Source organism: Anarhichas minor, unplaced genomic scaffold (genome assembly GCF_050575085.1).
Source record: "Anarhichas minor isolate MPS153535 unplaced genomic scaffold, ASM5057508v1 ptg000004l, whole genome shotgun sequence".
NCBI lineage: Eukaryota > Metazoa > Chordata > Actinopteri > Perciformes > Anarhichadidae > Anarhichas > Anarhichas minor.
In genome coordinates, this window is record NW_027466450.1 from 2850233 (window position 1) to 2915000 (window position 64768).

Below are 64768 nucleotides of genomic sequence, written 5' to 3' on the forward strand. Positions count from 1 at the left end.
CTAAAGTTTAGTAGCCCCATTACCTGTCACAAGAGCTAAGAGTTCTCCTAGTACCTCACGGTCCGTTCCTTCTGTCGAAATGATTTCCTTGAGAATTGTAGACTGTTAATTCTATGGATTATGTTTTCAGCTTCACTGTATTGGCCACTAATTCTGAAAAGAGATGTTGAATAATTGTAATAGAGTACCATTCATCTATTGATAACTAACCTACAAAACCTGGACAGAAAAATAAATGTATTTAGAATAAAGTTGTTTTGGATAAATAATAGAATCCATAACATGTTTCATAATTCTGTTATTTGGTTGGTCAAGTAGTGTCCAACAACATAGAATGTGCAACTTCAAAAAAAAAAGTTCTATATCATGTGATCAGCATCATTGACAGCTCCTTGGGCATTTTTTTTAGGTTCACGACTGTGTCCAATATCTTCTCCTGTCTGTATTACCTGCCAGAATTAGTTGATCTGTGTAGAGTTGTGTCAGAAAACAACAAATTAACCTTTGTACGTAAACAAAGAAGCATAAACCTTCATTGGAAGACCAAAGTATTGCAGTCGAGTGAAAAAATACAAATGGAATTCGCTCTTTTGTAAAGTAACCCTTACCATTGTTTGTAATAGCCAGGTTCCGTCACATGGTGGCAATGCAGCATAATCAATGATGCATGACCGGCAGTACTGTGCGTGTTTCTGTGGATGACAATGTGTCATGACACAGCTGTTGTGCCTTGCCTCCACACTGGATGTCGCTGTTGGTTCAGCTGTTTGTGGGAAACCCTACTGCTGACCTTCAAATCCCCTCCCCCTCTATGTCTTCCAGGTCTTCACAGGTTTGCACCATCATGTGTGCTGAGGCTGAAGCATGCATGTGCGGATGAGGCTGCCTCCTGCTCCACCTCCTCCCCGTCTCCATTGCCGGTGTCCTGCGTTCTGCATCCCTCCGCGGAGGACTCGTCACTGCAGCTGGGGCTGTGACAGCCGTAGCAGCTTCAGCATCTCCCGCTCGTCCGCCTCTGCAGCATCCTCGAAAGCATCCATTTCTCACAAGCATCCCAGCACCTCCGAGCTGCACACACCCCCTCTCTCTCAGATCTCTTTCCTCCAGCGGCCGTGTGTCGTACAAGCCAGCAGCCAGGCGGTCCCAACCTGGGCTAGTTTACCCCTCTTCCCTTCTGCTCGGCTGGGCTCGTCACCACAACAGTCCCCCATCTCTCGTCCTCGTCGCCATCATCCACTCTCCGTAGCACCGGGCAGGAAAAGTAGGCAAGCTGTCTCTTTTTCTTGCAGAAGTGTCTGTTGGCTGGGCAGCTGGTCTTCCACTGTCCCTTTGGAGGATGATCCTGTGGATGAAGACGGAGGAGATGGCCCTGGGGGAGCTGCTGGAGAGACTGAGGACAGTCAGTCAGAGCATAGGTGGGTGACAACAACACACATCACAACAACTGTAATCCCTGGTCATTGCAGAGGATTATGCATGGTTATAGGTGAAATACTAATCTGTATTCAGCCACAATAAGTGACAATATTGTATCTCTTGTTTGGTTAAATTTAGACCAAATCTAATTTGAATCAAGGGTTTATAAAGGAAAATGCAGGATCATCATGTCAATGAGCTACAAATCTTTGTTTCTGCAGGAAACCACACCAGGTTTACCGTTTAACAGTCGCATGAACCTGCTGTTCATGCTGTCTGCCTGGAGCGAGGGTGGTGTTTGGCCGTTACGCCGTTCTTTTGTCACAAGGCTTGCTTTTACTGTTTAATCTTGCCGTGGAAAATGTGATATTGACTCATTTTCTTTCATCTAGAACGAGAAAAAAGTAGTGCATGGTGTTGTGACATGGATTGAAATATTTTGTATTGCATTCAGATAGTTTAGTTATAAAAAGGCAAAGCGTCCTTTGTTATAATTGTATATCTATCATGTTTAATTGCATTCAATCTCATTTGTAATCTATACACTGATGTCTGCAAAAATATCTACGGTTGCCCATTGAAATGGATGATGATATCTACTGCAAAAGCCAGGCTGATATGTGTGATGCTGTTTCTCAGTACTCCACCCTATTGAGTTACAGTTTTGTCTATATTTCTCTATATAGTCCTATCCCCACTGTAACCCTGGACAGATTACTCACTTCATGTAGTCACCTCTTAGATTTTGCTGTCAGGGCTCTGCTACATCTGCTATTGTGTTTTGTGCAACACTGTGTTTAGTCATGGCCTTTCATATTTTCCCTGAGGAGTCAAAGCGGCTGCAGGGAAACATTTTATGTCTATCATTACGCAGTCATGGAAAACAAAGCTATTTCGGAGCCTTTCTGAGTTGACACGAGAACCCTTTTCCCGGACTGCAGATGTGATGTCCTGACTTTGCTCTTGCGGCCTCATGATTTATCACCACTGACTGAAGGACTGATTTCTCTCCTTAATCTAACAAGTGCTCCTAAAATGAATGATATTTCAGCTTCTCGTTTCTTTTTTGATCCTTTTATAGAGATTTCCTTTAATCCACTCACCACCCGCACACAGAGGCCACAGCTGCTCATTGAGTAGCATTGTAGTTTTCAGATCATGATTGTTTTTAGCTGTATTTGTACGTGCAGCTACCGTATGAATGCAGAGGGAAGCGGAATAATAATATATTATATGCTGATGATTTTTTATTTTAAATCTACAATAACGATGAGGCTCTTGCTACAATCATCATGAATACAGCACAGTGGGCTCGAGTTGCATCTCCTCCTTAGCACCAGACATGGTGAAAGTATGGCGGCAGTGAGTGGGTGGGTGGACTTGTGCGAGGAGGGGCCGAAGCTAGAGGAATAAAACTGAAACACACTGCAGCTATGACAGAAATATGAGCTGCGTGACTCCAGACATGATAAAAGCAGAATTACATGAAAATTATGAAACATTTTCGTATTCTTTCTTCTGCATTACATGTGTGACATTATAGTAAACATTTGCAGACATTGCAATCATTGGTAGCACTTTGTTTAAAAGATGAGATGAGAGCAGTAATCGCCTCAGAGAGACCAACACTGATCACAGAAGACCGCAGAGAAGGAAGGGCGCAGTGAGAGTGAGGAAAAGAAAGATTCAGAGAAACTCTGGGGAAACGAAGTCAACTGAGGATGAAAACAATTTGTCATTGACGAACTGATGGCTTCTACATGGCTGAAAAGGAGGGGTCATGTTGTAAATTACTTCTCTCTTCCCCAGAGAACAAGTTGCAAACAGATCTTGTCTCTGAATTGGATCATGGTTTCTGACTGATGTGCCTAAACGTGCAATATTCTCAAACTGATATCAATTCAGGAAAATCTATTTGCATCCCACACCGTGGCTGCCTATATTTTCTTTTTCTAATCAGTGGCAGCGATCCAATCCATCCATCTATCAGTGTGGTCAGTCAGTCAGCAGTAGGTGGGCCGAGCTGTTTAGCACATCGTATCTGTGCTCAGTTGATACAAAAATAATACATGGAATGGAGAAATGTGCATTTCTTCATCGTTCAATATACATAAATAACTTTGGTTTTGGACAGCTGGTCGGACAGAACAGCGAGTGTAATACTTACCATGTTCACCGTCTAAGTTTAGCGTGTTGGCAACATATGATAATTAGCATTAAACATGGAGTATAGCTTTGGCTGATGGGAATGTAGTTTTTGCAGGTATTTTGTCATAAACGGAAGTATTAAAAAAAAAAAAAAGATTTGACCTGATGTGCTAGATAAAAAGTCAAGGGGTCACCAAAGTTATTATAATTTATCTTTAGCAGATTATGAATGTGTGTACAAAATTCCATGGCCAAAGTTGTTGAGATATTTCTCTATAAAACACTTGGTCAACAGGAAGAGTCAGATGATCACCGAAGTCATTAGAATGCATAGTCTGGGATCCATGAATGTATGGACAAAATGATGTGCCAATACATCCAGTAGATGTTGAAATATTTACCTGGATAAGTGAAAGCTTCGACCTGCTTGTGGCGCTACAGGAAAAGGCAGAGGACCACCAATGTCGGTATGCTTCCTTCTCCGGGAACCATCAATATCTGTACAAAACCTTGATGGCAATTGATCCAATCGTTGCTGAGATATTTCAGTCTGGACCGAACTGGTGGACCAACCAACCAAAACATTGCAAACAAAAAGCCACGGTCTTAGCATGGCTTAAAAAAACATGTAAGTTAATTTCTGGTATGAAGAAAAACTGATTTTTAGTTTAGCATATCGTTAATCAGTGAAATGAAAATAATTCTTACTTGCAGCCCTAATGAAAAATGTCTTCTCCTGGACTCTGACTGGGCATTTGACCTACTTCCAGTTGATTTAAAGGGACACATCCAGTTCAGTGAATCACAGGTCTCAGCTTGTGCATCTGCTGCCAGTAATGCTTGGGGAGCTGTTTTATTTATTGCGCAGTAATAGTGACGTATTATATGTGGTGTTGCGGAGCATGGCTAGTATGTATTCACACCTCTCTGCTTATATGTGAGAGACTGTCTAGTGTGTGTTTGCTGCTGAGCCAGGCAGGAGCTGAGGTTTATGAAAGTGTCTGAGCTCCAGGCAGCCCAGCTGCCTCATGACTTCATGGTTGCTACTCAGTCATTTGTTATTGATCAAATGCTCCCTTGAGGCGCTGTTTTGGATTGAAAGGGAGGAAGGAAGGAAGCTTGCCTATAAATCAGATATATACGTAAGACTTTATTGTCACAAATAATGTTGGTGTGAGGTTACTGATTAGCTCGAGGTCAGGGGTTCAACCTTTCAAGGTGAGCTGTGCTGTTTATCCCTAAAGGCATAGCAGGTGTATAGCCAGATGGATCCGTCTCCAGCTAATCAGCAGTGGTCAAAAAGACGCCCAAGCTAGGGAGAGGGCTGCAATAATAAAGCATTCTCAGTTTATGTCATTGCATTTTATCGAGGACAGTTGCAATGTATTTTTCCCATCAAACGAAATATAATTTAAACTGTCTGCCTTATTTTAAATGCTAATGTCCTGCTTCAGATCGTTATCTGCTGTATGTGTATATCGGCTTTAATCGTGTCGAGATAGAAATGACAAACAATGTGTTTATGTAGTGGCCATACTAATTAATTAATACTGTCTAATGGGGAGGCTCTGGGCGGCCACCACTTTGGTCCAGACTGAAGTATCTAAACAACTACTGGCTGAAATTAAGTACTGATGTTCATGGTGCCCAGAGGATGAATCTTACCGACTTTAGTGACCGTGATCTTTTTTTTTTTTTTTTCTATAGCGCCACCATGAGGTTGACATTATAGACAAATTTCAATGAAATTTGGACAGTCATGCCCCCATCAAGATTTAGTAGTAACTCTGGTGATCCACTGACTTTTCATGTAGCGCCATCATCAGATCAAAAATTTGATTTGTCCAGTACTTTTGTTCATGACATTGTCATTGTTGGGATGTTATGCTGATGTTAGCATTTAGCTCAAAACATTGCTGTGGCAAAGTACAGCGTCACTAGCATAGCTGTAGACTCTTAGTCTTGTTGTTTTCTGATTGGTGGTGGTCTTTGCTGATTTCAGCAGCTTTGGTTATTACGTTGGGACAGGCTGACGTATGAGCTTTGTGTGCTTGTGTATATGTCCGTGTCCACACAGGCAGGTATATGGAAGTGTGAGAGCAAACAGTACGGAAGGGCTACAGATGAAGTAACACACAAGAGGTGGGTGATGGCGTAAAGAAAAATAAGGAGAAGAGAGGGTGGGGAGACAGAGATGGAGGGTTATGGGTAGATGGCTGATGTTGTGTCTCCTGCAGTCGCCGCATCAAGTGTGAGAGTGCAGTGCCTCTCTCATTGCTATTCTAAGCCTATAAACTGCAAGCTGCCTTTTGCTCGCCAAACACACATACTTAAAAGCCTGCCAGCAACCTCCTCCACTCTCCCATCAAAGAGGACCCTCTTTGCTCCTCCACCTCAGTAACCAGCACACTCTGAGCTGTCTATGTCCACTGCAAAGTTTTAGTGTTGGAAGGTTTTACATTTCCATGCTCTCCCGGTTCACCAGGAATGAATGCCTGAAAGAATCTGGGGAGATAGAAAGAGGGAAAGATTAGTTAGGGAGTGGAGGAATATAATTAGCCTGAGCAGCAGAAGGGGATTTGTGCTCCACCGGCTGCCCTCTGCTCCAGCTCACCTCCAGCCTCCTCCCCTCCCGTCCTTCCTTGGAAACCTATGCTACTCTGATCAGTCAATAGTAGCACTTGCGACGCACTTGCGACGAGGTATGCATGCGCATTCAGAGTGAGCTGGGCCCATACTCGCCTCTAGTGTGAACACTTTGTTTCAGAGGTTGTGCAGACAGTGACTCAGCTTTTTTGGGGTTCTGCACTGCTGTTTCCTGAGTCCCCAATGTGGCACTGCAGAGGACACCAGGCTTGTCTTGTATGTAGCCAATGCAGACATCTCCTCAGAGGATGCATGTGAGATCATCTCGGCTTGATTCCGAGTGAACCGGCACATTACAACAAAGAAGGTCCTTCCCATGCCGGCATTTGGGGGCTTGCGATTCGGAGTCTATCAGAGTGTGCAGCGGAGCTTTGCAGGTGCAGCGAGGGCTCTCTCTGGATGACAGAGTTTGTTGCAGTGTGTGAGACCAGCAGACTGCTCTCATGTCTCTGCACGAGTTTCTGCGGGAGGGTGGCGAGGCGTCGTACCGGATAGTGAACCGGCTCAGTCATCTGATCCAGAACCTGGACGTCTCTGGACTGGGCTCTCCTTTCCCTTTCAACCCTGCCAGCCGCAGGAACTCCTGGAGAGACTTGGATGGTAAGACCAAAAGAGGAAAGGAGACGGGTGTGTGTGCAATTTTCCAGTGTTCATGTATGTATGCGTGTGTATTTGTATGCAATATTCCCGACTGGAGCTCTGGCCAGAGTTCTGCAGGGCATCACGCCCAGAGCCCCACACACAGTGTTTCCTGTGGGCTTCCCTTTGCTCCCCACTGGGCTGTTTGTGCGTCTTTGTGTGTACAACTGTTTGTCTCCGCGAGAGTGCGTGACTGCGCAGTTCAAACAGTTGCTTCAGTTTCCAGCTTGCAGATCTTCGCAGCTGCACTGATTTATTTTTTTCTGTAGCGGTAACAGATTCTTCAACATATGCAGAAATTGCAACACACAGCACCTTCCCAGCAGACGAGCTGGTGCAAAGGAGTGGGAACCGCTGATTAAAGCTGCTGACTTTTCAAGTTGGTGTCCTGCCTGTCTGTCAGCCAGATTGTTGCCACTTTTTCCACTGCATAGAAGGGACTTTTGCTGGTCTCACTAGCACGCAGGGAGAAAAGCATGGTGAGCAAAGCCAGGAGGAGTGCTTCTCAATGGGATAGTGGGATGCCGATGGTCCCGCTTAAGCCAAGTGAGTCAGGAGACATGTGCATGGAATTACTTCTGTCTGTGTGGTTAGGATGCTTGTGTATTTTGCTATGTCTGGGGGAAACTCTGACCAAAAATCCGACCCTGTGTCTGTATATGTCAGCTATTTTCCTATAGCTTGCTGACACGATGTATGTGAAAACGTTGTCGTTTCTTTAAAGGTACATATCTTTGTCCTCAGATATTTATGTTTGTTCTGTCCCTGGTTGAAGGTTGCTTCTTGTTCAAAGATATTGCTGTGCCTGGCACTTATGGATTGCATGTGTATCTGCAGCTACAGTACAGTATATGCATATGTGTTGGCACGTATGGACTCCAGTAAACAGTATGTGCATGTTTTTCTTGTCTGCTTTGTCTTTACCTCAAGCTGTGTAGTTTCAGGGAAGGTTTCCAGCTCTGTTAAAATCATTAGCCATGAGGTGAATTCGTACAAGAGAGGAACTATGTTGTTGATCGAGCAGTTGTTTGGTTCTACTGGCTGAGGCCACTTAGCAATGATACTGTCAGAAATACTGGGAAAGAATATTTGCGTGTGCTTGATTGCATACATAAAAACATTGATCTGCAAGTTGTTCCACCTATGACTGATTCTTAAGATGATCTCAGAAGAAGCCCAAATGAAACTCCAAAGCAACCTTACTTGTACTCAAAAACATTTTTAATCAAGTGCATTCTGGAATTGACACTCTAGAGGGTATTGTAAGTTCTACAGACTGCAAAGTGATGAGCTTGTAATTTGGGGCTGTATAAACAAAAAAGACTTGACTTGAGGACTTGTAATGAGCGATTAAACCAAATCCGTGTTTCTAGGTGGGAATCCAGTGTGGGATCATGTCCTATCTCTGTTGGTGTTGTCCGACAATGTTATAATAGGACAATGCTAAAATAACGGAGTACTCTTTTTCGCAATGGAGAGTTTTTTGAAAAAAGGATCTAAATCAATGCAGCACAATCAGAGATGTCACCTTTTTTAGTACACATATTTTTCTTCCTTGTGAAAAAAACCTGGCGCCTACATTACCCACAATTACAGCTGGGTATCGGTACTAGATACCTTTTTAAGGTTCATATTTATGTGGTTTTCCTGGCAGCCAATCACAGCAAGCATTCTTAAATTTAATGAGACATGTGATTGGCCCACTACTGCAACAGCTACAACCCATACAGCCAGCTTTGAACACGGACATGTCTGAGCCTGCGGCTTGCAGCTAACGATACTAACAGTGCCTACAGTGCTAACGACGGCAACAGTACTGACAGAGCAAACAGTTTTAACCCGGGGGTAACCAGAGGGTGGGCGTAACTCTTCCACTACAACGCAGTCCCGCCACTTTGGGTCGAGTGGCGGCGTTAGCATTTTAACCGAATGATAGCAATTATATAATTTTAAGGGTACTGATATTGATGCTCGCATCGTAATTTCTTAAAACATACCCAGCCCTACCCACAATACAACTAGTCAGCCGACAGAGTCTGTGTATTATGCTATTAGGTGGGGATGCACCGGTACAGATACCAGTATCGGGTCCGATATTGTGCTCATGTACTCGTAGCGATAAAACTACTCTGATACAGCCGCACCTGATACCGCTAAGGCAACGTGAAGTTAACCTCTCGTCAGTTGAGCCTTACAAGTTGTCAACAACAGCATCATGTTGTATATTTAATTTGTTACAGTCAGAAAGTGAAATCTGATGAAAATGAAACATGTTTTTAAAGTCATCGGCAAGTGCTCAAATGTAAGTACTTGCTCTTGGTCTGAAGAAAAGTGGTATCTGTGCGTCCCTTCTATTTGGGGCTAACGTAGCCTTGAGCTGCTAGCTTCAAGTAGAGATGAGGGGCAGCTTACAGAGCTCTGGTCATCAACTCTCTTCTTTCTAACTCCTCACTCATTATTTTTAAAATGCTCTAGTTTTCTGCTCCAACCTACGCTGACTCGAGGTACATCATCACTTGAGTTAATTTATCAGTTCCCCAATTATGTTAAACATCGTATTCTTGCATTTTGTGTTGACTGAAGCTTTCTTGATTTAGAGGAAAATGATATCTGATACACTAGTTGCTCTCATTCTTGGTACTCGCTCATTGGCTTTATGTGACAAAAACACGATGAATCACTGTCTTAAATTAGACTGAGACTGCGAGTTGAGCGTTCTGTCTCTTTGTTTGACTCTCTTGTTCACGTTGAGTTGTGCAGTTCTTTAACCTAATGGCTCTCGTGTTTATCTCAAGGTTTATGACACTGATAACCTCGTGCTTGCCCTTGGTCATAGAGCAAACATATACATTAAACACAACCCCCACACACATAACGCACACATACACATACTTATGCGCGCACATGCAGGCATACATCACTTAACACAATCAACATCTCTTGCCCAAACCTTTTAGCACACTGAGCTTGTATTTGTAGATAACGGTTGAATTGGGACAGAGAATGGTGTCCATTAGCTTGTTTTTAGGTGAAATGTATCTTTTATGCAACTCATTGAAATGGAATCTAAATCGCCACATTCTGTTCAGAAACAGTGTCTTTCTTTGAGACGTCTCTAACTAAGTCTTTCAGCAAATGTGTAAGAATGGGGTCTTTTATAAACAAGAATAGGGGCTTTGAATGGATACAGTCTGCGAATGGTTAAATGGGGATGCAGGCAGTGTTTGAATGGGCTGGTCAGAATGGAGGCTTTGTACTTTTGGTCCACATCTCCCTAGATAAGGCAGACGAGGAGCCAGAGCTTTGTTGAACTAGGTAAATGAGCACTGGCGAAAGGACTGGGAGCTGCAGTTCCTATAACACTGTGACACAACATAGCATGACATAGCTTAGCATGCATAACTGTTTCTAGTCTTACAGAGTCAAGAATTGATCCCTTTTTAGAGGTCAGTTTTAGTCATTCATTAGCAGGTTGGAGGCATTACTGTTCAACCAGGAGGGGTCAGGTAATGGTGTTTCTTTAGGGGAGGGAAAAGGGTAGCAGGGTGGGCAGGGAGGGTGGGGTTAGGGTGCTACAATGTTGCTTTTGTCTGCAGGGAAGGTAACCTGAGGTTGCAATAGGAAGTCCCCACAGTTACTGAGTGACGCCCTGCAGGCTGTACAGCACCTGCAGCCCGACGGAGAGCGAAAGGCTGCATGTGGAGTCTGGTGAAAGATGGAGTCAGAATGAGAGGGAAACTGTTGCAGTCATACCTTCTTTTTTTTTTTTGCAAAGCTGCATGGAACAAGTGTTGCAGAAGAGGAGTAAACAAGACGTAGGCTGGTGCAGCAGGATGGGGGGAGAGGAGATGGCAGATTCAGGCTTCCTGATGGAGGAGGATGTTGAGGTGGAGTTAGACTCTGGGTTTTGCATTGATGTGGACTTAGAGCTGAGTTTAGGGGAACAGGTGGCTGAAGGCTCAGATGAACACCCAGATAGAGAGGAGTTGGTCTGGTTTGTGAGTACAGGACACGCAGATTCTCCGTTTAGTAATGAGCAAAAAGAGGAAAGTCCAGGAGGAGTTGGAGGGAGTGAAACTTCAGGGGAAGGCGAGACAGAGGCTGATTCAGGGTCGATGGAGAATGGAGAGACTGAAGCGGAGAGAGGAGTTGAGATGGATGATCAAAGTGAAGAGGTCAAAGAGGAGGAGATGCAGGGGTCACTGGATGTGTGTTTGTGGCCAGTAGAGGAGAGTGGGGGTCATGTACGGATCTCTCTGGAGGAGGTGGAAAGATACTACCGATTTGCTCGCTGCTGCCACTGGCTGTGTGGTAGGTATCAGATGTTTTATCGTTTTCTCACCTTTTTGGTTCACAAAATGAGTCTTCCCTTGTCACAGTCTTTCTTTCACTATGCTGTATATACAATGTTTGTTTTTATGGGCAGATTATCCCTTTTATTATATTAAGCACAATTTGGGTCTGTTATGTCAACACAGCATCTTTTAGCTGTCCTTTTCTGTTTGAGTTGGCCTGTCCTCTACCTTTGCTCCCACGTAGAGTTAGGTTTGGAATACACAGCATTTGCTTTCTTCGTTGGAAGTGAAATCTTGAGTTCATTTGGCTGTGCAGTTTCATCTGATGTCTGTTTTTTCACTCCTTAAAATCTATTACATGTAGAAGAAGAAACTGTAAATCACGGACACTCAGTGTTGTGTGTACGTATATAGGATCTGGTAGAGATCATTTTGATAGTGATCAAGAGAGTATATTAAGACAGAACCATAGGTAAATGTTTGTCCTTTAACAAGTTTTGATGAGCTGAGGCAGTACAGAAGAGACATCAGCTGTGTTTGGGCGATTTGATATATCTTTTGGAGGGATTCAGGTGTTTTTGACCATTTATTTTGCTGATTGCTGTTTGCTGTTTTCCAATTTTTCCCCAGATTGTCTTCCCCTGATATTATATGGACTCCTCCGTCGCTGCTCAGCCCTATTTAGTGCTTTGCTTTGTTTTGGTGACTCCCCCCCTCCATGACTGTAAACCCCTAATTCCCACTTGCTGCCCCCCCTCCCTCTTTCTGTTTGTGGGTGTCCATTCTGTTCCCTAGTCCTGAACAAGAATATTATCAGAATGATTTCAGGTTTCCACTCTTCCTGGCCTGATGAATGAGAGTTTCAGGCCTCTGCTCTCGTCCTCTTCAATCTGTGTCAGTAGAAGCAGGCAGTCCAGGTGTGTGACTGTGACCCACTAATGTTTGACTCGTCGGCCACAAACGTGAGCGTGAGTGGACACTAATCCCCATCGTTAAGCCTTTTAAAGAACATTAGCGCCTCAACCAGCAGGTGGTTTGTGTGTGTGTGTGTGTGTGTGTATAGAGGATGTTGGAATAGTATGTTTGTTCAGGAAGTGTATTTTCTCATTAGCAGAAAAAGTGCTCTTGTTCAATAGTTCAGTTCAGTTCAAGCAGTTTGTATAGCAGGGAGAAGTATGAATTTTAATCTGCCATTTTTATTGCCAGATTAAAACACTAAATATCCTCTAATCATGTACCATGTAATACAATGCAGACAAGTAGGAGTAAAATAAACGCCAAAAGTAATTTGAGCCCTTCCCCCCCCCTCCAACTGTTGGGAGGATGTGGCCTGTGTGTGTCAATATACACCGACTTTTGTTTACACCACGATAATAAGTTAATAGTTTATGTACACATGGTTTTTTTTAACATAATTGATCATTTCTGTGCTCCTTGTGACATCATCGATACTTGCTGATCGGAAAAGACACTGGAGTGGTTTCTATGTCTATTTATTTTGTGAGAAATACAGTAGTATCTAAAACTGGATCATCCTCTCCCTTTCTAATGGCCAGAGGGGCTGTTAACGATTGTGCAATACTGTGCCAACTTTAAGTGGAAGTTTGGAAGAAAGTAACGTAGTTGTAGGAGGAGAGGCAGGACAAGCAAGTGTAAAAAAAGGGGCTAAAACTCAAACCTGTCATCTTCCAGGAGGGGGATTTTCCAGTAACAGAATAGCCTCCTTCTGGAGACAAAGTCCAGCTATTGATGGCCTGGATGGGGGGTTGGTTTTGATATGTGTGGGAGTTGCTGGGGGCAAGGCGTGGCCGGCTGAGTAAGTGAGGCTGGGTCAGAAAGTAGAAACTGTTGGAGGTTTCTGTGTGAACTTGATTCCATGAGGGGTGCGTGAGTAAGCGCTCTGCAGATGGCTAGACAGTTAGATCTTTGTGTCCTGAGGCAGTGAGTGGCCATCATTAACAGGGCAACACTGCTTCACCAAGTTTTAAACATCAAAGATATGGTCATTTGTCTTGTCTCATTTTTACTTGCCTGACTTCTGTTAAGGAGACATTTTGGTTCACACACCCATGCTTGAGGTTAAGTTGAAAGAAAAGAACTGTCTCAAATAACATCTGTAGATCTAAGTCAGTCAGTTGTCCCTAATCAATATATGTTAACTACAGATGTCAAAGGAAACAGGATCCCATCAATAGAGGAGGAGGCTGATACAGAATACCATATCTGTTATAGGTTTGGTAGAACTAAGAGACACAATGTATTTAGTTCTAAGGTCAGATCATTTTTCCGACGACAACAAAGTACATGAGAAACTGGGACGGTCCACTAGATTGTGCGATTGTGATTCTTTGTTCACCAGCAACTCATTATTATCTACTTTATAAATGAAGTTCTCTTCTCAGATATTCAGCAGCTACTTATCGACGATTCATCAATCGTGAGGTTAGATGCACTTATTAAAAATCGCTTTGGACAAAAGCCCCTGCCAAATTCATGTAATGTAATTTAATATGATTGTCATGCTGCTTATGTTGGTGCATGAACTTTGTTTAAAATGTTTCCTGCTTGATAGGAAAGCTATCTCAAATCATATGGTATGCTCAGTAATGTCAAGTGTGAGAGAATTGTAGTGTACTGTAGTCAGTGGGCTTACACATGTGAAAACACAGGTATGGTCCTTTAAGTCCTCTGAGTAGCTAAACCCTTTGACTGATGTTGTTTTGACACAACAGGCAAGGCACCAGCTGCTCTCTGAGTAAAAAGGTTTAAAGGAGGCAGGAGACTGAAAATGCCAGACCAAGAAGACACACTTGAATGAATCCTGTCCTCAAACAGTTTGTGTGTGCGTGAGAGAGAGAGAGAGAGATAAAGCAAGGAAGCAATAAACTTCAATGTCCCGACACCCTAAGGCTAAGTAACCTGATAGGTTTTGCCCAACAAAGAGTCAACAGCAAGTCTCGTTGGTTTGTTAAAACTGGAGTCAGAGGAGTGCTCGAAGTAGAAGGGCTGTGTCTGTAAAGAGACAGACAGACTAGTCTGGATAAAGAGGGAATCGACATCCATAACTATGATGGATATTTTGTGGTACTCCGAGATGGACTGAGCTCCAGTGAGTACGACGTTACACTAGGTGGACGTGTTTTGGCCTGGGCAGGTATGGTGCCATACAAAGTATGGTAAGAAAGCTGTACGGACAAACTGTGTATGCCAACATTTAGTCCATTTTACTCGAACTGTGGTGCGATTTGTTGGGGCAGTTGTGAATGCAGTAAATTTACTCTGGTGTGGACCAAATCATTTGATCCATAACAGTCAGGAGCTTTTTTGAAAGACATTAACCTGTATAGTTACTGCTACTAACTACTCTACAACATATTTCCAGCATGGGAATGACATGGTGATACTGTATGATTGGCCTTATGACAAAAAGACCAAACAAAGAGAAAAAAGTCAAAATAGTTACTCTGCAGTCTATTACATGTTTGTAACCAAGTTTACGGAATAATGTCTCTGAGAGACACTCCCTTCCTGTATTCTCCTGGCGTTTCTGTTCTCTAGATGGCCATCCTTTGTTGTTTCCCCCATCATTTTCCACCTGTATTTTCATCCCTCCAGCCTTTTTTTTAAATTGAAGTACAGTATTAAAATTCAGTTTAGTGGATGCTAAAGAGGCATGCAGAAGAACTGCACCTCTTTAGACCTTTGGCATCCTGGTGGGCTGGAACCATGGCCGTACGCAGGGTTTTAGAAATACAGAGGTCCAAAAATTCTTTCTTTTTCTCACTGCCTCCTCTGCTTGTCCCGTATTTTTTCCCTTCTCAAAGCTGAGGTTTGATTGACAGTCGTTTCATCTTTGTGTGTCTCAGTGAAGAAAGTAAGAACACATGGGTTATAAAGGGTTGAAAGTGAAACTAACTAGCCGGCATCATTGGCCACTGTTTAACGCGGCGCGACCAAATGGAGATCAAAGGAGCAAGTTGGTAATCTTGGCATCGTACAATATCTTTGCTGCACCACAATCAACTTATTTTTAGTCAGAAAACACAGAGGTCCAGACCTCGGTGACCTCAGTGGTGGCTACGGCCGTGGCCATGGAAGTGCTTTTAAACGTGAAAATGGAAAAATAGAGAGAGCTGAAGAAATCAGTCGTGTTTTTCTTAACTTCATGTGGTCTTTCAGCTTTTATGACATAGACGATTACAGAGCCCAATTTGCCTGGAGCTAAATATAACAAAATGCATCCTGTTGGAAGATGTGGCCAGTAACTGAGCAGTTGTTTTTCAGGTTCTGATACTGAGTCGCCCTGATGGAAGGCATCGTAACACAAATGTTTGCACACCAAAAATGCCCCAAGGATTGATACTGAAAACCACTTACCCTTACAGCATCTTCTCACGGCAGTATCGGACCACAATGGACGTCACAGCTTCTCACTGTGACGTCTTCGTGACTCATCACAGACGGCTGTTTAGTCAATGAGATATAAAGCTGATGAAACGGACCTCATAGATCTTTTGTTATGTTGGGGATGGCTGCATGAATCCAGTGAAATACACGTGTTTGATTGAATGTCTTGTGTTTAAGGCTTTAGGATCCTTTATAGATACCACATATATAAACCACGACCCACAATGCATAGCAGCAACATTATAATCCTGCAGAAAATGTCTGTACTTCTGCCAATTTTTCTGTATTGATCTGTTTTGCCCTTTGTTGCATATCGTAGGGAGACTGTTTATGTGTGATGTCTAATCATGAGGCCTAGCAGCTGGCAGAGACGTGTTTTTCAGTGTAACCTACTTGTTTTTCACACTAATTTTGTCAAATATCTCAAGTTGTGCTTTGTCTTGCCACTTAGACCACATGGGAAATATACTATATTTTCCTGTTTGCACATTCCCTGCTGTAACCATGTTCAACATGTGTGATGTTATTTTGATGATATACAAATGTATACAGTCCTTCACCTGGCCCAAAAGTCTCTTGGTAAACTGCACTGCCTCTGCCCTGTGCGTGTCTGCTGCCACCAGTTTGATCCCTGAATCCTCATCTCCTACTGGGGGCATTGAACCTTAAATCTGATTATTTTAATCCTTATGAAGGGAGTCCATGGGGGATGGATAGCTGTTGAAGGTGGAATGAGGGGACCAACAAAGCCTGTTGATTTATCAATACTGTATGCTATCTTCAGGAAAGCTTTTTGTTTTTTCTGGGATGCTCGCACAGTAAACAAAGAATAGTAAAACGGAGAAAAGTGTTACTGAATTGCTGAATTGCTTGCGCACGAGTAGCACGCCTGCGCAAGAGTGATACCGTTTATGTGTAAGTGTTAAATAGTAAAGTTTGATAAATAAACTTGCACTTGGATTATACTGTACGAGTTCTGTGGGAGATTGTAAATGAATGTTTTGATGTAGTTTTGCTGTAGTTAAACGCAGCCTCCCCATTTGCTTCAATTACTTCAAATACTTTTCTCCGTTTTTTAATTCTAGATTCACCATGGAGGCATGCGAGAACAATTAAGTTTTCCGCAAGAGAATAAGGTCACAAATGATGGGTAATTAATACACAAATGGTCATTTTGTGGGTAAAGTATTTTTTCAATGTACTGGAAATGTTACTGCTATAGTTTTTCTTAGAAATATGTGTTTGTATTTGAATTCTCCCTCTATTGTACGTGGCAAAGCAGCTCTTTAATGGATTTCAGCCTCCCTCCCTACTGTACGTCTTCACCTCTGATGTCACAAATATTTCCCTCTGTTTTCTCCAGATGAGATCATGCAGCTGGACAGCAGTCCGCTCCATGCTGCTGACATCACCCCTGACCTCAAGAAGCAGTTTGCCTTCCTTTCAGGTGACTCTTCCATTTCTATCTCTGCGTATCTGTCTGTATGGGCTTATGGGCTTATTTCATCCCACCTGCTGCCTGTCAGTTTGTATCTTAATTAGCACTAATCATCTGCCTCATCTCTGCCACCAGAGGAATCATTTATATTTGAACTACTCCACTTGATTTTTGCATATTTAATGTGAACAGTTCTCTCCCGGCAGTTATGATTTGCTATTCAAATGTCACCTCCCTCCATTTCCTCTTCATTCTCTGTCATGTTCTGGTCCAAATACCCTTTATATTGTTGCTGCTGTTACCTGATCTCTATTTGCTTGCTGCCTCTGCATGTCCAGTTTTATGATAACATCCATGTTTTGTGTCTTTCCACATCATTTGAGGCATCTTCCGCTGAGATTGCCAGTTATTTGTGATGCATATTATATCGTTTCTTACAGTACAGTACTGTGTGCCAGAGCTGACCTTGTGAATGCAGCCAGCAAGACAAATATTTAAGCAGACGTTGAAACCATGACCATGCACTCGCTGTTGCTATAGTGATGAGAGAAGAAAAGGCAGACAGATTCATATTCCAGTCACATGCGCTGACAGAGCAGAGCAGCTGTTTCTGTGTGTGTGTGTGTGTGTGTGTGTGTGTGTGTGTGTGTGTGTGTGTGTGTGTGTGTGTGTGTGTGTGTGTGTGTGTGTGTGTGTGTGTGTGTGTGTGTGTGTGTGTGTGTGTGTGTGTGTGTGTGTGTGTGTGTGTGTGTGTGTGTGTAAGTGTTGGTGTCATTGTGTACAAACATGTTTTACCTCTTTCTTTTCTCATGTTTTTATTTCATTTAAAATTCCTTTTCTTAAAGGCCCTTTTGAAACCCATCTTCTCAATCAGCTTCTTACCGTTAGCAAAGGGCTCGAATAAGAACACACACCTTTCTGGCAACATTAGAGTTTTGGTTATTTCGCACGAGACATTTTTCAATATTTATATTTTTCACTGTGCTCTTCTCACCGGTTTGAGGTGGGCGGAGCTCTGTTGGGAAAAGGTGATGGCACATATTTCTGTGGATTAATGAGGATTGAAGAATATTTAAATCAGAATCTAATGGCAGCTGTTTGGCCACTGTTTGTCAAATCAAACCACAAACACAGTTCAGAGGAAGCAGATTAGCCATTTTTTAGGTGTTGAATCTTTGATTGTAGCTTATTTAGTCATGAATATAAAGAGAGATTAGAAACCAGGGACTTTAAGGTAGAACTGTGTGGTAAGATGGTGGTGTAAGGGGGTAAAATAATGAGATAATATCACTTCATTACATTATTAAATCAACTGTTGACTGTGGTGGGCTGACTTATCATCCTCTTTTTCAGATATTGACATTTATTTAAAAATGCTAGTTGTTTAAAAATAAACAATTTATTTATATTGGAAGAAAATACAAGTATGTTTGTTTGTTTTATGATGGATATTGCAGTTTTTTCTGTACAGTCTCCAATCAGCAGTGATACAGCTATAACATCAGTGCCCCCATGTGGCCATTGTTTCTTCTTCCTCAGGCTCTCTTCCTTTTTTTCTAACTGTAATAAATCAAAAGACATTTTCCTTGTCAGACTGATTGTCAGAGCCCCCAACACAGAGACTCACAGCTTGAAAGTTATGAGTTTGTGTTTTTTTTCTTTGCCTCATAAATTATAATATTCTATGCTGTAGGAGATACATACAACATATTCTTACAGGTAATCCCTGTATATTCATGTGGCAATTTTTAATGTTCCTCTGTTTTCCAATTTTCTAGGAGGTAGAGGAGATAATGGCAGCCCCATCATTGTGTTCCCAGAATTCCCTGCGTTTGGAGAGATCACAGACGGAGAGTTTCACAACGTGCTGACCTACCTGACTAGTGTGCCGAGGTAAAGTCCCTCACTGGCTGATTGTCACAGGCAAACACAAGATTTCTTTTCAAGTCATCTAATCGCAGCTGCATCCTCTTTCTTACATGGTATTACCACTGATGTCCTATCCGCCCTTGTTTATCAACACTTTTTTAACACCACCAGCTATCCTGGTGTCACCAGCAACTTCTTTTCTCCCTCTTAATGCTGCAGCACAACACCGCTGATTCACCTGTGTGGGTTTATGGACAAACTGAGAGCTACAGTCATGTTTTTTATACATTTCACACATCATGTGATAAGGCAAGGCAAGTTTATTTGTATAGCACATTTCAACAACAAGGCAATTCAAAGTGATTCACATAAAACCATTAAAAGCATCAAAACATAAGGCAAAACATTCATTAAACACTAAAAAGCAGTGTAAGAAATAAAATACAGTAGTAAAATGTAGGAAGTTGATTAATATCCTTGGATATGGTTCAATTAAAGGCAGCAGCAAACAGAAAAGTCTTCAATCTTGATTTAAAGGAGCTGAGGGTCTCAGCAGACCTGCAGCTTTCTGGGACTTTGTTCCAGATATGTGGAGCAGAAACACTGAACGCTGCTTCTCCATGTTTAGTTCTGACTCTGGGAACAGAAAGTAGACCGGTCCCAGACGACCTAAGGGGTCGGGATGGTTCATGAGGTAGCAGCAGACCAGAGATGTATTTTGGCCCTAAACCATTCAGTGCTTTATAAACCAACAGCAGGATTTTAAAGTCAATTCTTTGTTGGACAGGAAGTCAGTGCAAAGACCTCAGAACTGGAGTGATGTGATCCACTTTCCTGGTCTTAGTGAGGACTCGAGCTGCAGCGTTCTGAATCAGCTGCAGCTTTCTGACAGACTTTTTACAGAGACTTTTTCCAAATCCTGTTGAGACATAAATCCTCTTATCCTTGATATATTCTTCAGGTGATAGGAGGCTGATTTTGTAATTGTCTTGATGTGGCTGTTCAGGTTGAGGTCTGAGTCCATAACTACACATAGATTTCTGGCTTGGTTTGTGGTTTTTAACATCAGTGATTGAAGCTGAGCGCTGACTTTCAATCGTTCGTCCTTGGTACCAAAAACAAGTACTTCTGTTTTATCTTTGTTTAATTGAAGAAAATTCTGGCACATCCAGTTGTTGATTTGTTCAATGCAGTTACCCAGCCCCTGTATGGGATTATAGTCCCCTGGTGATCTTTAGATAAAGTAGAAGGGGTTTCCCGGGTTTGGACTCCAAAGACATGCAGGTCAAGTGAACTCAAAATAAATGGATGTGGGAATGGATGTAATTCAGTCAGAGATACAGAATAGATGAACATTTTACTTTGTGAAGATGCCTTTGTGTACGAAGTCTGCCAGTAGGTGGCAGTGAATACTAAAACACAACTGCGTAAAGATGTAAGCTACAGAGGATTTATGCAGTGGACGGGACAGTCTGTGTGTATTGCATAGATATCTGAAGGGGAAGAGTGGTTCCTGTATTTAAAAAATGGCCAATTAATAATCCAGGGTCTCTTATCAGTGCTCTGCAGACTGTTTGTACACATGGACAGACCTGGGTGAGACATGGAGGCGGGGGAAGGGAAATGTACAAAACCATTTCTTTCTCCAACTATTCCTCCAGAAAGCCATCCCCTGACTCGTCTTTTCTACCCTTTCATTTTTTCTTTGATATTTTCCTCACTATTAAGTCTTGCATTGACATGATTTAGCTCTTCTCCCCCCCCCCCCTGGCTGTCCCACCCTTCCTTTATCGTGACCGGACTGGCAAAGTGCGTAGAATAGAAACTGCAGCAATTCTTACCATTTGAATCTGAATAATGCATACCGACAGCTGAGCAGAGCCGTGTCCTGTAGTGCGTGCGCTTGTGTGTGATGAATCCACATGAGGACCTGTTCACACAGACATGTCTATATGACGACCTACATATAGACATGTCTGTAGGCCTTTAGATAATAACAATACAGCTCTAGGCCTTTAGATAATAACAATACAGCCAATACAGCTTTTTTTTTTTGTCATCGACTTGAACTAATATACTGAAACTTTAATAATTTCTAATCAATAAGTAACAGGCAATATTATCAAATGTCCAGCCTATTTCAGCAATTTTCAAAATGTTGTTCTTTTATAAACTGTATTACAGTTCAACCTGTGTGCAATGAGTATTGGTTTTTCAAATCCAAGCTGAAAACCAGCTAACATGCAGATATAATTTGCATCCATATTCAACTCCATCGTGATCAGGCCTGATCGACAGGAGTGAGACGGCGTCGAGCCTCAAGCTGTTCTGAACACGGAGGCAGATGGCTGGTGCTACCTGAGGGACCGACACCCCTGGCAGGGCACACGGTCCACAGCTGGGGACAAATGTCCTACAACTCTGTGTTGTGCCCTTGAACAGCTGCTGCTAGTTTGACACAAATACCTTTGGATCAATATTAATCGGAGACGTCATTTAAAACATACCATATGGTTATTCCATGTAAATAATTTATATATTGAACTACCAGAAAACATACTATGATATATATGTTATGTCATAGCTATATATATATATATATTCACACAGCCCTTATTATCTCTAAATATGTATTTTTATTAAAGCTAAGCTGTGTTAAGTATTAAATCAATTTCAGTCTTGTCGCAGGATTTTCTGGATCCTAATTCATCTACTTTAGGCTTTGCATCTATAAACGCACTCAGGAATGAATTAATTTAGTCCCTTCTCTTATATTATCTCTCCTTGGCATTACAAATGCATGCACACTTGGATCTAGTTTTGCTGATTGGTTCTATAATAAAAGGTACCATTGGCAGTCATTTTGAGACATATTGAATTGAAACACATACTGCGCTTGTGGCTTATTTAATCAGTTTTTTAAATTTAATATACCACTGCTCTTATATTCAAGCAATCTCTCTCTCTGCGCTGCTCATTGCCACAGAAGAAGGGGACGCTGCAGCAGGGATGTGTGTTGCTACGTCTGCATATGCATTCAGGCAGCAAATTTCCCTCATCACTGCATCGCCATTAGGCAGAGCCTTTTTACAACTCACAGCTTCACACTTTGTCCTGAGGAATCCAATTATTATTAGGACACGGATGCATGTGCAGCAGCAACACTACCAGGTGGTTTCCATGCATATTTGAATTAAACAATTTATTAAACAGTTTACAATACAGATGATAACCATACAAGACGTTATATGATTTAAAATGCCCCTTGTTTATTTACATTTTTATAAACTCAAAATAACCTTCTTTTTTAGAACCAAAGTTTAAATTGTTGATTTGTTTTATAGGGTATAGTGCATTTAATCAACATTTACATTTTGAAAATACGCCATAGTCTAATTTACACCCATAGTCCCAATAGAATTAACAGAAGAAACGGATAAATATTATTGTATTATTGAAATATATTATTGAAAATCAAATGGGACATAAGCAGTAGATGTCATCTGTCACACATAACACACAGTTTGGGACATTGTCTTTTAGCAGCGACAGCAGAGAGTTATTTCATCGTGTTCTTCAGATCTTTCAGGTGCTCCATGTTCACCATAAACCACCGTCTCATCTTAGCAGCTGTAAATGTCTTGGAGGCAGTAAGTGCTCTTGTCCCACTCGCCCGCTCGCCCTCCTCCTCCTCCTCCTCCTCCTCCTCTGCGGCTGAGGTTAAAACAGTTTGTGCTTTGAAAGCCCGAATGGCTGTAAGAGTCTCTGTGGGTGACTGAGCGCACAGCTGAGAAACGGAGGTGACGGAGGGAGAGAAGTGCAGAAAACAAGGATGAGTGCCACTAAGAATGTAAATATTGCCGTGAGATAAAGTAGAGAGGCAGACATGAATTAACATTCTGTGTTTTCCTTATAAATGAAACCCTCATGCATACAGAAGCACCCTCCTTTGAGTCTGTCCCCTCCCCCTACATCTGCGGACTGGCTTCTAGTGCTGCTCATCACTCTGCAGCCATTCTGTAATAGGCTCCTGTCTCAGCAGCTCCCAGTGTCTCATTGGATGACTAATGGATGCAGTGCAGGGGGGCAGGCTGGATGCTGTGGTGGTCTGAAGCATTTGGCTCTTTCCCCTTCAAACAGCACAGCACACTGGGACCTACCTCTGAGACACAACCCTGTGTTTTTATTTTGGCTTTACTGTCCCAAAGACGACTTCTTTTTTTTTAATTTTTAATTTTTTTTTTACCTGCTGCCACCCTGTTTGTGCAGTTATTCGTTGCAGGATGGTGGACATGAAAGCAAATACTTGAGGATTACTGTGATATTCCAGCATGGTTCTGACTGCACTGTAGTTGCATCGAGTTTTCAAGTGTACACAGGGTGAGCTGTACATGCCCTTATCAGTGATCGTTGGCGGTGTGTGTAAACCGTACAGCCCTCCTCTCTTCTGGGACCAGAGAGGAGGGTAGGGGAAGGGGGGTGCGGGGAGAGAACTGGGGGCCAAGAAATCGAGAGGTACTTGACAGCATCTCCTTTTATGGACTGCACCAGCTGTCTCAGAAGATAAAGAGCAGCATAACAAAACAATGAGCCGTGAACAAGCAATTAACTTCACTAGTGTCTCACTGTGCACGCGTCAACTGAAAACTACATGTATGTTTTATGTCTTTTTTGTTTTTTTCTCTTTGCGCTCTTGTGTTTCTGAGTGTTAACTACTTTTCTGTCTTTGAAACTGTCTGTTCGGAGTCATTAGATTGTGGCACAGTCTGTGGCCCAGTGTGTGATTTTATCATTTTTTGTCAATGTGAGTTAAAAGTTGATGTGATCTCTTCTCACCATTCTTTGTGCTGTTGTCGAGCTCTGCTCACCATGTGGCTGGGTATAATTAGAGCAATGTTTTGATTTGTGTTGACACGTTTTCTCTCTGTGTGCTTCAGTTTGTCTTCGACCGGCGTGGGTTTCATCCTTGTCATCGATCGCCGGCAAGACCGATGGGCTGCCGTCAAGGGGACCCTGCTTCGTATCGCAGTAAGTTGACCGTGCGCTTACTTTCTCTCTGTGTTGTTGGAGTCTTTGTGTTTGCGTGTGAGAGGAAAAACAGTTTTACTCAACTGTTTTTTTTTTTAGAGGCGCTGGCCTGGCACCCTCACCCACAGGGGGAGGGTTTGTCAGGCCAGAGAGAGGTGTTAGAGCACTCACACAGCTCCACTGCTAATATCACTTCCACCCTGGGGGGGGGTTGATATGACTAAACCTCATCCTTGATCTCTATCCCATCACCATCATAGCCTGCCATGTGTTCCCATAGCTACAGGGACAAATAGACAGTCACATGCCAGAAAAAGACAGAAGGAGATGGTGTTGCTTTTGTTCAAGCAGTCATTTAAATATCTCAGAGACACAACCGATGTATTTACACATATTTTGTTGCACTGTAATTAGTTGCTGAATGATTCTGCAGGAAGAGAAATGGCTGTATAAACTGCCTTTAGCATATGATTTATTTTCCTATCACCTTTTTAATTGCTACTCAATGCTTCATCGCACCTTTTTTGAGACAGAGAACTGATACTAGTAATGTTATTTATGTTGCTGAATAGAATGACGCATCAGAAGTAATCCGGACTCTGCTTTATTCTGCTCATTTCAGTTGTTCTTCTCCTCTGGTAGTCAAAAAGCTCTCTGTTCATTTGTGTTCTATGTTTTGTGTCGGGAGGTGATGAACTGGCAGCTCTCCATAATACATGTGTGTGGGGGAGAATGACTTTCATAAACACACAATCTCTCTGCAAATTCCCTCTTCTGGCCAAAAACAATGGGAAGTGGACCAGCACCATGATTCATGCTCTATTAGTATGAGTTTTAACAGCTTTACCAGCTTCATTCATATCAACATTCAGCTTCTATTGCCTGCAGGTGTAGTACAGAAATTATAATTGCTGTTGATATACAGGAAACGGGAACGTTTGGGTCGGACAGATCTCTACAGATCTATCATTAACGCTGATGGCAGCAAAGTAATAACTCAACACACAGAGAGAGAGAGAGAGATACGAAAAGATGAAATGTCCAAGAGAGAATGAGAGATGAATATCACCAAACATGGTCTCGAGAGACATGGGAGTCCACATCGCTCGTTTCAAATTAAATCAAGCTTTATTAATCCCACAAGGGGGGCTTTTACAGGCTGACAGGCTGGTAATATGGGACATTCAGTCATGCCTGCAATCATGTCCTGTTTGGGGTGATTCAGCTGCTAAATAGATGATGATGATGATGATGACGAAAACAGGCACTATTCAAGCTGCTACCGCTACTGTATATATTTGTAGTGGAGTCTAGTTCATGGGCTGAATCGCAATGTAGTCATAGCGCACTGTGATGTATTCACTCTGCGAGGTTATTGAGTCAGTGTGTACATGAGGGTGTGTTTGTGTGTGAGAGGATATTAAATGTTTATGCTGTTGAAGGATTCCCTTTGTCTCTCTCTGTGTCTATTTGTATGCGCACACTTGTGTACATGTGTTTGTGTGAATGTGGGTCAGTGTGTTTCAAGGAAAAGCTGCCCGTCACCGTGCATGGCTGAGTTTGATCTGATGACAGACAGAAAGTGTGTTTCATAGACTGATCCCAATTAAGTCTGCAGAGTTACTGTCAGTCCCTGAAGGGAACCCTCCTCTCCTGTCATTTATCTGGCTCTTCTTTGAGGCTTTGTGTGTGTGCGCGTGTGTCTGTGTCTGTGTGTCTATGTGTGTGTGTGTGTGCATCTCTTAGCCTAGAATTGACAAAGAACAAAGAACAAGTAGACCATGACCATGACTGCCAGCGACCAGATATCCAAGCAGCACGGTTTAATGGTTAGAAGCTACAATTTGCATTTAAAGGTTAAGTCTGGAGATATTCTATAATGTTTTTGTCAAAATACACTCCAGTGTCTGTGTTCATTGTAATTGTAAACGGTGTGGTTAATGTGTTTTTAATAGTTATATATGGAGCTATATGGCACAGAGGCACAGGATATATCAGGCTTGGGCTCGATTAGGATCAGTTTTTGATATGGATCTTTTTCATGGGATTTGTTGACAATAAGGAAAACATAGACTTTTGCCAGACTTGTTCTTTAGGAAGCTACTTTTTGAGTGTGCTGCACACCATGTTCAAAACAATTAGCCATAAATACACTGAATATAATAGCTCTTTGTTGTATGGTAGCACCTACTACTACCATGTTATAAAAACAGCAGTATGTCCCACAATCATTTTCATTTCTCCAGATGGCGAGTGACCATTTTCACAGTGCTTGGCAGGTCAACAAGGACAAACACTGAATTGATTTATTAATTCCATAAACGGTGCGTATCCCAAGCGGTTCTTATTAAGGATGGTTTCATTGTCATTTCTGCTGAGAGCAGCATTCCCCAACTCACTGAGGAAGGGCAGCCATGCAGGCGAAGCAGCCGTTTAGGTCATTAGCTAATTAAAGTAGCATTAACAATCGTATTGCCTCAGGAGGGGAGATCAGTGTCCACCCTTAACCATCATACAACTGCTTTCACTGCAGTACTGTGTCAGTCTGTGTCATTCATGACTTTTTTACTACATTTTATTGGTTCTATTGGCTGAGCTGTGTGGTAGCATAGCATGATAAATATGAGGAGAATGTTCCAAAAAAGACATGTCTTTCTTAGTTACGGTGTCTTTGCTTTATGCTGAGGAAAACTTGCATTACTGCGCATTACTCCATATTAAGTGTCAACGATGCCAGCTGGATAAAGAAAGCCCTGTTAGCCTCCACATGTATGAGTTGGTGGTGACACTGCCTCATTATTCACGCAGAAGCATCCCAGGGACATGAAGATTAATGTCCCTGCTGCCACAGGACGATCCCCGACATCCCCCACATCTATTCCAATGCTCTTGTACGCTACACACTCCACGAACATGCTGTGGTGTGTTTGAGCGAGAGTTTCCAAATGGGATACAAAGGCAGGGAATATAAAGGGAAGTGCAGGCTGTCAGCAGAAAGAACAGAGCCCGTCCGACAGAAGTGTGATGTATTATAGACTCAGGGTGGAGGAGGATCCTGTCTGCTCTATTGCGTAAATCACAGTCTCCATCCACTCTCTTTTCAGGGCTCCTTCCCAGGGAACCTCCAGCTGGTTCTGATCCTGAGGCCCACCGCCCTCCTGCAGCGCACACTCTCGGACATCCTCTTCAAGTTCAACAAGGATGAGTTCAAGATGAAGGTGCCGGTGCGTACAGTCACTCTTACCTCTGGATACACTGCATTAGTGACTTGTGTTCTTCCCTCTCTGGGTCCAAACCAACTCATTGAATGACTGTAAAAATGCTAGTTGATATGATTACTATCAAGTGATATGTATGTAATAGTTTCAGGTGTTTTCTGTCTCAGGTGATCATGCTGAGCTCAATAACTGAGCTCCACGCCTACATCGACCGCTCCCAGCTGACCCAGGAACTCGGAGGAACACAAGAGTATTGCCATGAGAAGTGGATCTCTCACCGCACTGTATGTACACTGTGTACACCACCTTAGTGGTCAGCATGGAGATCACAACACTGCCACACATTACAAGTTACTTTATGAGTGAGATATATGAATACATTCAGGGAAATATGCGCACGTAAAAGGTAAAGACAATTAAGAATTAAACGGGAGACAGAGGATTATAGGTTTAACTTGAGACGCTCAAGGTCAGGCTGTGTCTTGTGTATATATGTATATATGGTATAATGGAAGTTAATAAATGACGATGACATCATCAATACATGCTCAGTACTTTAGGATCACCATTAAAAGTCTGGGTTCGAATCCAGCCCCCTCTGCTGCATGTCGTCCAATAAAGACAGAAAACACCCTCCATCATGAGCGTTGCATGCCAACAGTCTTTGTTGTGTCTTGCTTGCATCAGGCTATTGAAGGCTTTGCATTGATGGTAAAGAAAACCGCGCAGATCCTGCAGTCGTTTGGGACTGTACTGGCTGAAACTGAACTCCCCAATGAAATCCAGGCCACAACCATCCTGCTGAGCACACACACCAACAAGAAAGACAAGATGAAGGTAACACCGTTGACACAGATTATTTATATGTATACAGCATACTAGGTATGAATATCAGTTATGTATTTGGATCATATCACTCCTCCTGTCTGTGCATGTCTGTAGGGGGATCTGCTGGTAGCTCTGGATCAGGGCAGCAGGCTGCTGGAGAGCATCAATGAGCCTGTGGTGCGAGACCTCGACCACAACATGAACCAGGATGAGCTGGAGAATCTGGCCACTGTGCAGAGGTTAGAACCACTAGAGCTGATGAAGCTGCAGGTTGGAACCAGACAGATGGAAGTGATACTGTTTCTGATCTTTGACACATCTGGTTTGGACATTTCTCACAGAAAGCTCAGGTTTCCAAACATTATACATCAGCGCATGTTGACACATTATTTGGGAAACGGTGACACTGAAATAATGTGCGACAATGTCGCTATTTGGAAACGGAATATAAAGAATGCTTTTTCAATAATTTTGTGAATAATTAAAACAATGTTAAAAGAAAATACTCTTTTCAGTTTAGAGCTTCACATTGTAAATTACTTTTCTCCATTACATATAAAAATGTGATGTATTTGCAGTTTTTCATCATTAGTTAGGGTAAAGTACAGATTTTAAGACATACCTTTTGTAATGTTACTGCACATATGAATCTTTAAGATGCACACTGTACTCTATGTTAAGTGTCAGCAGTGTAAGATATAGTGTTTTGATTGTCATACATCAGATTTCAGTCTCTTCATTTACTCTGATTGTTCCATGTAACGAAGATTAAAGCCAGCAGACATTTATTTAGTTTTTTGTCGTTGATGTCTGCTGATCTGTTCAAAGCTGTCTCAGCTCTGCTGTCAGTGTAGTTGGAATAGTTGGCAAGGCAATTTTCTTTGAGGTCACATCAGTGCGGTATTTTAAGCAACACTGAGTGCACTGAATCCCATGTCAACATTCACACACAGAAAATATATCCAAATACCTCAGTCAGTATCCCCACTGCTGCTTCTACTTTATTCATTTCTCCCCTCACTGCTTTGGGTCTACTCTACTCTCTACTCTACTCTCCACCTCACCACATCCCTATCTCTTTCCCTGCTCTTGTTTCAGACTGTTGTCCCAGCTAGACGAGACAGAAACGGCTTTTGACGAGTTCTGGGTGAGGCATCAAACCAAACTGGAGCAGTGTCTCCAGCTGCGCCACTTTGAGCACAACTACAGAGAGGTGAGCCTGTTAGCTCAGGTGAAATAGTCCATACAAGATGACATATGACACATGATCCCTATTTAAACCTGACTGCGGTGTTTCTGCTGCAGGTGAGGGCTCTGCTGGATCAGGTGTCTGAGAAACTTGCAACCTTCTCTGAGGTGGGGATCAGCCCAGCCCACGCTGACCATATCTTCTGTGAACTCACCACCTATGAGGAGAGAGTCTGTGTAAGTGATACCCAACCCCTCACAATTACAGCTTTGTTTAACCATGGCATGAATAGATGAACAATATCTTTTATAATGACTTCAGTGAGCCAGTCAGTGTTACAAAATAATGTGATTATTATACTGTTATTCATAACTACACTGTACTTTCTTGAAAAAGGTCTGACTGAGCACAGCTTGATTAAATCTAAGAAAGCGTTCATGTATTGCTCTGCCAGCTGCACAATCATCTAAATTTACTTAGAAAATATATTTTTTTTAAAGTGGAGCCTAGTCTGGATCCAGAACTGCTTTCAAATGTGTTTGAAATGCACATTCCAGTCATGCTGATTGGTCGATGGTGGCCATGATTTTGGGGTAGTATTTCAATCCTGTCTGGGAATATTAGGGCTTTGTACAAGTAGAACTTCTGCAAAAAAGTCACATAACCGGTACGTCATGGCTATTTAAATGGATCATGTTGCTGTATAGCGCCACCTGCGGGCCTATCAGAGTTGACAGTTGCATATTTGCTTACATTTTGGTTGCTATTGGACTGTACATTCAAGAGTTATGACAGTTTATGTCAATAGGTTATGGCTACAAAAAAACAAAAACACAACCAGTATTTGAAAATTGTATGAAATATATGTAAAAACAAACAGTTCAAAGCATTCAGGCTAATCTAGGTATGAAGAATTTGGTAAAAAAATATACTTTGAAGGACTTGACTCAATAAGTCTGACTCCACACTGGTCCACAGGAGGTGCTGGACAGAGCCTCGTATTTGGCCTGTGATGGTGATAACCTGATCCAGAACACCCACTATGCCGAGGACTCCATTCAGCCTAAATGTACAGAGCTCAGAGCCATCAGTGAGAATGTGAGCAGCAACCTGAGGGCCAAGAAGGACCGTCTCCTCAAAGCCATGGAGCTGCACCACTGTTTGGAGAGAGTAAGAACACCCACACACTCCTGGTGTAGTTGCTTTGTCTTCTCTGTTTTTTTACTGATTCTTCCTCCTCTGCTGTCCGCCTCAGGCTTCGAAATGGGTTGATGATGGTATATACCTGCTGGCGTCTCAGCCAGTAGACAAGTGTCAATCACATGAGGGGGCGGAGTTAGCCCTGAAGGAGCTGGAGCAACACCTGGATAACGCGGGCCAGAACCAACTGACAGAACTCGGTACCATCTGGAGTGAATATGAGGCAGTGCTCAACCAGCAGTTCAGAGTAAGGCGACCAAATAAGAATACAAATTGCACTTTTAGACATCACTCTATCAATGCCAAATGGATTGTGACAATGGTGACAATGTCCATATTATTGTCTACAGTACATATGTCTAACATCAACATCAAATTTATGCCAGAGTTTAGCAAATGTTTGACCATATTTCTGAAAAAACACTGTTTTGTTTCACAAAGAAGATGTTGTGTCTTAAGTTGTATCTTTTGATACAAACAGGAGGAGGAGGAATGTGTTGTGGAAGTAATTTTCCATTGGTTCTTTCAATTATATGATTATATGTCATTATAAGAAACCCTCTAAGCCTTTGGAATTATTTGTGCTGGGGAAAAAAGCAATCTAGATTATTCTTTTATTACTGTAAAGCAATTCCAAAAATGTATTGCAAAATCCATGGCACACTGTGTCAGATGTGTTTCTTTTTTATAGTATGTCTCAATTTTGAGACAAAGTACTAGACATAAACCATTTACATCAATTTCAGATGATATGCTGAGAGAGAATGTACTTAAATATGCAGCACATGTCCCGTATTGACACTCCTCTAATATCTTCCTGTGCATCAGGACCAAGTGGAAAAGGTTTTCCAGAAGCAGGCGTCCATGCAGGAGATGTTTGACAAGAGGAGGGTCAGCCTGAAGAAGCTTGCAGCCAAACAGACCAGGCCAGTGCAGCCGGTAGCCCCCAGGCCCGAAGCCTTCATCAAATCCCCTCTAAGCTCGCCTGGTCAGTCCCCACACATCCACACATGGACCATTTATTTCACACCATTTAGAGCCTTTTGGAGGCTTTCATGCTCTTCATTATTTGCATGACCTTAATGCTATTCACATTACGTAGAACACTTAAATGTATATTATCAGACTATACATTATAGACTTTATTTAGCCCTTTAACGCTTGATAGAGTGGATCTCACTTATGGCTTGTACTGTACATTGCCTGTCAAACAACATGAAAGTTACAGTTTTAGCAACCTTCATTGTAGACACAAATAACCCAGAAAGTATAAGTGAGGGATAGCTCCTTGTGAATTTAGAATTGTTAGTGGCTTCAGCCATAAGCAAGAAAACACAAAGCATTTATGAGGGGTATTACAGTCTTTCTTCTCCTGTATGAGAATATAAACTCCTTTATTTCTAGGTTGTGTAGCTAAAACAAGTTCTGAAATTTTGATTACAAAATGATCTATTGGGACAATAAAGCCCTGGTGAAACAAGGGGGCTATACTTCATCTTGCACACTCTACTGTACATTTCTAGGTTGTTTTATTATTCTTTTAAAAGGTATTTATATATTTACTGTATAGGAAACATTGTATATTTCACTGTCATACAATTCCAAAACTATATCATGGAGCATTTAAAAAAACAAAAAAGTGCCAGCATCAATTAGCATCATCAAAAAGAGAAATAAACATTGTGTTGTCTTATTGTAAATCTATTACATCCTGGTCATTTCTAAGGAAACATAAATTTGTAATTACCTGTTATACCTGTTACCCATATATCAATCGCAAGTTTGTTTCTCAAGGGAAATTTGTACATATGGGCAATTTTGTGCTTTACATAAATTAAAACAAAAAGGAACATCAATATCGTATATAAAATATGAATAATAGACCGTAAAACATACATAAATAGTAATTAAACACAAAAGTAGTAATATAATTAAAAACGAGTCATATAAAAACATTTTTAAAAGAATAAAAACATTGTAGCTCAATCATAGATTGGAACTGGATTTAAAAATTGCAAAATTTGTTGCACATCTAACATTTTCTGGCAGTTTCTTCCTGTTGCATTCCGCATAACTGCTAAATTTAGCTTCAGCATGTTTATTTCTGACTCTGAGCTGTGCTAGCTGACCATGGAGTCCATGGATCTAAGAGCCCTACTTTGTTTATATTATTTAAGCATATAAGCATACGTTCTAATTATATTGTTTTTACAATTAATTTAAAATTACAATACTTGAGATTGAACCAAAAGTGTTCAAATATATGCTTTTCAAAAACTACCAAGCATGGGATGCCTCAAATACTAGGTGGACTGATGACCAACCAAACCTTGCACAGATAATCATTCATCCACCGAGGTCAGTAGATAAATGCAATATTTGTTTACTTCCCTACATTTATTCTGTTCTTCCACAGCACACAGAGCACAGCAGGAGAGAAGGTGCTCAGAGACAGACTCTGGGAGCAACTGTGAGAAAGTGAGTGGATCACTGGCATGATTCCGTTTGTGTTGTCTGTCGCTTATCAAGGTGACCCAATGGTTTTTTTTTCCCCAGGGAAACGGCGAACTGCAGAACGGAGACGCTATCGGCACACATGCGTCTCTATCAGAGGAGGAGGAGAACCTGGCGGTGCTCAGGAGGTGAGGGATCAGCCGCCGCTCTTTCATCTCTAATCAGATTACACAGCAGATGGACTGGGTGAAAGCGGCTATCTCATTATCTGCAGTTCTGTGCATCTATCGTTTTGTTTCATTTGATCTCTTTTATTTGTGCCTTTCTATCCATCTCGCTGTCTAATCTCTCCTCGTCTGCAGGCATGTCATGAACGAGCTGTTGGAAACTGAGAGAGCCTACGTGGAAGAGCTGCTCTGTGTACTACAGGTGTTTATTCGCTCCACAAAATGTGTATTCTTCTCTGTCTTTTACTTGTGTCTCGGAGTTCATGTTTTGTTTTGTGCCGTGTTACAGGGATATGCCTCTGAGATGGATAATGCAGCAATGGCTCACCTCATCCCCGCTCCGTTGCAGAACAAAAAGGAGGTTCTGTTTGGCAACATGTCAGAAATCTACCACTTCCACAAGAGGTGAAGGAGTGCCATCTGTCTGTCATTGATGATACTGACATGTTGTCAGCCATCAAAGAAAATCATCAACAATCAACATTTTTATTCAAATATCTTCGTCACCTTTTGCTTTTTCATTCATGACGTGATTTTTGTTTTGCTTCCAGGACGTTTCTGAGGGAGTTGGAGCAGTACACCGACTGCCCAGAGTTGGTTGGAAGGTGTTTTCTCGAGCGGGTGAGTGAATTATGAGATTTTCAGCACAAAGATGTGAATCCCACTGTGCCGATGAAGAGGTTTCTTGAATATATTTTTTTCTTCCAGATGACAGACCTGCAGATTTATGAGAAGTACTGTCACAACAAGCCTCGCTCTGAAAGCCTTTGGAGGCAGTGCTCAGACTGCGCCTTCTTCCAGGTGAACACCGTCAGCAGCGCCATCAAGTTCTGTTTCGTTTTGTTTGTTTTATTTGACACATTTTTTTCCCCCCCCATCTCCATCAGGACTGTCAGAAAAAGCTGGAGCATAAACTTGGCTTAGATTCTTACCTGCTGAAGCCCGTTCAGAGGATCACCAAATATCAGCTGCTACTGAAGGTGTGATACTACCGGTTGTCTTTTCAGTGGGATTTCTGGTCTTCAGGTATGGCTGAGCTTCATGTTCGTCGTGTTTCTGACCACAGGAAATGCTGAAGTACAGCAAGAGCTGTGGGGGGACCGACGACCTGCAGGAGGCGCTGACCTCCATCTTAGGCATCCTCAAGGCTGTCAATGACTCCATGCACCTCATCGCCATTACAGGATATGAGGTGAGACATTTAACAGGACACAGGCTCATCAATCACAGAATAGACGCTGCGTATAGGTCTCTGGAATAAAGTGGTAGATGGATGCATGCTGAGCGTAGCTTTTGAATGTGATATTGTGCAAAAGCCACTCTGATCTGTGGTGAAGTGTCTCTGATTTAATGATGGAAAAGTTCAACAAGGAGGGGGGATTGAAAATGACATAAAAAATGCAAAACAAAGCAATATATACAGTGCCTTTGGTGTTTACTGGTGAAATCAAGTGAGCACATCTACCGGCTCACTGCAGGTCAGACTACAGACACTCCAGATAAACACTGGCACTTAACAGACTAGACAGAAAACGGATGCATTAAATGGAACAGAGAGTTGTTTGAATATTAAATTATAGCCTCTCTATACAGTACTTTAGAACAAGAGCAGCATGCATCTTTAACTCTTTCTTTTCTCAGGGTAATATGAGTGAGCTGGGTAAGCTGCTGATGCAGGGGTCATTCAGTATGTGGACGGAGCACAAGAAAGGCCATGCCAAGGTTAAGGATCTGGCCCGTTTCAAGCCCATGCAGAGGCACCTCTTCCTGCATGAGAAGGCCCTGCTCTTCTGCAAGAGGAGGGAGGAGAGCGGTGAAGGCTACGAGAAAGCGCCCTCATACAGCTTCAAGCAGTCTCTGAATGTGAGCACATCTACGGCTGCGTTTGTCTCTTGTACTGCCATCTATTTGTATTTATTAAATGTTTTACGGTTTACCGTGCCCGTCTTTTTTTTTTTTAATAGATGAGCGCTGTCGGCATTACTGAGAACGCAAAGGGAGACAACAAGAAGTTTGAAATCTGGTGCAACTCCAGAGAAGAGGTCTATATTGTTCAGGTACGCTAACACCTGAAGAGTAATAGCGTTGATCTTCTACATTTTTGCTAATTGTCGACAAAACCCATGAAAGTGATCTGCCTAATAATAAGTACTATCTTTGTCGCCAAAGCCTGATTCCTCTGTTACAGCTCATTCACATCCGAGTGCCACAAGCTGCATGGCACTTATTCAAATGAGGCTGACAATTAAGACCAACATTTACATTTGTTTTAGTAATGTTTGTTAAAAACAACGGTACATTTTGAGAAAAGGTTTTTAGAGACGGACTAACACATTGCTGTTTTTTTAATCTTCTTTTATGTAATCTGTTGACAATTAGAAAAATACTAAATAACAACAGGGCTTATCCTTGAAGTGCAATCTTCTGTATTTGAACAATAGGCATGTATATGGATGTCTACCTCCAGGTAACAGTGGAAAGCATAAAACAGTTTACACTGAACTTTGTTAATATTTGTTAACCATCCTGTTTCAGGCGCCAACGGCTGATGTAAAAACCACCTGGGTAAATGAGATCCGGAAGGTTCTGACAACCCAGCTGGAAGCCTGCAGAGGTACAGAGAGAGAATGTGCTCTAAAATCTATTTATTGGATCCATGTTCACACTGATATCCATGTTCAACCAGAAACTGAAACACTGATATTATTATCAGTAATGATTATAGAAGAAAACTCTGTGAGAAATGTTCCATTTGGTGTTTTGAAGCGTTCGTTCTCCCTCTCTTTGCTTCCAAAGCCAGCCAGCAGAGGGCACCAGATCCGGTTTTCCAGTTCCCTCCTGTGCCCAGTGGATCAGTGAGTCTCAGGTAAGTCTGACCTCCCCACCTCATTATATTCTCTCTCACAATTTAAATGAAGAGTTTGATTTGTGACAGCCTTTTAATATAAAATGCTCCACTTTGTCCTCCTGCAGTCCATTCAAGTCTGGTCAGAGGAGCTTTAAGAGGGGAGAGGAGAAGAAAGCTGAGCACTGCAGCCCCGATGCCAACTCCCCTTCTTTACCAAAGCCAACAGGAAAAGGTAAGTAGAGAGGACAGACTTCAAATCAAACAGATCAAACCCTTAATTAGTTATGTTTTTTTTCCACAAATCTGCCTCCAGCATTTGTAGTGCATGTATACGAACTACTTGTGTTCCTCTTTGTGATTAACCCATGTCTCAACTTCTGTCTTTCCCTCTGACTCTTATAACATGTTCCCTCTTTATTCCTTGTCGTCCTCTATACAATCTTAACTTCTCTTCTTTCCCCATCTTATTCTCTGGGTCAGATGAGGCTGTGACTAGCCCTACCTCAGACAGAGCTGCTGTGGCTAAAAAGCGTTTTACTTTACAGGGCTTCAGTAACCTCAAAGCCCAGAAAGGTAACTGCAGGCCATTCAGTCAATTTCATATCCAACATATCACATCATCATCATCGTAGTCGAGTCATTTCAAGAATAGACATTTAGACTTATTTGCTTTCTTGCCGAGAGTTAGAAGAGAAGTTAGAGAATGTCTGTATGGGGACAACTAATTACTGGAAAGTCATTTCCTGATCTCAGCCACAAAATGGTCCAACTCCTACCTCATTAAAACCACAATTTCTCGTTTTCACATATAGCTATGCTGATTTTGTTAACTTTTGACAGAGCCAGCCTTGCTGTTTCCCCGTTTCCAGTCTTTATGCTAAGCTAAACGGCTACCGGCGGTAGCTTCACTTTTACTGTACAGACATTAGAATGGTATCAAACTTCTCATTTAACTTAAGCCAAGTAGGCTGTCTTAAGTCTCTGAAGGACAAAATAAATAAAGATGCAATATACTTCAAAGACGTTTGGTCAGTAGGTCAAATATTGCATGCTTCCCTCCACAGAGTCCTCCACTACTGATGATAAAAGTTTTACATTACCATCCACGATGATCTTCCTCTCACCAGGTATCACACAGCTCTAGACTCTGGTTTTATTTAATCTGGCATGATGCCTTTTTCACAGCTTTGACTTGTAAAAGTAGGAAAAGCACAGTTTAAGTCTTAACAACGGCTGTTTCATCCAATTGCCTCAGTCAGTCATGACAGAGCCAGCATGCCCAATACCAGGTCCCTGAAACTGAAGCACCATTGATTTTATTATTTACACCTGTGCTTTTCCTACTGTAACGTGTTAAAATGTCCTCTGAAAAAAGCCTATGTTGCTGATGCTCTTTTGGTGTCCTCCTCCTTTCAAAAAAGCATCACAACATTGAGCTGCATTTTGCAGGTTCTCTCAATATCAGAATTAGTTTTGTACCTCTGTATTAGTGGTCTTTCCTCAACCTTTCTAATCCAGGTGTTAGTTTAGTCTGCGTCGTTGTAGCCAGAGATGAAACTTTGCTGTTAACCATATGACGTTTGTGCTTTTCTCATCAAAATGTGACTTTTTGATGGTGATTTCTGTCTTGCCTTAACAACCGTGCTTTGTCCCTCCTTTTTCTTTCTTGACGGCAGGATCTCCCGATCACAAGACGAAACGCCAGAGCGATCCCACGCCATTCGGCTTCAAAGGTAGTTAGTCTGTTCAACGATAAAGTGCGTACTCTCCCCGTCTGGTCACCTGTTGATCCCTGATGGCTGAGCACAGCTTAAGTATCATACAATGATGAGTTTCATTGGCTGTAGCTGCTGCAGGGTGAGTGACTAGCTGTGTTTCTATTGCCTCCTGTCCCTCAGATGCAGGTCCCCCCCCCCTCCACCTGAGCAGGGCCAGGTGGTTCAGCACTCCTAGTCTCTTACAGACAAAGTGGAGAGGTACACTGTGTTGGGCCCACTCACTCCTATAAACCCTTAATAGATTTTTCTCAGTTTTTGCTTTGGGGTCCCACATCTCCACGTTTCTTTCAGGCTTAGTGAAAATCATAGAAATACTCACTGATATGGAGGAATTCCTGCCTGCCACTTTCTTTTTTGTTTAAGTCAAAAATATGGACGTGCATGCCCGTCTCTCTGGTCTTTAGGGTTTTTTGGTTATAGTTGTGGAGCTGATTGTGTCATGCTGGGATTTCTGGGATTCTCTGTTCAAAGCAGCTTTTTGTGGTTCTTCCTCTCACTCTTCCACACTTGTAGATCTCTCACTGCAGGTCACGCACATATTTGACAGCAGCTGAAGATGGATTTACAGCAACTGTAAACTAAACACCTGTGTCTCCCTCCTCCCCTCAGGCTGGAACAAGACCTCCCTGTCGCTGGATGCCTCAGTGGAGCACGACGGCTATTCCAGTGCTGAGGATCCTCTTAATTCTGACACAGAGGATGACATCAGCAAGAAGCTGGTGAGTCACTGTGTGAAATAGACATGTGTCAACCTGCCCGTACAACTGATTTTCTTTGCTAACAAGCGTAACAGTTTCCGTAAACAATGTGTGCTTTTCAAATAGAAATATCACTTCAAATATAGTTCAAACAAATGTTTTATTGAGGGTGCCTGTTATCGACATTACACTTCTCTTACTGTTCTTCTGAGAAACTCGACCCTAGTGGTGAGATGGTGACATCTGCTGGCCGTTTTTGATAATATACACATGAGTTTAAAATTAGTTACTCATGAGAACTAAAAAAAAATAATGGGTATACAAGTGTTTCACCTAGATTTAGATGAATTGGTATTCTTAAACATACATCTATCTCACATGAACCCTGATTTGCCGTTCATGCCCTACTAAATATTGTAATTCTGAAGGTTGTTGTTTTTTTTTTTAGCTCCACGTCCAGTCAATGCATTTATGGAGAATTTAATCAAACATGAAACACTGAGACAATAGGACACATTTCAAGACACTGTCTAGATTACTCCTGCATCATAATGGTTAATTTGACAATACCTTCATAAAGCAATGGGCCCTTTCCACAGCAGCCATTGTGACATGTCGTTGCAGGGTAAACACAGGTGTAATTCATAATATTAGTTATGGCCCTGTTGCATTAAGGTGGGTTAGGGCCCTGGTATTGTGTGTGCTGGCTCAGTGGAATGACTGTGATGCACTAAATAGAATGGGACAATAATCATTTTTTATCAATTCCGCCTGTGTTTACCTTACTATGGCATGTCAAAATGGCGGCTGTGAAAAGGGACTATTACTGTATGTTTTGGTAAATTCGGTTTCTTATTTCTAAAATATGGATTTCTTTCCATCATGGCAGGTAAATGGAGTAAACCGCATGTAATTTGTCAATTTGTCTTCCATATATCTGTCTCTTCAGCTGATAAATGCTCCCCTATGTTCACCAGCTATTTGCTGACTTTGTCTTAAAATATTCATAAGAGCAGCTTTAAAGTTGACACATGTTGATTGGTTTGTCCATTCATAGCACAACACTATCAAACATGTTAATGTGACTTCTTCCTCATTTTAGTATGTATCCTTTTCCGTTTCCTAATCTCAACCTTGAACAGTGTGCCGGCAAATATACAGTGATGGCGGACTATGAGAAGGACGCTCAAGAGCTGTCGGTGAAGAGCGGAGACATGGTGGAGCTGGTCAAAGAGGGGGAGGACGGACAGTGGTGAGAATACAGTCATACTGCTGCCTATTAGAAAATAATAATATTGTATTGCACTGCTATAAAAGTGAGTGTTTGTCTGTGTGGTCATGCAGGTTTGTACGTAACCTGAGCAGCTCTAAGGAGGGCTGGATCGCAGCTGCTAGTCTTATCACGCTCATTGGAAAGTCCAAGTCTTGCCAGTCTCTCACCAGCTCAGGTATTCGAACAAACAGTCCCAAATAAAGACGGATAAACAGATATTTGTTAAGCAAGAGTACAAAATCAGACATTAATCCTCAATGTGTGTGTGTATGGGTGTGTTTGTGTGTGTTTTTAAAAGAAGGCAGTGGCTCTGGTAACCTCAGCACATCGTCCAGCTGCAGTGAGACCTACACAACCTTCCCTGACATCAAACCCTGAACTCCTCAGCATATCCGCCATCACCAAACTGCCCTCATTCATGCTAGCATCATGTTGCTATCTGTGCTGTATTGCCAACTTCGGTAGAATTTTGTCAGGTTTCCACAGAAAGCTGTATTTTTTTCACTTTTCAAATCATGCACATACACCAGTTATTAAGATGATATGTCATACGTGTGCACATGTTATAGACTTGATTGTGGTGCAATTGTGCGCCGGAGACACAGAATGCTGGATGGATAAATGCTTCACAGACGGTCAATACACTGTATTGTGAAGTGGTCTTCCTCTAGTCATACACTTGTCTGTATATTTTTCTTATGAAGAACAGTGGATCCCTGTGCTTATGATGTAATAGATGTATGAATGGGCCAGCGGGACTGATCTCAGTTAATGCATCTATTTGTGTTCTCATTACAAGTGGAGAAAGATTAGTGATTATCTGTGGATGTCGGCTGTCTTTGTGTTCGTCTGCATTAATTCACCCAAGCAGGAGTTTATAATTCTACTGTTACTGTAAATATAACGGAGGGGGTGAGATAAACTGTATAGCTTATTTAGCTTGAATGAATGTTTTCTGAGCCTAATCACCCCGCCCTCTACATTTCCCTTTGCAAGCTTATTTATTTGTAAGAAACGAAAAAGCCCACATATATTTAGTCACTTCTTTTCTACTTCTTTTCTTTCTGTCTTTTTACTCTTTTCCTGTCTGTCATTTGTCTCACTGTTGTCATTAGAACCCTGTTCTGCCACCAGCTGCCCAGACGTTGTGTATGAGGTTTGTCTTTTGGGGTCTCTGACGGCCTCATGGTCTAACTCTGTGAGTTTTCATGTGCGCTCCAGTTTAAAGATGTTCCTCCATGTTAATGATCAGAGATCACTGTATAGCGCTAACTTATTCCCTGTGGAGGATCATGTGCTGAATGTAGATATTGTTCATTAATATCAGTCTGTCATGAAATGTTTATTTGAGATGCTACATTGTACATTAAGTATGGTGACGTCACAACTTTGTAACTCGTTTTTTTTTTGTTTTTTTTACATAAACAACTTCAATTCAGTCATTGTCTCTTTTTTTTTTGTCTAGTCTATAGACGAAGGTTTGATACCTGATTGCACTGAAAGGTACTCTTGTGTCTTGCACTGGTGGAATGTAACTAAGTACTTTTACTCAAGTATTGTACTTAAGTACTGGTTTAAGATGAATTTGGAGGGTGTATTTGTATTTTGAGTCTTTTCTGACACTTTCTTCTTCTACTCCACCACATTTCAGAGGGAGATATTGTACGTTTTACCCCACATTGATTTGACAGCTTTATTTACTTAGCAAATTAAGGTTTTTACATACAAAACATATGAAGAGCTTATTAAATATATTTTGTTATAAATAAACTAATCAACAGTATATACAAGTAGAGCTGAAAGGATTTCAATCAGGGGAGACGAGTCAGATGAAGAAAAAAAATAGTTTATCAACAGATATGTGAAGATAGTCTTGACAAAATCTTTGGCACTTGAACTCTACAGGGAGATTTGTAATAAAGGGGCGTCTGCCCTGAGCAGCAGCAAGATGGTGTGGAGTCCAGACGGTGATGGTGGCTGATGCAATGATGAGTTGATGAAGGTGATGGATCTGCGAAGAGATAGGGAGGTTGAGGGGCACGTAACAGCAGCATGAACAAACTGAAGGTAGCGAGACAATCATATTTAAAAAGAGACGGCAGCAAGATGGCTAACGATGTTATTGTTTCGTGGTGCTGGATAAAGGAGACCAGCTGATCTAAACAGCTGATATCATGATTGACAGCCACGAGCAATGACAGCAAGGACATTATGAGTGAGCATGGGTGAGGAGTGAATGGCAGATGTATGAGAAATAAACTAGAAGCCTAAGCATACAAGAGTATAGTCTTCCTCACTGAACGTACGCTAGAGCTTCATTAGTCGATTAATCAATTGATTAATTCAAGGCACATGCTTCATGTATATCAAGATGTTTTTAATCGCTCTGTCACTGTTTTAATCCCGACTGGAACAAGGCGAGAATAATCACACACACACACACACACACACACACACACACACACACAGACGTCTGAATGAGGCTCTTGCAGATCTTCACATACACACACAGCAACAACCTGAACCAGAGAGACGACACATACAGAAGACGGAAAGACCTAGCTATATATAGAGCTGGCAGCTGTTGAACTTTGTGTGTTCTATGTTTGTTCTGTGTTCTATGCTCTGTAGAATCGTGTTATTTGGGTATTATGTTATTCTACCTGCTTTGTTGTCGTATAAATTATATGTGACTGGTTCTTGTGAGTTTGTTCTTGTCATTGTGTTAATTACATTGATTTTGACTATATAAGCATAGTTAATGAGGAAGCATCCCGTCATGTTGGCGTCATAATGAGGTTATTAGGTGGTTCAACTGTAGTAGGACAGCACTGAAGGCCCAGGTATAAAATACACTGCCCGCCACTGGTCAAGTGACAGAAAATTCATTGGTAACTGTTTTGATCATTGTATAAGTCACTTTTCATGTAAAGATGTCAAACATTTAAGGTTTATGCTTCTCATATGTGAGGATTTGCTGCTTTTCTTTTTAGATATTTGATTTTATTTTCAATAGTTTTGAGGTTTGGACTTTTGGTTGGACAAAACAAGGGTTCTCTGGTCTTTGGGCTATAAGAACTTCTGACGGGCATTTCTCACTATTTTCAGAATTTTAATCGATTAACTGAAAAAAAGTCAGCAGATTAATCAATATGAAAGTAATCATTAGTTGCAGTCTTGTACAAAATTGATACAAATGCCACCTCAACAACCTTCAACATGCTGTTATGTTAATGCAGGTGTAATAATAATAATAAAATTGTATAATATTTATTGCATAACAGTCGGCCATTCTTCTCCATTGAGTACTTTTACTTTTAATACTTTAAGTACAGTTTTCTGATTATACTTACTAATCTTTAATGGGCTTTCATTTGTAACTGTCACAGCTCTGCCCCTTCTCTCCTGTCTTTTTATTTCTCACTCAGCTATCAACTCATTCAGTGCACCTGTCTGCCTCCCTCATCATCAGCCTAACTCCCTTCACCTGTTCACTAATCAAGCACTCCCTCCTCATCAGCACAACTCCCCTCACCTGCCTCTATCCAGCCACTATATAAACCCCTGCCTCTCAGTCACTCACTGACTGACAGATCATTGTCATGTCTACCCGCCTTCGTCTCGTCCGTGGATTCCCTGTGTGTTTCTGTGAGTTTCCTGTTCTGATTTAAGTATTCATTAAATACCTGCATCTCTCTACTTCTGGTCTGGTCTGCGTTTGAGTTCTCCACCACACCCAGTGACAGTAACAGTATTTCTACAGTGTGGTATTATTACTTTTACTCTGAATGCTTCCTCTACTGCTGATTCTTGTCTTGTTATCTATAGCGTAATAATGATCGATTTGTCTTTGGCTAAAGTGAGGTGTGCATATTTTAAACATCTGGAGCATTTGTTGGTGCAGATATCACACACAAAGGCAATTGACAGCTTGAGGGGAAAGAAAGTCGTCTGGATCAGAAATGAAACTGAAACGGCCCTATTGGGTTGCCAGGTTTGTGAAAACCCACCATTTATGCTTAAATCTGTTTTTTCAGACCAAATACATTGCAGCAAAAAAAACTCTATCGTTTTTCATTTTATTTTTCGTAAATTCTGAGCTCCAGTGGCCAGAAAATGAGTTTATAAAACCAAATATCAATAAAGTAAAATCTCAACTGAACTAATCTGCAGCGATGAAAACTCCACATGAAACACATTTGTGATTAAATTAAATGAACATGTAACACATTTTACAATGTGAACTATGTTAAAACCATGCATTTATACAAGATCAGTGATTGCTGTGTTTTACTTATAATATAAACGCACTATAATGTTTTTGGAACAGTAAGCTACCATCTTCATGACAATGTACTAATGACACCAAAGTCACGTCCACAGTAATATTTCTGAAGAAACGTAAACTGACTTGAAGGAGAGTTCCATAACACAATTACACATGTTTTGTTGTTTTTAGGGCTGATTCTCATATTTTGTTTAATTAATTCTAAGAAAAGGAATTTACTTTTTTATTCATTTTTTTTTTTTTTCTACTAGCTCCAGATCCTCGATAAATGTTACAGAGAATAAAATTAAACAGTTATTTATTTATGTATAATGTGTTTTTTGTGTTTTTTTTAAACAGTTTTTAGTAGCTGGGATTCTGCTTGTGGAATTAAATTCATAACCTCAGTATTGAACTAAAACTCTGGCCTTCCCTTGAGGGTGAAACATAATAGTCACTTCTACAAAATAAACAAATAGCTTAGTTCTCAAGAGAATCAATTGGCCTGAGGGTTTTTGGGAGATCGGGGGGATATTACGGATACAACCTGGCAACCGCACCAAAGTAAAGGGCGGTGAATCAAACGTAAGGAAGTGGCTGACGCGTAGTTTACAAGCACCGCAGCACAACAGCGCTGCACATCTGAACTGTAATTATACGCTATCACGGAGGTTCTCTTGACAAACAAAGAGTTTGCATGCTGTTAGTCGACAGAACATGGACGACATTAACAAAGTGTACTGCCTACTCTGTCAGCGGTGCGAAGAGACGGCCATAACCGGAGCGTTATCCACTAAAGATGAAGTCACGGCCCACCAAAATTGTCTGGTAAATATTCACATGTTCGTCCTTTGATTCTTCATTAAACTTTAACGAGCAGGTTAACGTTAGCTAGCGAGCTGAAGTTGGCAAACTACGTTACAGCTTAAACGGGACCTTTGAGTCGCGTGCTAAAAGGAGATAGCATGAAAAGTGAAGGATAAACCCCATTTGTTGTGGTTTGGCTTCTTCCTTTGAAAAAAATGGAGACAGATAAGAAGAGAAGCTCTAATACAAACTTCAGGCAAAGTGTGGAGCTCCTTTACTCAGGCTGAATTAATGAAGGACTTGGTGATGATGATGATGATGATGAGCACAGTGTTGCATTCAGAGGAGATTCCTTTTGTCAAACTCTTTCCTCCTCAAACTTCTTTATTGGTCATATGCACAACAATTAGCTATACAGTGAAGCTGTCTTAATGAAAGTTTAAGTTTAATCGTTCAATAGCTGTTATCTATCTGACTCGTGGTGTGACATCACAGCATCTCACTGTTAGGAACTCAGTAACGAACACCCACAGAACACCAGAGACGGATTGGATTTCCTTCAGTTCACGCAGGTTTATTTGCATCACACAGAGTACAAGAATAGAAACGTACATCACTTTATACTCTAAGTCGGGGTCTCCTGCTTCGCTCTTGGTCCCTAAACTCCTACATAAGATAATTTACAATGTGTACCACGGACATGTCAAACAGAGGGGTTTTTTGATTAATCTCCTTCCTCACCCCTCTTCCTCTGATTTCACATCTGGCAGCAGGTCACAGTGACCGGATCTTGCTTTCCCCTCCTTTGGAAAACCTGCATTACTTCACTGCCAACCCCCCCACTTCACTTTAACCTAACCATGAATGTCTATCTTTGAGTTACAGTGTTATTGTCCGAGACATTTTGTCCTCACTCGTGTTTTTTCTGTTTGTTTTCAGTTGTTTTCCTCTGGCCTGTATTGCCGTAATTCCCCACAGTTTGACGATCTGTTTGGTTTCTCCGTGGAGGATGTGTTGAAGGAGGTGAAACGAGGAAGCAAGCTGGTAAAGATTCTTGATATTTGTTTTTAGACACGAATAGGCCGAATCCATTCACAGTGTGCCAGAAGCTATTCCTCGTTGTGTTGCCTCCTTTGTTTACATTAGATGTGTAACAAATGTCAGACGAAGGGTGCCACTGCAGGATGTGAAGTCAAACGCTGCAAGAAGTCCTACCACTACCCGTGTGCTGTCCGACACAGAGCTAAGATCGTTGAGGATGCAGACCAGGGGAAATATGGGTTAGTCTAACACAGCTGTGTATTTATAGTTTATATGTAGAATATATATATTTGTATGTCTAGAATATGTTCTAAAACACCCTGTAATGCAGTTTATTTTCCCTTTTTTGTAAAACTATCTTCAGGCTGTACTGCTCCAAACACTCTCAACAAACACAAGGTCGGTGCCCTTCCTCCTCTAAACACTTTTTCGGTTTACAACATATGTGTTGAATTTTTTTTATTTTTCATTTTTTGCAGAAAACAACGGGTCTGTAAACGGACATCCCTCCTCCTTCGCTCAGTCACGAACTTCCAAAAGTCCGAGTGAAGCCGGATCCTCTAAGGTTTGATTGATGGAAATATTTACGACATAGATGGCAAATGTATAAATGTATATAAATATTATAACTTCAAATCTTAAAAGGTCAGCAATTTCTTAAAACTCTTTGGGCCTGTAGCTTTCAGCAAACGTCACTCAAGCAGGAGGAAATAGTACATTTTTTGGGGACTATTTTCAGGGGCGGATTATTGCACATTTTGCACCCCGGTGAGTTTTTACTGCAGCCGGATGGTGCATGTCGGGCTCAAGATAAACCACAGTGGCCCTGTCAATGAAACAGTGATGTGGTGATTTACGGGTTTACATAATTATTTTTAAAATGTCTTCATTTGGTTATTTGTTGAAATCTCAAAAGACACGGGAGAGTTTTATCTGGCACAAAACCTGGTCTAGCAAGTAATGGTATCCATTTTTTCCATGAGGTTCATTGCCTTGCCTGTGAGAAAACAGAAGGAAATATCAGCTTGGAAAGTGTGTCCAATGGCATTCATATGTAAGTAAACCTATAACTAAACAATCTTTGTGTTTCTAATCTGCTCCTAACATCAATATCTGATCCTGTTGTGACGACCTGACGTGTGTGTTTTCAGGCGGTATTGTAACAAACATGCTCCTGCATCACACAAGAGGAGCACCAGCGGTAAGTTGTTTTTCTTCCTCGTGTTGCAGGTTAAATGGGTCTCATGCGTGCTTAAACTGTGCATGCAAATGATTTACACACAAACCCGGGAATCATCTAGATGTTCTTACCTGTATTTGTTTTTACTCTGCAAACAAATTTAGAAGTGCCTCGGGCGATGTGTACGCACAAATGATGAAGGCTGTCCTAATGTAAACACACCTTTTAACTAGATGCGTCTCATATATACCGCATTCATTAAAAAAAGGTTTCCATAGACGGCTATATTTAAAACCATTAATTTACTTATTTGTAGCTTAATAGTCTATTTTACAGCTAATATATGAATAAATAAAGTGTTATGAGTTATGAACAATATTGGCCAGTACGCACTTGTCACGAATGCGACTATACGTTTGCGCGTTTACTTATTTTGTGCACAAAGTAAGAACACACATACAGTATAAGGTGAATGAGGCCCGTTGTCCTTCACAGGTGATTCTACAACAGCCAGACATGCAGTCTGCATGCAGCCTGTGTGCAGCAGTGACTCATCCAGCAGGGTGAAGCCTTCGTCTTCCAAGGTATGAATATTGTTCATAGTCTCCTTAAATAAAGATTTTCAGTGCTATTTCATTTATTTTCCGAACTATTCAGTGATTTTAATCTTCTCTTTTTTTTGCTTTTGAAACAGAGACGGTTGATTTTCGGAGACGGGTAAGTGTGTGATAGTTTGCATGCTTGACTTGCTCCAGATTAATTGTGCCGTCACCTTTTATACCTTCTGTTCGCAATTTGAGAACTGTTCTTGCACATCATAAAGTTTTAGTTATAGGATCAAAAACTCCAGAGAATGCCACGTCTTGAACTCAACTTTTGGTCCTCAGACCTTTATCGTCCGAGGTACATATAGACAAACAGCACCGTACATATACAGGCGATAAGCTCTCATCTACCAAAAATCCACCGTACATAATCATACAAATTTAGATGAGAACTCTTCCTCTTGACCTTTGCCCGACGAAGGTCTGAGGAACAAAGTGAGTACAAGTGACGGACAGAGTGCAGGATTCTTTGTTTTCTTTGTCTGCTTTCCATAAACTGTTTGTTAAGTGCAACAGCTGCTAGAGCTATAATGTGTGACCTCTGACCTCTGTCCTCAGACAGGAATGGACCCTGTCCAAACGTAAAAGACGGAATGCGATCCTAACGGATGATTCTTCAAACTCAAGTTAACACACTTACATCACATGAGAGAATGTAACCTATTTAATACTCGTGTTTTAAGCGGCAACCAGATTTATTCCATTTCACTTGTGCTCCAGGTTACAATGAGCCTGATTCAGAAATGAACATATTCGCCCCTGTAGAGACGGATTTTGACGAAAGTGCAAACTCTGTTCCAGAGACCCAAGTAAGTCTTAATCTTTGCTTATTCATCAGTAACATCGTCATGAGAGGCTGAAGATGTTCAATAATCTGATAATTGTTCTTCTCTTTCATTTCTTTTCCTGCCTCTTTCTAGACTGTGTGTCAGGTGATCAGGTGAGATCAAACCTTCGTGGTTAACTGAAATTATAAATTACATTTTACATTGTGTGACCTTATTGAAGCTACTATGTCAGTGTGTGTGTGTGTTGACTCATTTCTGTGGTATGTTTTCTAGTTTGTGGTGTAGTGTTGTGTTGCATTGTATTGAAAGATGTTGCTTTTTTTTTCACCTCAATTCCTCCACACTTTAGAAATATCACAAACGCCTCACTAGTGATGAAACAATTAGTAAATCCATCACTTAGAAAAAAAACACAACATTACGTAAACAATTAATTTGACTATGTCTATGATCAACTTCTTGGACTTTAACTTAATACTTAAAGGCTGGCTTAATAACTAATTGCTATCTGACTCGTGGTGAGATAACAATAACTCGGTAACGAACACCCACAGAACACCAGAGAGATTGGAGTTTCTTCAGTTCACGCAGGTTTATTTGCATCACACAGAGTACAAGTACACAGAGTTGTCCGGAATCAAATGACAGTACAAAGAATTGTTCCTTACTTTATACACTTGTTCCCACTTTTTATGATCGACCCCGCCTCTTTTCACTCTCCCGCTCTCAATTTTCCTCTAGACAGTCATCTCGTTCATCGTGTCATACAGTTAGGATTAACGACGCACTTTCAGCCCCGGTACATTGGAGGCTTTTTGGGACATCTGGTCACATGAGATGTATAATTTCTCTGCTAATGAAGCCTTATTTGGATGTACCCCTGGCGGTGGACCTAACGTCCCCTGCTCTTCTTCTTTAGAAGCTTCGTTATGACGACATAACGTCTATATCTTTATATTTAATCAATTATTTTAGAAGCTCGTTATGGAGACATCACGTCTACATCCTTACCTTATCAACTCTTTGAGCATGGGCGAACTTTAAATTACGTTTCCCTCAAGCGTCCATCCGTTCCCGGCTTTGTGCCATTCAACCCTCTATGTTTTACTGACTCTGTGTACCAGAGTCCCTACGGTCACACTGACCCAGCATTGATGCACAAAGGACAGCTTGTTCCCTTGGGACTCAGCTGAAGGCAGTAATCAAGAAAAAAAAAATAGAAAGTTGAAATTTGAAATTTGCTCTCTTCAGCAACTTGCTATTCAGAGGTTAATAAATAATATAACATAGAATATTATGACACAGACTGGCCATTCGGCTGCATCGTAAGTACTTTTATAACTTCAACAACATTCTGTTGATAATACCTCTGGTTTTACTGAAGGGTTTATTACTTTTATACTGTTGTATTGCTACTTTTACTGAAGTAAAGGATCTGAATACTTCTCCACCTCCAGTCATTTAAAGGTTGTGACCATCTTTATACACTGTACAGGACATTCTGCAGACACGTGTTCGTGCTCTGTGATGGATAAACAAGATGATGGAGACCAGAGCGGAACAATTAGATGATTTGTCAAAATGAATCGTTAAACTATTCTGATAATTGATGAACCTTTTTATGGATTTGTAATAACTAAATCTGACCATTAAAAACACATCCAAGTCGCTGTTACTCGCGGTGAGAGACATCGGTGAAAAATACTTAGCGGATGTAATTTTCAAATCGCCATATTAGTCGCTTGCTTTGACATAAACTCTGTGGTTCTAAAGGTCTCGAGCTGTACTCCACATATACAAAGACCACGCGCACACACACAGAGCTTGCTTTATTGTTAGATTTGGACAAAACAAGGAATCTAAAGACATCAGCCAAAGATGATGTCTTCTGATGAGTTTTTAACTATTTTATTTTTTACATGTATTTCATAATCTACAGCACATCATAGTTGCAGTAACATCAATATTCAATCCCATATAACACCGCTACAAACTACAGCCAACAACTGTTTAACATTAAACAATAGTGTGTTATTGGATTGCATTCAGATGTTCAGTTTCTCTTTAGTGTGGTTAGTCAGAGTAAAAACAGTAGAGAATAATTGTTTGATGTCATCCACACACAGAAAAGACAACCCGAGTCCCACTGGGTCCACTTCAGGTACAGTTGGCTGTCACAGCAAGTTCTGTGTGTATAAAATCTGTGGCCAACATACAAATAGTTTGCCAACTCTTGCTGTCTTCTGCAGGAAATCAGCTGGAGGATGAGAGCATCAATGGAGAAACAATCATACATTCAGTGAAATGTTACATACTGTCTAGCTCTGAAAGTGTATGTTTGTTTTTTTCTCTCTCAACTATAAAGTCTCAACTTGTCTTCTAATTTCTCATTTGGTCCTGAAGTAGATTGGTCCTTCTCTCTGACAGTCAAGATATTAACTCAAAGCTTCTTGAAGCTAATTTGAATTGCTCTGCCTCAGAGGGATATTTAATCTGTAGACTTCTATATGTAATTCATACACGGTGTATCGTCACTAGCGGAGCAGTATTACCTCACCTGACATGAAACCTGTTTGCTTCCTCTCAGGATGGTGAGTCGGAGAGTCTGCTACCTCCCGTGTCTCAGCCACCTTCAGCGACGATGGCTGTGGTCTCCACTCAGACCACTTCAGCTTTGTTACCCAGTGTGGTTCGGTTCAAGACGGAGGTAGAAGAGTCGCAGAGAACAGACGGAGGTACAGTTTACTCTACGTACTGTTTGTGTAACATGTGGTCAGACAATGAGATGAACTTTAGTGTGCATTCAAATTCAGTATATAATCTTAACCACGATCAAGACTTTAGATATTGATATTGTTTCCTCTTATTTATTGTTTATTAGAGATCAGAAAGGATTTTATCCTGGTTAGTCTTTTTTTAATCCAACTAGAATGACAATTTATCTCATTATCTTGAGAATTTGGCAGAACATTTTCTTGACAATCTACATAAATTCACCCGTTATCACGAGAAACGAGCTTTGTTATCTCAAGAAAATGAGATAATTAACTCTCAAGATAACGGCTTTAAAAAAAAAATAATTGCAAGCACGGCCGCTCTCGGCTTCTGTAGTCAGCTACAGAGCACTTCTTCAGTTTTTCTGCTCGGGATCACTGTTGCTGGCCGACACACTGGCTTGGACCAGGTTCTTCCTTTGTGCCACGGGCTACCTAGGGCTGGCCAGTATGGCTGGAATAAATGGCACCTTGATTAAAGTTGTCTGATGGATTTTAATTACCACCAGCAGTGAAAGACGCTGCATGTTAACCAGCAGTGAGGCCAATTAAATAGTCATGCTGATAGCAGCTCTTCCAACGGAAAAATAACTCGACTGTAAAATGCAGAGATGTTGCTCTAGATGGGATTTAAATGTACAGGAGGACCAGCGAGCTCTCTGATAAACACTGGTTTGTAATTATTAGTGGGGTGAAAAAATAACCAACATACACGCATCCAGACGGGATTAAAATCATTTACCAGCTCAGGTAGTGTTACAATCCCTTCCCCTAGAGAAGTGAATCATGGTCTGAATGGGGCTTCTTTCTGCATTTTCTACCCGACCATCGTTGGTGTGAAAATATGCATTTCTTGCAGCAGAACAAACAGAAATGATGATAGAAAGAATTATACATAGTGATAGACTGTGCATGATTACTGGCCGAAATGCAAAAAAAACACACTCATATAAATTGTCCCATGAACATGTCTAGTGTGTAAGTGTACATACTTTGCCAAGCTTTACAAAGCAGACGTCCAGATGTGTAAGGTTAGCCATTCACATTACATTTATTTATTAAATAACATATGTAGGAAATGTACTCCAAGATGTGTGTGTGGCCACGACAATGATGTGAGCTGTAATATTGCTACAGGTCAAAATACAGAGATACCTTTCATGGGTGTATATGGCCTTTGAAATGAATAATATATGGGAATACAGCACTTGTATAAGAAAGATGCTGTTGTTGAATGATGTTTATTTTTATTTTTTTTCCAGGGTGCAGTCCTGATCAGAGTCCTGTCCACTGTCCTGCTGAACAAGCTACTGGACCCGCTGTCCCACAGCAGAGGTCCGCTGGACCTCCTCCCTCTCCTCCCCGCTCCAAACCTCTCGATGGTACCCGCTCACCTGCACCTCCCTCAGACCCAGAGCCCAGCTTAGACTCCGCCAGCTTCTGGAAAAGCTGCAACGCGGCCGGATGCACACAGGCCCTCTTCATTGGTTTCATTGATGAGATGAACGATATCTCCAGCAGAATCCAGTCGGACCTGGCCAGGCAGGAGGGTGAGGGACCATACGAGACATCCACAAGTTACTGTGACAGCATCTCTGGCTCACCCTTTATTTATGTGTCAAACACTGGAATATTAATGCTCTCGCTCTCCTTTCCACAGATTATGATCATGCACTGACAGTGATGTCTGCTTCTGGGAAACTGGCAGAGCGTGTGGCCAAGCAGCAGGAAGGTGAAGTGAACCAGTGTTTCCTACAGGATTTAGTGAGTCGTACCCTCTAGGGGGGCATTGTCCCCTGGATGAAAGTGTTGTACTTTTTAAAGTTAAATGCATTAATCTGGTGCACTTTGAGAACAGAATTATTATTATTGTACTATGACTATTTCATGACATTTTATGGCATTCTTTATTATCATTTTTTTACGACATACTATACTCTGACATTTTTAAGATAATATAAATAGATTTTTTTGGTGAAATAGTTTGTGACATACTTATACGATGACTTTTTATGACATATTATACTCTGACTTTTTTATGGCATACAATAAGATATTCTTGTAACATACTATACAACAACTTTTCTGTGACATTTTTTGTCACCTACTATATGATGACTTTTTAGTTTATTGACATTTTTATGGCATACTAAACTACAATCTTTTTATAGACTACAATGTGTTTTTTCTTTATGACATTTTTTTACATACTTTACTGTAACCTTTCTGTAATGTTTATGTATGGATGGATGTTTACTATACTCTGACTTGTTTTTTTTACATATTTAAGGGAATTCTAAACCAGGAAATGTTTTCATGACATACTATAACAGGGTGTTCCATATTATGACATTTTATGGCATACAATACTATGACATTTTTTGTGACTTACTATATACTATGACATTTTTACACCTCCGTGCTGGCGACAGCAGTTGCCGACGGCATTATGTTTTCGGGTTGTCCATCTGTCCCATTCTTGTCAATGCAATATGTCAGAAACACCTGATGAGAATTACTTCAAATTTGGCACAGACATCCACTTGGGCTCAAGGATGACCAGATTAGAATTTAGTCAAAGATCGACGTCACTGTGACCAAACAAAACACGTTTTTTGGCCATAACTTTAGAATTAATTTGCCAATTACAAAATTCACACAAAGGTGACTTTACATAATGTACATACAAAAACACTTTTCTGGCCATTATTCAACACCATAACTCAGGAACAGAAGGGGATATTGTGACCATATTTGTATCCACTTTGAAGCTGTGGTGATTGTATAGAGCTTCGGTGCTGCCGGGTTAAAGTTGTGTATGAAGCATCAACGTTGAATTTGTACCTTCTTTCCATCAACATCCAAATTGAAGCATTGTCTTCTGTCTTGGCTAAAACTTTATGTTCTATCAGAATCATCATATGAACACATACAACGATTTTAAATCTGTTACACACTAATAGACACACATCGGATCAAGAACAACAAAGCTTAACAAATATAAGTCAAATCAATTTTATTTGTATATCCCTTCATCAAAAAAGTTGCCTCAAGGCTCTTCACAATCTGTACAGCAAAGAAAATCCCCGAGACCTTGTCCTTCATTCATCTTTCAGCAAAGAGTCGCCAATCTGCCACAGCTCGTTGTAGAGAGGGTGAGAAGGGTCATCTAAGATGGCTTTGATTTGATTTTGTCCGTTGTCCACCTCTCTGCATTGTCCACACACTGTCCAGTCCCAACCTGATCGTCGAGCTGGCTTTCCTTAACAGCTTAACTTTTTATGACATGACATGCTATGACTTTTTATGACATGCTATACTGTGAGTTTTTATGACATGCTATACTATGACATGCTATACTATGACTTTTTATGACATGCTATACTATGACTTTGTATGACATGCTATACTATGACTTTGTATGACATGCTATACTATGACTTTGTATGACATGCTATACTATGACTTTGTATGACATGCTATACTATGACTTTGTATGACATGCTATACTATGACTTTGTATGACATGCTATACTATGACTTGTATGACATGCTATGACTTTGTATGACATGCTATACTATGACTTTTTATGACATGCTATACTATGACTTTTTATGACATGCCATACTATGACTTTTTATGACATACTGACTTTTTTTGACATGCTATACTATGACTGTATGACATGCTATGACTTTGTATGACATGCTATGACTTTGTATGACATGCTATGCTATGAATTTGTATGACATGCCATACAATGACTTTGTATGACATGCCATACAATGACTTTGTATGACATGCCATGCTATGACTTTGTATGACATGCTATGACTTTGTATGACATGCTATACTGTGACTTTGTATGACATGCTATACTGTGACTTTGTATGACATGCTATGCTATGACTTTGTATGACATGCTATGACTTTTTATGATATGCTATACTATGACTTTGTATGACATGCTATGACTTTGTATGACATGCTATACTATCACTTTGTATGACATGCTATACTATGACTTTGTATGACATGCTATACTATGACTTTGTATGACATGCTATACTATGACTTTGTATGACATGCTATACTATGACTTTGTATGACATGCTATACTATGACTTTGTATGACATGCTATACTATGACTTGTATGACATGCTATGACTTTTTATGACATGCTATACTATGACTTTTTATGACATGCTATACTATGACTTTTTATGACATGCTATACTATGACATGCTATACTATGACTTTGTATGACATGCTATACTATGACTTTGTATGACATGCTATACTATGACTTTGTATGACATGCTATACTATGACTTTGTATGACATGCTATACTATGACTTTTTATGACATGCTATACTATGACATGCTATACTATGACTTTTTATGACATGCTATACTATGACTTTGTATGACATGCTATACTATGACTTTTTATGACATGCTATACTATGACTTTTTATGACATGCTATACTATGACTTTGTATGACATGCTATACTATGACTTTTTATGACATGCTATACTATGACTTTTTATGACATGCTATACTATGACTTTTTATGACATGCTATACTATGACATGCTATACTATGACTTTGTATGACATGCTATACTATGACTTTGTATGACATGCTATACTATGACTTTTTATGACATGCTATACTATGACTTTTTATGACATGCTATACTATGACTTTGTATGACATGCTATACTATGACTTTTTATGACATGCTATACTATGACTTTTTATGACATGCTATACTATGACTTTTTATGACATGCTATACTATGACTTTTTATGACATGCTATACTATGACTTTTTATGACATGCTATACTATGACTTTTTATGACATGCTATACTATGACTTTGTATGACATGCTATACTATGACTTTGTATGACATGCTATACTATGACTTTGTATGACATGCTATACTATGACTTTGTATGACATGCTATACTATGACTTTGTATGACATGCTATACTATGACTTTTTATGACATGCTATACTATGACATGCTATACTATGACTTTGTATGACATGCTATACTATGACTTTGTATGCTATACTAAGACTTTGTATGACATGCTATGACTTTTTATGACATGCCATACTATGAATTTGTATGACATGCTATGACTTTTTATGACATGCTATACTATGACATTTTATGACATGCTATACTATGACATGCTATACTATGTATTTTTATGACATGCTATACTATGACTTTTTATGACATGCTATACTATGACTTTTTATGACATGCTATACTATGACATGCTATACTATGACATGCTATGACTTTGTATGACATGCTATACTATGACTTTTTATGACATGCTATACTATGACTTTGTATGACATGCTATACTATGACTTTTTATGACATGCCATACTATGACTTTTTATGACATACTGACTTTTTATGACATGCTATGAATTTGTATGACATGCCATACAATGACTTTGTATGACATGCCATACAATGACTTTGTATGACATGCCATACAATGACTTTGTATGACATGCCATACAATGACATGCCATACAATGACTTTGTATGACATGCCATACAATGACTTTGTATGACATGCCATACAATGACTTTGTATGACATGCCATACAATGACTTTGTATGACATGCCATACAATGACTTTGTATGACATGCTATACTGTGACTTTGTATGACATGCTATACTGTGACTTTGTATGACATGCTATGCTATGACTTTGTATGACATGCTATGACTTTTTATGACATGCTATACTATGACTTTGTATGACATGCTATGACTTTGTATGACATGCTATACTATCACTTTGTATGACATGCTATACTATCACTTTGTATGACATGCTATGACTTTGTATGACATGCCATACAATGACTTTGTATGACATGCCATACAATGACTTTGTATGACATGCTATGACTTTGTATGACATACTATACTATGACTTTGTATGACATGCTATACTATGACTTTTTATGACATGCTATACTATGACATGCTATACTATGACTTTTTATGACATGCTATACTATGACTTTGTATGACATGCTATACTATGACTTTTTATGACATGCTATACTATGACTTTTTATGACATGCTATACTATGACTTTGTATGACATGCTATACTATGACTTTTTATGACATGCTATACTATGACTTTTTATGACATGCTATACTATGACTTTTTATGACATGCTATACTATGACATGCTATACTATGACTTTGTATGACATGCTATACTATGACTTTGTATGACATGCTATACTATGACTTTGTATGACATGCTATACTATGACTTTGTATGACATGCTATACTATGACTTTTTATGACATGCTATACTATGACTTTGTATGACATGCTATACTATGACTTTGTATGACATGCTATACTATGACTTTGTATGACATGCTATACTATGACTTTGTATGACATGCTATACTATGACTTTTTATGACATGCTATACTATGACTTTGTATGACATGCTATACTATGACTTTGTATGACATGCTATACTATGACTTTGTATGACATGCTATACTATGACTTTGTATGACATGCTATACTATGACTTTGTATGACATGCTATACTATGACTTTGTATGACATGCTATACTATGACTTTGTATGACATGCTATGACTTTTTATGACATACTATACTATGATTTAATTCTATACTTTTACATTTTCTATAACCTATATATATTATTCCACAGAGTTACAAAGGAAACAAACTGAGCTTCAGAAGGCGTCAACTGCTATGAAGGATGTCGTCTCAGCACTGTGGACATGAGTCCATCAGCAGATACCGTGAGAACATGGATCAGTGTTTAGAGTTCTTCTCTTTTGTCTGTTTTGTATTTCAAATTACTCAAACTGACATTTTTAGCATTTTGTACATATGTTTTATTGATTATGCCTTAATATTTAGGTGGAAAGTGATTTATGTGGAAATACAAAATGGCACTGATAATTCAAAATGCACCATAAGAGTTGAATTCCTATCATGTGATCCTGATGCTTTTGGTGTTAAGTTGTAAATGGTACGTTTCTATTTAGAAAATACGTCACACAGGATTGTGTCAGTTTGACATTTTCATTCAACAAATAATGGGGTCTAAAAACCTGTCCCAAAGAATAGTATTGTGTCTTGAAAAAGTTCCACATCCAACGCTACACTCTGAACCAGGAGTACTGGACTTGTTTTAGATGTTGAAATAACTGTTTTAAATATTTTTGTACTGAAGTTTGTTCCTTTTATCATGTGCCAGGATTTGTTTCTGTACTTTTAAGACTCAAGTAGAAAAACAAAACATTTCCCCACTATGTATTTAATGTATGTGTGAATGTTGGAAGTAGGTATATTTGGGCAAGAAATCTCTACTCAAGGTGCAAGAAGGGAAAAAGTCTGAAGACACAATACATGTAGCATAAAGTTGTTCAGTATACTACAAGTGTTGGAAATTTTACCTCTAATCATCTCTGAAAAGATCCTTGCTCTTCAAACTAAGTATACAGTAACTCCAACTGTCTGAGATATGTTACAAATCCCTTTGTGGTGTGGACTCATGATTTGCATCTGGCAGTGTTGATCACCTGTCAAATTCTTATTGTACTTTTTCAAATTATTACTATGAACATTCCCGTCTTTTCCAATTCCTTTAATTGCAATATATATATATATATATTTTTTTTTATACTTATGAATACTTGTTTTTGGAAAAGAAATGTCTTTTTATTAATTTGCTTGCAAAGGTCACAAAACTTAACTGGCACTTCATAATACTCATTATCCATCAATAAACAATTGATTTTGATGTAAAAATATCCTGCATAAAAAGTTTGCAAATATTCTTCAAAAATACTCACAGCAGTAGTGTAGATGTCATATCCAGGCCCATAAAAGCTAAGCTGCTGCACGGCCACAGGCCTTCCTGTAAACAGTTTTTTTTTTAATGGCTCCATACTTTCTGGTTCAGCTGGCAACCGGGCAAGTTTAACTTCCAGTTCCAATTATTTTGAGCTATAGAAATACGGTAGCTGCACGAAATAACATTTTCCCAACCTAAACCACAAATGTACTGCAGATAATTTTTAAGACTGACTGAATCTCCCTCCGTTGTGAATCTGAATGTAACCTGAGCTCCCTCTCTTTGGGTTGTTTTACAACCTAGACAGAAGATCACACCTCAGCCACTAGGTTTAATAATCGCTGACTGGAGTTTGACCTAAACACTCTTAATAAAGGCTTGAATCTGTCTTCTTATGTCCGTGTCCAGTCTTTATGATCTATCCCAACATCTAAAAGTGCAAACGGCCTCAACCTGAAAACCACGATTCCAAACGGCACCTCCAAACTATGATGCAGCCTTCTAGTAGAGAAACAAAATTATATTTCAAGCAAGTGCAAACACTAAAGAAGTAACTTGGTCAATTAAACAGAATAATAGGTAAAGTGATGTCAGGCGACTGGCAAGAACCTTTCAAGTTAATAGACAACTTGATCAAGTGAAAGTATGCATTTCAAGTCCTGCTTCACACGTGTGTAAGTGAACAGGCAGTGAGGCACTGTGGCAAACGACTAACTGAACTGTATCATATCAGCTCAGCCTTGTAGAAATGGACACACTGGCTCTCGTCTGGAATGAGATTCATAACAGCGATGGTGATCATCTTAAAAACATGAAGTTTGTGTAACCAGCCGTCAGTGAAGCAGACTTGGGAGTGACCGAGTCCTTAGAGAAGTCCCTCCCGGAGTCGCCACAGCATCCTCTGCGTCCGTGTCTGTGATGACTTCAGGCTAAAGTCAGTTTTTGAATGCTCCGCAGCGGCTGGCTCGACGTATGAAATCTTTGAGCAGGTCGCCGTCAATCTGCCAGAAAGCGGCGGTCTGGGTCACTTCAGTCAGGTGATTCACACAGAACTTAAAGCAAAAATCTTCCAGGTCCTGAATGTCAAAAGGTAAGAGCACAAATTAGGAAAAAAATGCTTTTTTTGGTCCCACGTTCTTCAAGAAATTAACAAGATACTTGGATTTTATTTAAGACAAACTGGAAAAGTTGTGAGCCTATCCTGTAATGAAGATGTTTCTCAGAAAACAATCTCTCCTCATTGACATACATAGAAACGGATGATAGTTGGTAGACTGACATTGAACACTGACCTCTGCATCGTAGCGCACAGCAGCAGACAGCAATGAGAAGGCGTTTTCCGCCGTGATTCCCCTCTTTATAATATGCTGACACAGGCGTTTCAGGCGGTTCTCACAGTACGACGTGGCCAGGTCCAGCAGCCCTGTGAGAGCACAGGCACAGACGTCAACACTCGAAGCCTTAATGACCAACTTACAAACAGAAGTCAGTGAGGAGAAGGCTGTGACGCGTGTGTGTAGTTCTGACCAATAGCGTCCTCCGGCGGCAACTCCACATCGTCTGTGTAGAGGAACTCGAGGAAGGAGCGGTACACCGGGTAGGAGAACTGGTCTATTTCAATCACCTCCTTCATGTCTTCGTTCCAGTGGGACTGGAACATGGATCTGAAGTGTTCACACCTGCACAACAGTTTGTTTCAGGACAGATAAAGATATTATTATATTCTTTAGTTTCATAACTTAAGCTGACAGCTGTGAGATGAAATCCCTGACCTTATTTTGAGAACTGCCTTGTGGACATAGATATATTTGCCGTCAATGCAGAACTTGAGGTCAGCTGTCTCTGGGTTGTCAAACTCTTTCTTCAGAGACTGAGCCACGGTTAAGAAGTCATCGTGCTCTGCAGGGAGAAAACACCCACGAGCATCAAGCTCTGCTATTAAGAGGATCAGAGAAACTAGCAGTGATTCGAATGACCTTTTACTGCTGAAACAAGAAGGAGCACAGTTTTATTCATAGCTTTTTAAATGAGGATTTATAATATAATAATAACAATTTACGTGTCAGGTAACAGTCAAAGAAATATTTAATTTGGCACTAATTATACGTCAAATTGTGCTCAATCGCTATACTGCCATTTAATTATTCCAATTATTGAATAATTTCCAATTAACTGCTGAGCTAGGTCAGGTCAGCTGAACTTGAGCAAAAATGTGCACAGATGTGAATAACATTAATTATGGCTGAATTCCATTTAGCTGCTGTATCGTGCATGCTGGCTCACTGTCATAGGGCCATGGCTTACTGGGACATCAGCTGTTATCCCTCTGTGACTAGTAAAAACGCCTCCTGTGAATAAAACAATAAAGATAATAATCATTCCTTTGTCTTACCCATGGAAAGAAGCCTCCACATGACGGAGGGGGTGGCGAAGCATGCGAAGACGTCGTCGGTGCAGGTGAAGTGCGTGAGGTGAGGCAGCACAATAGACTGGCCCCTGCACTGGCCCCACATGTACACCTGACCGCTCTGAGTCTTAGCGGCGGATGTATGTGTGGAGTGACAGGCAGCGACCTCCACGATCCTGTCAAAAGGGGCCGGAAAAGAGAGTTGGCAGTGAGGAGATGGTTCGTTATACAGTGTGTGTGTGTGTGTGTGTGTGTGATGGTCCCGCTCACCTCTCTCTCTCAGTCATGATCTGGACTGGGCTCAGCTGGTTGCTTTTGTTGCCGGTGCCCAGTTGCCCGTATGTGTTGGCACCCCAAGTGTACAGCAACCCCTCGTCCGTTAGTGCCAGCGAGTGGGCATAGCCGGAGACAATCTGGAGAGGAAAACAAATACTTCAGATGTAAGACCAACTATTCCAACATGCCAAAATTTAACACACAAAATGTTTTCACAGCAAAATCTACTTTAAACTGAATAGAACAATAAAGAATTGTCCATGTTGGTTCATTTGAGGTCCCAGTACTCTGAACGTGTGCAGCTTGTGATACAGTATGTGAGGACTATGATTCATATTGTAAATTGAATATCTTTGAATCTTGGTTAAACAAAAGAAGGTATCCCTGTTTTTCTTCTGGTTACTTTTTCAATGATAGTCTACTCATCAAGTGATGGAGGAATTTGAAAACAGGTTTTCACCCCATCTTGAAGAAAGCTAGGACAGAAGGAAGTATGTCAGACAGACATTTACAACAAAGAGTGGACAAAAAGTGAACAAGGCAGATTCAATCAATACAGTGACTCAGTGACAGTGAACTCAAAGGCACACTGCTGTCAGAGGTTGAGGGTCTGAAGCTGGAAACTAGTTTCTAGGTCCACTTTGTTTACATTGCCATAAACAAACACCGCTACCAACGTCTTCATGGCTAAAGGCCCTGAAAAATGTTCTCTATATGAGCGATGCAGTCGCTAGACGCTACACTAACACACAATGTTCTGCTTAAGTTAGAAGAGTTTCGGTTACTTGTCAGTTCTGTCTGTGCCCCTCTCACTTGTATTAAAGGGGAGAGAGCTCAGTGGGAAAAAGGTTGACATCACATGCTAGTGTTTGAGTGTTCAACTAAAAATGATCCAAACTTTAAATAAAGTCTTTAAGATTTAAAACTACAATTTGAGGGTCTTAAAGATAAGACATCAATTCAGAAACTAATATTAACCAAGTGGTTAAACAGAAACGCAGATACAAGCTTTAGTGAATCTAATGATAATACTCATAGTCATACGATGTATCGACTCACCGAGTGAGTTGCACAAATATTTGTTTTTATGATTGTGTAACGTCACACCTGTTGCACACATAAACCCTGCAGAGCTACAAGGCGACAGGGAGTGAGCTGGTTCCCGTTATTTCCAAGTCCGAGCTGTCCGTTCCCATTGTAGCCCCAACCGTACACCTGCAGGGACGGGAGGACAACATGAGTGCTGTTGGTGGCCGGAGACGGACAGCGTGGCGTTCACAGCTCCAGTATAAAATCAGTCACCTCTCCGTTGTCCACTACTGCCAGAGACGAGGTCTGCCCACAGACGATGCCGACGGCCACTTTGCTCTGCAGGCAGCTGGACACTCTGCGGGGTGTGGGCTGGTTCGCTGTGGAGCCGGAACCCACCTGACCACAGTTGTTGTAGCCCCATGCGTACACCTGGCAGACGTGAGGTCACAGGTGGGAAGAAGAGTTAAACATCACACATCTATTAGTTTAGGAGTGGACCGTTATATGTACAGCAGCCAGGCTTCTTAATACTGAGAGGTAAATTAATATGCAATGTGACACTAATACATGTAGTTAATGATGGAATTATAGCATGAGCCGTACTGACAGTCTCAGATAAATTCACTAGAGGACAGTATGGTGTGTTGTAGTCGTATCAAAAAAATCACTGCAGCTTAAAGAACAGTTTGACATTTTGGGAAATATGCACATTTGCTTTCTTGCCAAGAGTTTGGTGAGAAGATGTATTAACGTCGGTACACTAAACCCGATAGGCTACCGCCAGCAGCCGGCTAGTTTAGCTTAGCATAAGGAATGGAAACGGGGAATTTAAGATCCATAATCGTGTCCTTAAAGCCGAGCTTGTTTTCTTCGTTTTCAGCTCAGGGGGATCAGCTACTGCTGCGATTGGACTTACAGTCCTTCGTCTGGATGACTAAGCACTGCCTTTGGCCAAAGCTGAGTCACATGTCATTACAAAAAGGTTTTGAACGGATTTCCATTCTGCTGGGCAGTAGACGCTCACTTCTCCCGAGTCAGTCAGAGCCATGGAGTGGTGAGAGCCACAGGCCACCTCTGTGACCTTCTTATTGAGCAGGTTGGCCGACACCAGCACCGGAGCTACCCCTTGGTTGGTCGTCCCGTTTCCTAGTTGGCTGTAACCATTGTGACCCCAGGCGAATAGCTCTCCGTCTGAAACACAAAAAGATTAGTCACTCTGCAGCACTTTTTAATCCGACTGCGGCGAGGAGGATTAAAGGCCATGTGCGCGGCTACCCTCTGTGGCCAGCAGGACGTGGGGCCCGCTGCCGTAGCTCAGGCTGACCACCTTCCTCCCACTCAGGAAGTCCAGCTTCTTGGGTACAATGCTGCTCTGGCTGTCCCCTGTTCCCAGACAGTTGCTGCAGTTCAACCCGAACACATACACCTGGAAGAGAGGAGGGACAAAAGAGAGGCCATGTAATGTGGATCAGCGATAAGCAGGGCTAAGCAGAGACAGTCTCCTGCAGCCGAGTACGTAACAGGTCAGATTCCAGACGCACACACATCAACACCAAGTTGGCAGCTCTGATGGGAGCACACACACACACACACACACACACAACTCAGTACAGAACTACAGCATCGGTGCAGAGAGGTGACAAGCAAGGCCACGAGCACTGGTCTACAGTTTCTCTTTATATGAACATTATTTAAGGAAAGTTTTACATTTAAGATTAAACGCAAGATGTTTGAAGCAAAAAGCTTCTGAATTCACATTATGCTTTTCAAAATGTGCACGTTTACCGAGATGCTTTCCAGCGTAGCAGTCCTCTGTGGTTGATTACCTATTGTAAGCATGATTTACTTCTCTGATTGAATGACGTTGAATTTAAACATGAAATGAAATAACTGCTTTCAAAGTAAAGTAACCATCTAAAAACCCACAATGTGCTGAAGTAGATGACAGTAATGTAAAACATGTAAAGCCCTGGTGGTCCAGCAACAACTAGTTACGCACCACAAACGACGACCGGCGGCGACTTCCCTCGCATGATCAACTCCTCCCCCCCCCCCCCCCCCCCCCCGACGTCTC

At 41.0% G+C, this 64768-nt stretch overlaps 3 protein-coding genes across 5 annotated transcripts in view; 2 read left to right on the top strand and 1 right to left on the bottom strand.

The window, feature by feature from the left end:
* The first annotated feature begins 1336 nt into the window (after positions 1-1336).
* mcf2lb (mcf.2 cell line derived transforming sequence-like b) lies at positions 1337-39977 on the top strand. Its single transcript, XM_076102973.1, has 33 exons — positions 1337-1415; positions 16915-16998; positions 18768-18882; positions 23796-23886; positions 26991-27110; positions 27272-27388; positions 27792-27941; positions 28047-28171; positions 29031-29145; positions 29238-29357; positions 30100-30291; positions 30377-30568; positions 31150-31309; positions 32738-32799; positions 32878-32963; positions 33138-33204; positions 33292-33407; positions 33554-33623; positions 33711-33803; positions 33890-33982; positions 34069-34194; positions 34644-34865; positions 34967-35059; positions 35538-35616; positions 35799-35868; positions 35976-36082; positions 36331-36423; positions 37527-37583; positions 37749-37826; positions 38238-38347; positions 39469-39578; positions 39671-39774; positions 39898-39977. Exons 1-33 carry the CDS (start codon positions 1337-1339, stop codon positions 39975-39977), a joined length of 3576 nt encoding a protein of 1191 aa, XP_075959088.1.
* Positions 39978-43571: 3594 nt separating this feature from the next.
* phf11 (PHD finger protein 11) lies at positions 43572-59374 on the top strand. Of its 2 annotated transcripts, none has more exons than XM_076106270.1 (18): positions 43572-44694; positions 45613-45717; positions 45820-45953; positions 46079-46113; positions 46194-46279; positions 46698-46768; positions 46866-46915; positions 47390-47478; positions 47589-47611; positions 48058-48125; positions 48220-48308; positions 48420-48439; positions 50414-50448; positions 50537-50619; positions 50875-51022; positions 52324-52611; positions 52722-52825; positions 57825-59374. In XM_076106270.1, the coding sequence occupies exons 1-18, from the start codon at positions 44584-44586 to the stop codon at positions 57870-57872; spliced, it is 1587 nt and encodes a 528-aa protein (XP_075962385.1). In that variant the 5' UTR covers positions 43572-44583; the 3' UTR covers positions 57873-59374. The 2 variants fall into 2 exon arrangements, with proteins under 2 accessions (XP_075962385.1, XP_075962392.1); XM_076106277.1 differs by having other exon boundaries at positions 43576-44694; positions 52722-52793.
* Positions 57991-64768, bottom strand: part of LOC142965337 (RCC1 and BTB domain-containing protein 1-like) — a 12669-nt gene continuing 5891 nt past the window's right edge. The window contains exons 3-12 of one of the 2 annotated variants that reach the window (XM_076106249.1): positions 63970-64120; positions 63719-63885; positions 62965-63123; positions 62770-62877; positions 61657-61799; positions 61372-61562; positions 60752-60914; positions 60507-60658; positions 60272-60402; positions 57991-60055 (exon numbers count right to left, since the gene is read on the bottom strand). In XM_076106249.1, the coding sequence (XP_075962364.1) occupies positions 59915-60055; positions 60272-60402; positions 60507-60658; positions 60752-60914; positions 61372-61562; positions 61657-61799; positions 62770-62877; positions 62965-63123; positions 63719-63885; positions 63970-64120 (1506 nt within the window). In that variant the 3' untranslated portion in view covers positions 57991-59914. The remainder of the gene's footprint in view (positions 60056-60271; positions 60403-60506; positions 60659-60751; positions 60915-61371; positions 61563-61656; positions 61800-62769; positions 62878-62964; positions 63124-63718; positions 63886-63969; positions 64121-64768) is intronic. The other variant, XM_076106258.1, reaches the window with a different exon arrangement.

Bases quoted from the DNA above. Each gene is read 5' to 3' on its own strand.
- mcf2lb (XM_076102973.1), top strand. From the start codon at position 1,337: ATGATCCTGTGGATGAAGACGGAGGAGATGGCCCTGGGGGAGCTGCTG. The intron at 30,569-31,149 runs GTAAGGCGACCA...CCTGTGCATCAG, and splicing joins TGCTCAACCAGCAGTTCAGA to GACCAAGTGGAAAAGGTTTT. The intron at 32,800-32,877 runs GTGAGTGGATCA...TTTTTTCCCCAG, and splicing joins CTGGGAGCAACTGTGAGAAA to GGAAACGGCGAACTGCAGAA.
- phf11 (XM_076106270.1), top strand. From the start codon at position 44,584: ATGGACGACATTAACAAAGTGTACTGCCTACTCTGTCAGCGGTGCGAA. The intron at 44,695-45,612 runs GTAAATATTCAC...GTTTGTTTTCAG, and splicing joins CGGCCCACCAAAATTGTCTG to TTGTTTTCCTCTGGCCTGTA. The intron at 45,954-46,078 runs GTTAGTCTAACA...AACTATCTTCAG, and splicing joins GCAGACCAGGGGAAATATGG to GCTGTACTGCTCCAAACACT.